At 40.3% G+C, this 72,089-nt stretch overlaps 1 protein-coding gene across 1 annotated transcript; it reads right to left on the bottom strand.

Annotated features, from left to right (window-relative positions):
* Positions 1-70,176: 70,176 nt before the first annotated feature.
* Positions 70,177-71,845, bottom strand: LOC111911491 (uncharacterized). The gene has a single exon (XM_023907270.3). It carries the CDS (start codon positions 71,736-71,738, stop codon positions 70,305-70,307), a length of 1,434 nt encoding a protein of 477 aa, XP_023763038.2. The 5' UTR covers positions 71,739-71,845; the 3' UTR covers positions 70,177-70,304.
* Between the last annotated feature and the right edge of the window lie 244 nt (positions 71,846-72,089).

Here is a 72,089-nt window from a genome sequence, read left to right as displayed (position 1 = left end):
TTTATATTTCGCGATTGATTGTCCACACCATTACTGTTGGAATCATAGAAATTTTGTATTGTCCTTGATAAAACACCCCCTAGATACGAGTGTGAAGGACAAGTATCATTAGAACTTTTGTCAGGTCCTTGATAATACTCCCCTTAGATTTGAGAGTAAAGGACTAATAAATTAGAAAGTTTTGGATTAATATTATAATTAATTTCATTAAATCTAAGATTTGAGTTATGTCCTTGATAATACTCCCACTAGATACGAGAGTAAAGGATCAATAATATTAATCTTAGAACTTTTGATATGTCCTTGGTACACTCCCCCTAGTTATGAGAGTGAAGGACTAATAGATTAAAATGTTCTGTTGTATTATTTTAATTTCATTAATCTTAAGATTGGACTAACGTCCTTGATAATACTCCCCTAGATTCGAGAGTGAAGGACTATCCCTGTAACCAGAATCTTCTGGAGGGAGAGCGTGACTTGAGTGTATAGATCTATACGGGATTGACTACCCCGCACCTGACTGCTAGCTATAGTCGAACCGAAAGGTTCAAGGGTGACAAAAGTCATAAAAAGATACTGGCCCCGTTCCGAGCCTTATCTAGTCTGTAGTATGGTTATGGAACTCGCAATCAAGATTATGAAAACTTTATACTTATTTATTAGTTTTATATACGTGTTAAAACTAATGTACTTTTTCAAGAATAACCGACTTTTAGGAAACTTCACGCACACACAATAAGTAGGGTAGATACTTGTACATGACAATCAGATTCGATAACCAACCACAAACTTTATAAGGAAAATAAGGGTTTTTCCTGGGATAACTGAACTTGTTCTTAACTAGAATATGTAATAATCAGATAACAAACTGTTCTTAACCAAATTGTGTAACAAACGGATAACTAAACTTTACATATAAGAAAATATGGGATTCTCTTGGATTCACACATTTTCAGAAAACCGAAAGGAAACTTGTTCATTTTCAGAAAACAAAATCGCTTATGAACTCACCAGCTTTATGCTGATTTTCAAACTGCTTGTATTCTCAGGTTCGCATTAGACAGGTACCCGTGATCTTTTGGAGAAGACGGAGCGTAGAAGTCACGTCTTTACTTTTTTCATATGATATATATGTATACCACTTGTAACTCTTCACTATCAAACAAATGTAATGATTCTATGTAATGTAATGTTTTGTGTTTACTTCGCTTACTATGTACATTGGTTGTGATACTTAACATGAAGTCACCTCCGCCCCGGAACATTTCCGCCTTCGGTTTCAGGGTGTGACACCAGTGTTCACCCTCTCTGAGGGAATGTTATTGCTTATGCTTCTCGACAACTAAAGTTGCGCAAGGTATGATATCATACTCATGATATGGAGTTAGCGGTGGTGGTGTTTCCCTCAAGATTTGGCGGCATATGTATATGGGGTTCGTTGTACCATCTACACAAATCACAAGAGTTTAAGATATCTCATGGATCAACCGAATCTGAACATGAGATAGCGTAGGTGGCTTGATATGGTCAAGGATTATAAATGCGAGATTCTGTACTACCCGGGGAAAGCGAATGTGGTCAGTGATGCCTTGATCCGCTAGTCGGATGGTTCTTCTGTTAGGAGCTTATGCATGAGGATTTCGACTAATTCACCACCGTTGAATTTGATTAGAGAAGCTCAGGTCAACTGAGTTAAGAAGGAGAATTGGAAGCAGTAGTGAATCATAGGTGAGATTGACAAGGTTTCTAATGATAGTCGTGGATTGTTGACCCGATGCGCACGGGTTCATGTACCAGATTTTGGTGGGGTCATGTAGACTGTGTTGGAGGAGGCTCATAAGTCCAAATTTTCGATACACCCTTGAGCCACCAAGATGTATCAGGATTTTCGACTTAGTTATCAGTGTTCCTGCATGAAAAGAGAGATAGCTTGTTATGTTAAAAGGTGTTTGACTTTTCGGATGCTCAAGGTCGAGCACCATAGGCCACATGAGAAGCTTCAAACTTTGGAGGTTCCCATGTGGAATGGGAATAGATGAGCATGGATTTCATCACCAAGTTACCTCAGATGGTCCAGGGGATTGATGTGATTTGGGTGATAGTGGACCGTCTGACCAAAGGTGTCCACTTCTTAGCTAGTCGGGAGAACTCCTCGGCCGAGAAATTAGCCGATGTTTATGTGCGCAAGATCATTGCCGACATGGTGTTCCAATTTATATTGTAGTAGATCTAGATGTTCGGTTCACTTCGTGTTTTTGGCAGAGGTTCCTCGAGGAATTAGGCACGAGGTTACATTTTTGCATTGTTTATCATCCTCAGATTGATGGTTCGAGCGAGAGCACCATTCAGACACTTAAGGATATTTTAAGAGCTTGTGTCATAAATTTCGGTGGGATTTGGGACTCCTACCTTCCTGTAGTTTATTTTTCTTACAACAATAGCTATCACTCCAGTATCGGTGCGCCACCATTTGAGCTTCTCTATGGGAGGAAGTTTCGTACCCAAGTCTTTTGGGGAGTGGTTGGTCACAAGGCCATATCTAATGACTTGTGAGTCCGATTAAGGAGTTTCAAGATAATCTAGATACTAGACAAAGTTTTGGACAACTCATGTGTGAGGGACGTTTTTATTAAATCCGCTTGTATCATGTTGAAAATCGACCTTAAAGGCAGAGCACAAAAGTTAGAAAAAAATTTCCCTTTCTTATTCCCAAAGTACCACTTGCCTTATTTTTATTTTCTTAATTCTTAAGCCACCATTAGTTGCCTAATTCCATAAACCCTAGCCTCCTCAATTACCCTATAATTACACCCTTATGGCCTCCATTCAAAAACACCAGATACATAATAACATACACCTAGGGGGCTTGAAACCCTAATTCGTTTCTTTCAATCCTACATTATTATAATTTTGCACTTCCCCTCTGAGTTTGAAGTGATTTGAAGATTGGGATCAAAATTTTGATGATTTTCCATCAAAATTCAAGATATTGTCAAGGTGCAATTGTTTTATGATTTATAGATCTTTAATTTATTGTTTGTTTTTCATTTCTTTCTAATCAAACATCGATTATTATGAATCATACGAATTTTGTTTGTTTTATTATCGGGTTGAAATTCTAAATTATTTGAGATACTGGTAGGGGAGGATAAACATGTTTTGTTATTACTTTTATTCCAATCAGTTTAGTTATTGTTTTATTCTTTGAGTAATTATGTTTAAACAATAATGGAAGTTGGGTGTTATTTTCATGTTTTTATATTGCAACTAAGATATTGTATTACTTAATCGTTAGTTGTTCCAAGTTCAAGTAGTTTAAGAATCGCGGTTCAAAAAAAAGTAGTTTAGAATTAAGACGATTAGTTGAGTCAACATACATAATGCTAAACTTGTGATATTAGATATTAATATTATGATAGGTAATTGTAAGACACATTATTGTTAGATCACTTATTGTGCATAATCCAAGTAGACATAAGGAGTAAGATATTTATTCAACTTAACATATTGTGTGCCCAAAATTATATGTTGCATGTTAATCAACCTTAATTATATCTATGTAATTAAGTTGGGGTATAAGGGAAGATAAATGTGTGAATCTGAATCATCCGAACAACTGAACCGTAAGTAATCTTGTTTGTCTCATTGATTAATCTTGTTTTTAGTAAATCGTTCTTCATAAAGTTATTAGTTTTTTTTATAAGTATCTTGTTTGTTTCATTATTTTTTTTTAAATAATAAATCATTTATGTTTCATAATTGTGTTAAGAAAAGTCTATATCGCCAAGTTTTACATACATTACACCAGATTAAGAGCTTCGTAAGGAATTGAACCATTGCAATTAGTAGTTTTCTTATTGAGTATTTCAAGACAAAGTTTGACGACGAACTCCCCTGGTTCGACCCTTACTTACCACTTGCGAATTGTACAACTATATCACCTAAATATATTATTTGTCCAACTATCATAATAGTACTTCTACTTACGAGGAAGACGTCTAGAATAGTCATGTTGGCTTGGTTGTTGGATTTCCGAAAGGTTATAAACTGAAAGGGTCCTGCCTCTCGACTGTCCTGCCTAACCTTTCTTTATTTGATGGTCAATGTATTATATTGGAATTGATGAAAGATTCGAGTGATATAATTGATTGCTTACATAGATATTTTCAAGGTTTTATTTTGAATCATCAACAAATGCAAAAAAATTTTGGCGTCGTTGTCAGGGAGATTGTGCGCTTAAACCATTGTGTTGAAGTAGTGATTTGTAACGTATTGAAATATATAGTAAAATTTTTATTTTCAAATAAACCACACCAACAAAAAAACCAATTTCATAAAAATATCATCATAGTATCTAATGCAGCTCAAACCGAAACATCATAGTTCCATAAAACTATAGTGCATAAACTCCAGTAGATGTGATACAATCAAGCTTGGCTCTTCCCCTTGCTACAAGAAGTACCCGAAACAATTAAAGTTAGAATTGTAAGTACGAAACTTAATGAGTTTCCCAAGATACCGTGTAACAATACGGGTCCCACCCAATCGTATACAACGGGCCCCACCTAAGGAACATAAAGGGCCCCGCCCAACATGTGTAACAGGCCCTGCCCAATTTACATAATGGACCCTGCCCAACATATTTAACGTTCCCCACCCAACATCAATAATGTAATGTACATGCAAGAGTCACAAAAACACTCTAGCATCCTACACATTATAATGAGAAGATTCACCCCTGTATCGAAGTAGACTAACACCACATCTCACAGACATAAGGCTGGTACTACACCCCACCTAAACATAAATCAAAAGGTCAAACCTCAGTCTACTACCTAAAACCAATAAGTTGACCAAACAACAACCTGGTCAAAAATTCAAAAGGTTAATGGTCAACGGTCAAAGTCAACTCTCCAGACCACCGCTTCATGGCAAGTCCATTACCATGTCGTGGTCTAGCTTGAGACAGAATCATGATGGATTTGCCCAGCACGTCGCGGTCAGCACTTGACCACGCCATAGTAACGGCGGCAAATCCAAAATCTCATTAAGTTCTAAATACATTAAGTCCATCACTCAAACTTTTCATAAACCTTAATGGCACCCTAATGGTCCATAAAAATCCCAACTTTATGGACATGCATGTCCAATGCATGTTATACACCAAATTAGGTAAAAATGGTAAGAAATGAACAAAACTTCATGCATGACACTGAAACCACATGGAAATCCATATCTAAAGCATATAAGACTCTTGGGACCTTAATGATCAATAAAGTTGAAAATTTTTTCAAGAGTGCTAACTCAAAACTTTACAAATGGACCAACTAGCATAAATTCTAATTCCTACAAGAAATGATTCAACAAGATCTGGTTAAGAGGACTTATAAAGGTCCAGAAACTGCACAAGGATGTTGTGATGAACTTGTTTGATGATCCCTTGTTTCCCAAAACTCCTTTTCTTCCTTCAAAAGGTGACACAATTACAAAAAATGGTTCAAAATGAAAGAGAGAAAGAACTAGGGTTGATGGAGGCTCTTCTGGGGTGATGGAGGTTGAGGGTAGTCGAAACCCTAGGCCCCATATTCCTTATATACAATAGAACTCCATAGAATAATAATGATGTTACAAATATGTGACATCCCTATTTTCTCGACCAGAAAAGACCGATTTTGTTTATGCTTTGTTGAAAATAAGAGTAACATTTTAAATAAAAGTGTTGCGGAATTTATCCCAAAACAAAATATGATAAAGATTTATCAAAAGCATTTCCAAAGAAATGTATTTCATTAATAGAATCGGGATGTCATGTTCGATACAGATCAAAATCATAAACAATACAACATAAGCCTTACTACATTATTTCGTATTTACAAGCCTATAATCCCTTATCTCTCATCCAAACATCTATGCTCATGCGCACTACCTGTAATACAAGAAACTGAGTGGGTCAGGCTTGGGAGCCTGGTGAGCACATAGGATTTTCAACCCACAATAAATAAGTTTATTAACTTTGTCAAACTAAAAAAACCCAATTACCCGTTCCCATTATCCTCACGTTACATCCCTAAAACATCTAAAACAAGGGACCTGGTCTAAGGACTTTCATCGGGATGACAACACATGCTTCGGGGATTCCTCAACAATTCATGTCAAATAAGGCAACCATGTGAGGGATAGAGTACTTCTTGTAAACACACAGTTCAAATAAACACCTACAGGTTGCTAGCCTGCTAGCGTTCCACTAGACTATCTAGAATAGTTCGTGGTCTTCATCTATACTCCGCTAGATGACTGGATCATCAATCTATAACGAGACCTCTCATTATTTTATTTTGTTACACAACAACTATTACATCTACCCATGTTTTACCCAACACATTTTGTAGATATAAAATACATATACAGTTTAAATCATTTAAAACATGTATAAAATCGTTCATCCAGCATAGATAGCAAGTATACAAATAATACGCACACACAACATGTAATTTATATAAAATACTTCATATCTATGTGTAATATGAAAGTAACTATGAAATCACCCGAAAGGTGGTGACTCTGCTGTAACGCCCCAAAAATACCGGCTAAAAATTTCACTTTTAATTTAGGTTAATACATAAAAACATCATTACCAAACATTCGTAATAAGACTACATGTCTGAAAATCGGTAATATCATAGTAATATTTCAGAGTACATCCCAGAAAATCCATAGTGCGGAAAACAAGAGTGTGTGTGATATACCGCTACCACGCCGACTCCTTTCCCTTAGCTGAAGAGGTACCTGAAACCAAAACTGAGAACTGTAAGCACAGAGCTTAGTGAGCTCCCCCATAATACCTCATACCATGCAAGCATACAACATACAGCTAGGAGTTACGGGCCTCGCCCACACTCGTGAAGATACGGGCCTTGCCCACACTCCGCTAGCCGGGAGATACGGGCCTCGCCTACACTCAACTATCTGGGAGATACGGGCTCGGCCCACACTCTAATACTAACATCTCGTCTATACGAGCCGACCTTGGTGCCTTAGACCCGTTCCTACTAGAAGGAAACTCACCTCGAAGTAGCTGCTGATCTGTGTGGGAATTGACTGTCTGCTGCTGCTGCTGCTCCGGAAATCCTCCGGCTATAATTCCCACAAAACACTGAATCAATCACTGCTAACTGTCCTTTGGGTACAATGACCATTTTACCCTTGACCAAGTCATAAGCCAAAGTCAGAGTCAACTTTCAGTTCACCAGACTCGCCGAGTTGGCTCTCCAACTCGCCGAGTCCCTATCCAATCGATTGTCCTGTATCTCGTCTCTACTCATCGAGTTAGGCGTTGACTCGACGAGTTCCACTTCTAAACTGATGTCCAAGTCCTTCATTCTACTCGTCGAGTTGTATGAACAACTCGCCGAGTTCATCTTCATCCGAAGAACACTTTATGCTGTTACTCGCCGAGTTGTATGAACAACTCGCCGAGTCTGTTCTTGATCTAAGAAGATTGTCTTGAACTCGCCGAGTCAGGGCATTGTCTCGTCGAGTTCCTTCTTGGATGAGTTCGGCTTCCAACTCACCGAGTCCACCCCGGACTCACTACTCTACTCGGCATAACGAAAAAGGGGGAAAACTCGAGGACTCGCGACTCGACTCGCCGAGTCTGCCTCATGCAAAAACTATATACGCGATTTTGCTTGAATCCAGTCCATGGCATTCATGGATCTGGGTTCCTAGGGCCTGGTTTACACGTAAAGTTTCCAACTTTACGTGTATATGATCACCAATGAAGGTTTTAGGGCTCCAAGTGCACCAAAAGGGGTAGATCTAGGACTTTTATGCAACGTGACTCCATAAAGGCAGTAGATCCAAGCTCTAGGGACTAAATAGTGCCTAGATCTAAAGGCTAACAACTTAATACAACCCACAATGCACAAACAAGCTTGGGGAATGGCCCAAGAAGGACTTCCATGAAGCTAATAGAGACTACAAGCTTGAAAACAGAGGGGAAACGAGCTATACCTCAAGGAAAACGTTGAGATGACACAGAGATGCTTGGCCTCCTTCTCCTCTTTTTGATCTACTCTTCTTTCTCCTCCAAAAGCTTCAACAACACACCAAAACACTTCAATCTCACAAGGAATAAGGGTAAAACGATGTTGGGAGCTCTGAGGGTGAATGGGGGCAAGCTTGGGGCGGAAGTGAGGGTTTAAATAAGGTGTAAGCCATTGAAATTTAGGGTTTCAACAAACAGCGGTGACTCGCCGAGTCCAGAATATGGACTCGCCGAGTCGCCAACTTAAACGTGCCCCCGAACCCCGCCCCTACTCGGCGAGTCGGACCTACAACTCGCCGAGTCTCAGGCTAAAAGAACAAATTCATAGATAAATTTCACGTACCAGGAATCAGGTGCTAAAAATCTCCCCCACTTATTTTAGACTTCGACCTCGAAGTCTACCGCTCGATCCTGAAACAGCTCGGGGTAATGCTCCATCATTTCTTCCACCGGCTCCCAAGTCCATTCCGAGCCCTTGCGGTGCTGCCATTGCACTTTCACTAACTCCACCCTCTTGTTCCTTAGATCCTTCGACTTCCGGTCGAGGATTGCGACTGGGCGCTCGATGTAATTCAGGCTATCATCAACCTGAATATCCTCTAATGGCACCACCGCTGAATCATCCACGAGACACTTCCGCAGTTGGGAGACATGGAAGGTGTTGTGGATTTGGCTGAGCTCGACTGGCAGATCCAGCTTATATGCCACCTTGCCCACCCGGGCTACGACCCTGAATGGTCCGATGAATCTCGGGCCCAACTTGCCCCACTTCCTGAATCAAATGACGCCTTTCCAAGGCGACACCTTCAGGAGGACCACATCCCCGACCTGGAACTCCAGGTCGGATCGACGCTTGTCGGCGTAACTTTTCTGCCGACTCTGCGCAGTCTGAAGCCTGCTCTGAACCTACTGGATTCTCTCGGTCGTCTTGAGCACCACCTCGGTGCTCCCCATGACCCTCTGGCCAACTTCACCCCAACATATCGGGGTCCTGCAGCTCCGACCATACAACATCTCGAATGGGGGACGGTCAATACTCGTATGGTAGCTGTTGTTGTACGAGAACTCAGCCAAGGGAAGATAGGTATCCCAGCTACCACCAAAATCTAACACGCATGCCCGCAACATATCCTCCAAAGTCTGGATGGTCCGCTCGCTCTGACCATCCGTCTGCGGGTGAAAGGCGGTGCTAAAATGCAGACGAGTGCCCAACTCATCATGAAACCTCTTCCAAAACCTGGAAGTGAATCGCACATCTCGATCTGATATCACTGACACTGGCACCCCGTGCCGCGCCACTATCTCCCTGATATAGATATCGGCCAACTTTTCGGCCGAGATACTCTCCTGAATCGGAATAAAATGGGCGCTCTTGGTCAACCGATCCACGATGACCCAAATCGAATCTACTCATCGCGCCGTTCGTGGAAGCTTAGTGATAAAATCCATCGTAATATCCTCCCATTTCCACAACGGAATATCCAATGGCTGAATCTTGCCGTGCGGTCTCTGGTGCTCAGCCTTGACCTTCCTGCAGGTCAAACACCGCTCGACATACCACGCCACATCCCGCTTCATGCACGGCCACCAATAGTCTAGGCGAAGATTCCGATACATCTTTGTCGCCCCTGGATGAATAGAGAATCGGGATTTGTGCGCCTCCTCCATCAAGATCTGGCGCACGCCTCCATGATACGACACCCACACCCTACGGTGTAGTGTCAATAACCCTTGGCTATCATAATTGAAAGAGGTGACTTGACCCACTATTCGCTCACTCTTCCGATGTTCCTCCTTCATAGCCTCCTGTTGAGCCTCCCGAATCTGCTCCAACAGGGGAGTCACCACAGTCATCCTCATGCAAATAACCCTGATCGGCGCCGCCTTGCTGCTAAGCGCATCGGCCACCACATTGGCCTTTCCTGGGTGGTAAAGGATCTCACAATCATAATCCTTCACCACGTCCAACCACCGACGCTGCCTCATATTCAGATTCGGCTGATCCATGAGGTACCTCAAGCTCTTGTGGTCCGTGTAAATGGTACATCGAACCCCGTAGAGGTAATGCCGCCAAATCTTGAGAGCAAAAACCACCGCCCCCAACTCCAAATCATGTGTCGGGTAGTTCGCCTCGTGAGGCTTCAGCTGCCTCGAGGCATAAGCAATGACATGCCCCTTCTGCATCAATACTGCACCTAGGCCTGAGATCGACGCATCACAATATACCTCAAAATCCTCTACGCCCTCGGGCAGGGCTAAGATTGGCTTGCACAATCTCTACCTCAGGGTGTCGAACGCTGCCTGCTGCTCAGGCCCCTATCGAAAGACCATGACTTTCCTAGTCAACCGTGTCAGGGGTACGACTATCTTGGAGAAATCCCGAATGAATCTCCGATAGTAGCCTGCCAATCCTAGGAAACTCCGAATCTCGGATGGAGACTTCGGAACCTCCCACCTCATCATGGCCTCCACCTTGGCCGGGTCTACTGAAATCCCATTCTGGTTGACGAGGTGCCCAAGAAACTGCACTTCACGCAACCAAAACTCACATTTGGAAAACTTGGCGTACAAGCTCTCCCTCCTCAAGGTCTCCAAAACCTCTCTCAGATGCTCCTCGTGCTCCTCCTGCGTCTTGGAATAAACTAGGATGTCATCAATGAAAACTATCACAGACCGATCCAACATCGTTCTACACACGCGGTTCCTGAGGTCCATGAACGCGGCATGAGCATTGGTGAGCCCGAATGGTATCACCACGAACTCATAATGGCCATAGCACGTCCGGAACGCGGTCTTCTGTATGTCCTCCTCTCTAACCCTCATCTGATGATAGCCTGAACGCAAATCGATCTTGGAGAACAAACATGCTCCCTGCAACTGATCAAAGAGGTCATCAATCCGTGGGAGTGGGTAACGGTTCTTCACCGTTACCTTATTCAGCTCCCGGTAATCTATACACATCCAGTGCGACCCATCCTTCTTCTTCACAAACAGGATCGGGGCTCCCCAGGGTGAACTGCTTGGACGAATAAATCCCTTGTCTAGCAGCTCCTGCAGCTGCATAGACAACTCCTGCATTTCGGGAGGAGGCAACCGATAGGGTGCCTTGGCTATCGGAGCTGCACCAGGAACTAGGTCAATCCTGAACTCTACCTGACGCTCCGGAGGTATTCCAGGAAGCTCCTCCGGGAACACATCAGCATAGTCTCGCACCACTGGAACCTCGCTCACCGTCGCCTTACCCGTCTCTCGGGTATCCATAATATACGCGACATACCCCGCGTACCCCTGCTGAAGGTAGCGCCTAGATCTCGCTGCTGAACACACTATAGGTCCACACTGTGGCCTCTCGCCGTGGATCACCAACTCTCCCCCACTCGAGGTCCTGATCCGCACTAGCTGCTGTGCGCAATCTATCACCACCCCATTAGGGCTCAACCAATCCATGCCTATGATCACCTTGTTCCCACGCAACGGAATGAGAACTAAATCCACCAAATAGCGCTCCTCGAAAAGCCTCAGGACACAATCGCTGAATACTGATGACGCTCGCACCGATCGATCATCGGCGATCTCTACCTCTAAAGGGCAATCCAACATGCCCGGAGACTCAGTAAACCTCTTGCTAAGCGCAAGGGAAACAAATGATCGGGTGGCACCCGAGTCAAACAACACCTGGACAGGAATACCGTTCACATGGAACAATCCTAATACATATACACAGAGCACATATCAATATTATAACATCATAAAAATAAAGTAGAGGGAAAGAATCATACCCGTCACCACGTCAGGTGCGGCGAGTGCCTCCTCGGTAGTCAGCTGAAATGCCCGACTCCTCACCACCGGAGCCTCTGCCTTGCCTTTCCGGCCATCAGTGATGCGCAAGGTCGCTGGAGCTGGCGCCTACACTGGCGCCGATGCTGTCAACTGGGGGAAATTGGCCTTCTTGTGGCCCCTATGGTTGCAGTGAAAACACAACAACTCTGATGTCTGAATAGCCGAAACAGGAGTAGTACAATCCCTGCTAAAGTGACCTGTCTTGCCGCGCTTGTAGCAGCCTGCTGATCCCATCCTACATGCTCCCACATGTGTCCTGCCGCATTTCCCGCAGCGGCTCAGCCCCCTTGGCCTTTCGGCCTCCCATCTGATCCCCTAGGCTTCTTCCCCGAAGCCGCAACCACCTGCCCCGCCTCTGCTTTCCTTTTCCGAATGTGCTCTAAATCGATCTCCCTTTCCCTCGCCCTGGCAATCGTGGACTCCAGGGTAGGGCAAGCTGAAAAACTAACATGCTCCCGGATGTCAACCCGTAGCATGTCATGATAACGGGTCCTCCTCATATCCTCATCACCCGCATACTGGGGCACCAACAATGCCCTCTCCCGGAACTTGGCGGTGATCTCCGCCACAGTCTCCGTCGTCTGCCTCATATCCAAGAATTCCCTGGCCAGCTGCTGAAGCTCGACAGCTGGCGCGAACTCCGCCCTGAACCTGGTCGCAAAGTCCGACCAAGTCATAGCCTCGACAGCCGAGGCTCCCAATGAGTCCCCCACGGACTCCCACCAATCTCTAGCTCGATCTCATAAACACCCTGCTGCGAACCTCACCTTCGACCCCTCAGGGCAGAAGCTAATCATCTGTGCAGACTCAATGTCGGCAATCCATCGTCTGGCAGCTATGGGGTCCTTCGCCCCGTGAAAATCCGGCGCACCACTTCCCCTGAAGTCCTTGAAGGACAATGTGCGACATCCCAACTGGCTAGATGCCATATCGCTCCTGAATGCCCGAAGGCGATCTTCCATCAACTCAATTATCCCTTCCTTGATCGACCCGAAGATAATGGGGGTCGACTCAAGGATACCCCTGGTGATCTCTGACGTGATGAACTCGCGTAGTCCCTCATCTACTGGCTCGGAACCTGATTCGGAACCTGACCCCTCTCCTGAACCGCCATCTATCGGCCTCGATCGTAGTACCACCATTCTGCAATACGTAGATAATAATCGTTAGTGATACTGATACTTCTTGAGGGATCACATCTACTACAAGTTCCCTGGTCTTATCTTGGCCTCCCTTGGTTCGGGTACGGATCCTATGCTTTCAGTAGTACGGGCCCATACTACCTTCCACATCTATCTGTACCTTCTTCAAGGACTGCCTCGACTCCACCAGATCCCTTTCACTACTACTGATCACTGATATACTCATGCTAGGCTTGCCATAGGGAAATCTCTGACTCTACCCTACCCAGTCCTCATCTGTTGAAGGCCTCATTGTAATGCCAATTAGCCATTACCTGAATACCATCACATGTGATGAGGCTCAAATAATCCTTCGAGTAACAGACTCATCCCTACAACGGTTAGACTCAAACGAGAGCTGCGCAATAGGGTCAAATCCGACACTCTAAGATTATCCAACCCTGATCACATGTGAGGTGACGTATTCACCTAATCGCTAACTCCCATCACTCAGAGTCCCACAAAGCACAAAGCAAACAACATTCGAACTAAGGGAACAATCTCAAGCAACTCTGCTCCCATAGAGAGAACTGAACTAGCATATAATGCTAAACTCATACTATCATGCATAACCCCTAACAGGCTATCGTACCGCTGTCTACTCAATTCTAGCATGCAATTTGCATACACTGAAGCACATAAAGCAGGCACATAAGGCATCACTCCTAGATCCTTAGTCCTATTCTAGCATGTTGTTCTACTGAAACTGATAAACACAACATAAACTTGTATGGGTACTTTGGGGAATACTTACTCGAGCTCGACCGGTTGCGCACATCACACGCTTCCTTCCTTCTAAAAATGTTTTACTTAACCTTTTAGAAAATGTTTTCTTTTTTTTTTCAAAATCTTCTGACCCCTCGATTTGAGTTCAGACACCCCTGAAGGTGTGTCCGAATCCCTCAAACCAGGGCTCTGATACCAACTTGTAACGCCCCAAAAATACCAGCTAAAAATTCCATTTTTAATTTAGGTTAATACATAAAAACATCATTACCAAACATTCGTAATAATACTCCATGTCTGAAAACCGGTAATATCATACTAATATTTCAGAGTACATCCCAGAAAATCCATAGTGCGGAAAACAAGAGTGTGTGTGATATGCCGCTACCGCGCCAGCTCCTTTCCCTTAGCTGAAGAGGTACCTGAAACCAAAACTGAGAACTGTAAGCACAAAGCTTAGTGAGCTCCCCCATAATACCTCATACCATGCAAGCATACAACATACAGCTAGGAGTTACGGGCCTCGCCCACACTCATGAAGATACGGGCCTTGCCCACACTCCGCTAGTTGGGAGATACGGGCCTCGCCCACACTCCACTATTTGGTAGATACGGGCCTCGCCGACACTCCACTCTCAGAGAGATACGGGCCTTGCCCACACTCAGCCGCTAACCCATAATATACAAGTATCACACAGACAACAAGTATAGACAACCCTATCATACTGGCATACATCATAATCAACTCAACCAAGAGATACGGGCTCGGCCCACACTCTAATACTAACATCTCGTCTATACAGGCCGGCCTTGGTGCCTTAGACCCGTTCCTACTAGAAGGAAACTCACCTCGAAGTAGCTGCTGATCTGTGTGGGAATTGACTGTCTGCTACTGCTGCTGCTCCGGAAATCCTCCGGCTATAATTCCCACAAAACACTCAATCAATCACTGCTAACTGTCCTTTGGGTAAAATGACCATTTTACCCCTGACCAAGTCATAAGCCAAAGTCAGAGTCAACTTTCAGTTGACCCGACTCGCCGAGTTGGCTCTCCAACTCGCCGAGTCCCTATCCAATCGATTGTCCTGTATCCCGTCTCTACTCGTCGAGTTAGGCGTTGACTCGACGAGTTCCACTTCTAAACTGATGTCCAAGTCCTTCATTCTACTCGCCGAGTCGTATAAACAACTCACCGAGTTCATCTTCATCCGAAGAACACTTTATGCTGTGACTCGCCGACTTGTATGAACAACTCGGCGAGTCTGTTCTTGTACTAAGAAGATTGTCTTGAACTCGCCGAGTCAGGGCATTGACTCGCCGAGTTCCTCCATGGATGAGTTCGGCTTCCAACTCACCGAGTCCACCCCGGACTCACTACTCTACTCGGCATAATGAAAAAGGGGGAAAACTCGAGGACTCGCGACTCGACTCGCCGAGTCAGATGAACGACTCGCCGAGTCTACCTCATGCAAAAACTAAATACGCGATTTTGCTTGAATCCAGTCCATGGCATTCATGGATCTGGGTTCCTAGGGCCTGGTTTACACGTAAAGTTTCCAACTTTACGTGTAGATGATCACCAATGAAGGTTTTAGGGCTCAAAGTGCACCAAAAGGGGTAGATCTAGGACTTTTATGCAATGTGACTCCATAAAGGCAGTAGATCCAAGCTCCAGGGACTAAATAGTGCCTAGATCTAAAGGCTAACAACTTAATACAACCCACAATGCACAAACAAGCTTGGGGAATGGCCCAAGAAGGACTTCCATGAAGCTAATAGAGACTACAAGCTTGAAAACAGAGGGGAAACGAGCTATACCTCAAGGAAAACGTTGAGATGACACAGAGATGCTTGGCCTCCTTCTCCTCTTCTTGATCTACTCTTCTTTCTCCTCCAAAAGCTTCAACAACACACCAAAACACTTCAATCTCATAAGGAATAAGGGTAAAACGATGTTGGGAGCTCTGAGGGAGAATGGGGGCGAGCTTGGGGCAGAAGTGAGGGTTTAAATAAGGTGCAAGCCCTTGAAATTTAGGGTTTCAACAAACAGCGGTGACTCGCCGAGTCCAGAATATGGACTCGCCGAGTCGCCAACTTAAACGTGCCCCCGGACCCCACCCCTACTCGGCGAGTCGGACCTACAACTCGCCGAGTCTCAGGCTAAAAGAACAAATTCTTAGATAAATTTCACGTACCAGGAATCAGGTGCTACATCTGCACTCGAACAACGCTTCATTATCTCAAAATAAGTTTCCCTTCACAAAACCTAGTATCAACATCACTAGGGTTTAGTCTAACGTTAACCGCGACTAATTAATAGTCTAATTATTATTACTATTATATAAGCACGACATAATACTTTTCACCCACTATATACAGACAAGGCCAGACATGGAACACCGGTGGGCAGGATCATTTTGGCATATAAGCACTTCTGAATCCAGCAACCCAAGTGGTCCTCCAAACCGGAACCCCCGTACCGCGAGTGGTTAAAAAGATATTATAACGACATTATATAACTCATAATAATAGCCCAATTAAATATTCTAAGGACTTAATAAGATTACTATAATTATTTAAAAGCTATATTAAAATTTTCATAGGCGTAGCTCACTTACAACGGGTTTTATAGAAAACCGGGCTTTGTTCGGAGTAGCTCACTTACAATTAAATATTCTCGGGGCTTCCTTCGGATCCTAGGGTACTTTTCACCTAGGCTTTAGGGAGGTTAGGATATGCTAGAGAGAGAAATTAGTGAGAGAAAGAATGAAGAAATGAGTGAGAAATCTGAAACATTTCACATGGTATTTATAGGGCTGGACTTCGGACCTACGTTGGCCGTAGCCTTCGGTTATGTTGGGCGTAACCTCGGATAAGACTGCCACCTCGCATCCAGGTGTCTCTCACGTGGCTCGGAAGGGATAAGGCCAAGTTATGTTGGGCATACCCAACCTTGGAGGCGGGGCGTAGCGAAGGGTGACACGTCGTTCATCAGATGCGAGACTAATCTTCATCGGACGGCCCAGATCGAGCCATGTCATCACTATCGCAACAGCTTTCGCAAAATGCACCCTCAACTTAAAAAAATTGTATCTTTCGCATAAGAGCTCCATTTTCGACGTTATTTATATCCACGCGTAGGTGGGAACGTACTCTACAACTTTCTTTTAGGATCCATCGAATAATTTTGACTTTATTTTTAAAGTTATATTATTAACAGGCCGGGACAGGATTGGTCCGTTAAAATCTCATAACTTCTTCGTCCGACGTCCGTTTTCATCTGTCTTTTTATCGTTACACTGCTATTAGTGAGATCTTCAATTCTCGTTTAGGTTGTGTCGGCTAAAAATCGCTAGGTCTAATATTCGAACTTTGGGGTGTACACTACTGAGCTGAAACTTCGAAAAATCATAACTCCCTCATACGAAGTTAGATTTGGGCATTCTTTTTGTGGACGATCTCAGTTTAACATATTCTATGACTTTTTTTTAGACCGCTAAGGCTAAAAGTTGCTCTATCATCAACTCACTATTTACGCTTCCGGTGTCGTGCTGGTTCCGTCGCGAAACTTCGACGGGTCATAACTTTTTCGATATAACTCGGATTTCGGCGTTCTTTATATCCCCGGAATCCTTGTTTCGACCACTACAACTTTATGTAAAGACATCGGGCTTATCTCACACTTTAATTTTGACGCTTATTTTTATTCTTTATTAGTTATACCGTTATAGTTAAGTTATAAGCACATAAATGCACATAATTCACATAATACTCAAATAATTCATCTTTATTACTTCATAAAGGGTTACAATAGTTGACCTAGACTATTACATCGTCTAAAAATGTTAGCCCTGAAGCCCAGGCGTTACGAAATCACCCCCACTTGGACTATATTTCGTCCTCAAAATCCGCAACTACAAACAACTCAGGATATTGCTCTCTAATCTTGTCCTCAGGTTCCATAGTCTGTCAGAACCCTTTCAGAGCTACCATTACACCTTAAACAAACCCACTACCTTGTTGTGTAAGGTCTTCATCCTCCTTTCTAGGACCGCAATCAGCCACTCCATATAATTTAAGTGCTCACCAATTTTGATGTCGTCCAAAGGAACCATTACATAATCATTAGCTAAACACTTATTTAGATGAGAAACATGAAATGTATTATGGATCTGACTAAGATCCACTGATAGCTCCGGCTAATAGGTAACTTTTCCTAACCGGACCATAACTTTGAATGGACCAATGAAGTTTGGGCCAAGCTTTTCGTGATTCTAAAACCGGATGAAACCCATCTAAGGTGACACCTTTTGAAACACATAATCCCCAACCTGGGACACAAGTTCATAACCATGCCAGTCATCATAACTCTTTTGACGGCCCTACGCAGTCTGCAACCTACGACTTAGTTGTTGGATGAACTTTGTAGTGTTGAGCACAACCTTCTTGCTTCCCAAAACTCACTGACTGACCACTCCCCAACAAATTGGGGTCTGACACTTTGTCCCATGAAACATGTCAAAGGGGGGTCTATTAATAATGGCATGATAGTTGTTGTAGGAGAACTCAACCAAAGGAAGGTAGACATCCCAACTCCCACCAAAATCTAACACATAAGCTCTAAGCATGTCCTCAAGAGTTTGGATAGTCCACTCGCTCTGACCTTTGGTTTGTGGTTAATAAGCAGTACTAAAATGCAATTGAGTGCCCAACTCCTCATCAAACTTCTTCCAAAACATGTAAGTAAAGCGAACATCCCAATCAAAAACTACAGAAACTGGTACTCCATGTCGTGCAACAAACCTCCTTGATGTAAATATCAGCTAACCTTTTGGCAGAAGAATTATTTTGAATCAGGATGAAATAAGAACTCTTGGTCAATCTATCAATAATGACACAAATAAATCAGCCCCACGTGCAGTCCTCGATAGCTTGGTAATAAACTCCATTGTAATATGCTCCTATTTCTACATGGTAATATCCAATGACTACATTTTCACTATAGGTCTATGATGTCCAATCTTAATTTTCCCTTAAGACAGGCACCTTTAAACATACCAAACAACCTCCTGATTCACGGAGGGTCACCAATAGTTAACTCTCAAGTCCATATACATCTTTGTTGCACCAAATGAATCGAAAATTTGATTTGTAGTCCTGCTCCATCAAATTTTGTTGGTTCCCACCAAAATAAGGAGCCCAAACTCTACCATGAGGAGTCAATAACCCATAACTATCATAATCTAAAGAATAAACATGTCCAATAATCCTCTCACTCTTCTAATGCTCCTCCTTCCTTGCACCAACCTATGTCTCCTAGTTCAGCTCTAACAGCGGAGTAACAACAACCATCCTCAAACATAAGTATCTGATATAAGAAATGGTCTCCTTGAAACTCAAAGGATCGACCACCACACTGGCCTTCCCCGGGTGAACATAATCTCACAATCATAATCCTTCACAATATCGAGCCACCTACGCTGCCTCATATTCAAACTCAGCTGATCCATCAAATATCTCAAAGTCTTAATTTCTTCTTAAATGGCACACCAAACCCCATATAAGTAGTGCTTTCAAATATTAAGAGCTAAAACCACTGCCCGCAGCTCGAAGTATGATTGGGATAATTCACCTCATGAGGTTTCAACTGCCTCGAAGCGTACACAATCACATCAACCCTCTGCATAAGCGGTGCACCGATACTTAAAACTAATGCATCACCGTAAACCACAAAATCATCAACATCCTTGAGGATTGTTAATATCAGTGTCTTGCATAAATTCTGTCTTAGAACCACAAATGCCTCCTGCTGCTTAGGCCCCTACAAAAAGGTGATGTTCTTCTTTGTTAATAAGGTCAAGGGAAATGCAATCTTTGAAAAATCATAAATAAATCTCCGATAATATCCTGCCAAGCCACGGTAACTCTAAATCTCAGATGGAGACCTCGGAACTTACCACTACATCATGACCTTGATTTTTTCCGAGTCGACCAAAGTACAATTTTGGTTGATGAGGTGACCCAAAAACTGCACCACACACAACTAAAACTAACATTTGGAGAATTTAGCATAAAACCTCTCCCTCTTCAAAGTTTTAAGAACCCCATATTAATGATTCTCGTGTAGCTCATTGGTTTTAGAATACACCAAGATATCATTAGTAAACACAATCACTGATCAATCCAACATCAGCCTGAACACCCGGTTCTTGAGGTCCATGAACGTTGTTCGTACGTTAGTGAGCTCAAATGGCATCACCATGAACACATAATGTCCATAACTAGTTTTGAAAGTTGTCTGCTAAATATCATTATCCTTGAACCTCATCTAATGATACCCCGATCTCAAATCAATCTTGGAAAATCAAGATACACCCTGTAGTTGATCAAATAAATTGTCGATCCTTGAAAGCAGATAATGCTTCTTCCCCGTCAACTTATTTAGCTCCTTGTAGTCGATGCACATTTGGTGGGACCCATCCTTCTTTTTTCACAAAAAATAGATGTTCCCCAAGGAGAACTGCTCGGCCAGATAAACTCCTTGTCATACTGGTCCTAAAGTTGCATCGGTAACTCATGAATCTCAAGAGGTGGAAGACGATAGGGTTCCTTGGCTATTGGTTCCACACTCAGGACTAGGTCAATCCTGAACTCTACTTGCCTCTCAGGAGGGACTCCCGGAATCCTTAGGGTGGCAGGAGCAGGTTTCTTCACTGCTCTACCAGATAAACTCGGACAATCGGCCTTCTTGTGGTCAACCCAATTGTAGTGGAAACATATCAGTTCCCCCTACTTACAGTCTTTGTTGATGTTTCATGTTTGACCAAACTTGTAGTAACCACCTCCCTTCATACGACAAGGCCCCTCGTGCAACCTCCCATACCTGAGACAGCTTCCATGGCCTGAATGGCCTCCTGGTCATCAAACATAATTCTTGGACTTCTTCATTGAAACAACTGCACTCTGAACCTGAGGTGCCTTCTGATTCTTCTGAAGATACAACTGAATCTCCCGCTCACAGGCTCTATTAATCATCTTCTCCAAATTCTAACAGCTCGAAATATTGAAAAACTATATAATGTGTGCCATTAACATATATGATACCTCTTCTTCTTCATCTCCTCATACATGGCATACTACGGAACCAACAAAGCCCTTTCTTTGAACTTAGCGGTGATCTCCTTCACAGTCTCCATTGTCTGTTGGAGATCCTAGAACTCCCTAGCCAGCTGCTATACCTCAATAGTACGTATAAATTCCTCCATAAACCTAGTTAAAAAATTCGCCCATGTCACAGCCTCTATGGCCTATGCTCCTAGAGCATGACCCACCTCATCTCACCAATCATGAGCCCCATCTCTCAAAAGGTAAGAAGCAAATCTAGTCTTTGGACCGTCTGGGAAGAAGCTAGTATGAAGATCACACTCAAGGTATGTAACCTAATGCATGTTGGAAATTGGGTCCTTCTTCTTGAAAAACATAGGACCCCCACAAGCACGATAATCTAGGAAAATGAGATTGCGTGCCATGAACTGGCCAACTGCCAGCTCCGCCCGAAGAGTCTGTATACGCTCATTCATCATCTTAATCAATCCTTCCTTGACTGTGCCAAACATTTCATGCATGTCCTCCAGAATGACTTTCAAAAGCTCTACAACGAGTAGCTCACGCAACTCAGCATCTCCTGGTTTAGAATTAGATCTTGAACTGGAACCAGAACCGCATCCCTGACGAGTCACCGCCATTATAAAACACATAACAGAAAGGTCAAATCATACCTATAGAGCCATTCACACTACAAGATTCTTTGAATCTCTGCTACTTTCTCTAATTCAAGTACGCATCCTATGCATTTAGTAGTACGAGCCCATACTACCTTCCACACCTATCCATACTTTCCTCAAGGATAATCCCAAATTTCCTAAGTTACTTTCCTATAGACACATACACTCCCCCCCCCCCCCCCCAATATACCACATACCAATGTGGGCCCAACTTAATCATACATAACAGGCCCTGCCCATGGAACATAATGGGACCCACCCAATATACATTAGCCCCCTACCCCACAATTTGCATAACGAGCCCCACTCAACATACATAATGACCCCCAACATATATAATGGGCCCCGACCAACATACGCAACGTACATGAAAGAGTCACAAAGACAGTCTAGTATCCTACATTGTATAGTGAGCAGACCCACCCCTCTATCGAAGTAGACTAACACCACAGATAACAAACATAAGGTTGGTACTACATGCCACCTAAACGTAAATCAAAAGATCAAACCTTAGTTTATTATCTAAAACCAACAAGTTGGTCAAAACTCAACCTGGAAAAAAATCCAATAATCAACGGTCAAAGTCAACTCTCCAGACCAGCATGCCATGGTAAGTCCATTACCACATCATGGTTTGGCTCGATACAGAATCATGATGGATTTGTCCACCATGACGCGATCATCACTTGACCACGTCATGGTAAAGCTAACAGATCCAAGGTCTCATTAAGTTCTCAATACATTAATTCCACCATTCTAATTTTCCAGAAAGCTTAATGGCACTCTAGGGTCTATAAAAATCCCAACTTTATCAACATGCATGTCCAATGAATGTCATACAAGAAATTAGGTCAAATGGTAAGAATTTGCCAAAACTTTATGCATGACATCAAAGCTACTTGGAAATCCATATCTAAAGCATATAAGACTCTTGGGACCTTAATGGTCAATAAAGTTGCAAAATTTGTCAAGAACAATTTCTCAAAACACAACAAATAGGCCAACTATCTTAGATTCTATGTCCTACAAGAAATGAACCAACAAGATCTGGTTAAGAGGACTTACAAAGGTCCAGAAACTTCATAAGGATATTGTGATCTACTTGCTTGACGCCCCTTGCTTCCCAAAACTCTTCTTCTTCCTTTAAAATGTGACACAATCCTTTAAAAAATGGCTCAAAATGCAAGAGAGAAAGAACCCGATTTGATGGAGGCTCTTCTGGAGGGATGGAGGTGCAGGGTGGTCGAAACCCTAAACCCTATATCCTTTATATAGGGCCAAAGGCCCGAAACATAGGGTTTTATGTGCATAGAGGTGCCACGCCATGGTCTCATTTAATCACCACGTCATGGTGATGTGTCACCACCATGTCGCAACAATCAAAGCACCACATCGTGGGGAGACAAAATCTCCAAAAATCCAAATCTTATATATAAGAGAATTTCAAAGAATAACACCTGGAATACAAAAAATCCACGCCAAGGTCAATAAAATCCATACATTAAGTCATATAATAATGATCCTTACAATGATCCATATAACGAGTCTTATGCTTATCCATATGATGATCCATATAATAATGAGTCATATGATAATGTTTCTTACTATGATATGTAAGGAAATGACTGGTGATGGACCGACAATTTATCCCAAAACAAACACTATTAATCACCTTGATTCCCTGAAGACCAAGAATCAAATGAATATTCATTTAGCAAGAAGTTTGATCAAATGGTAGACATGTGTAATGAAATCTTCAACATGCGGGAAGATAACTCCAAAGCAATTTCGGCTCTTGTTGATCAACTGAAAGAATTAACAGAGCAAGTAAATCAATAACCATCAGATAATCTTTTAGATGTCTATTTAGTCATAAATTGTTTAATAAGATTGTGAATAATCCTACACCACCGGAAATTGAAGTTGTGGTGGAAGATTTTGTACCTTCAGATAAGAATGATACCGAAAGGATAATTGAAATTGCAGAAGTTATAATTGAATTGGAAAAGTCTAATGAAGAGTGTCATGAGTAAGAAACATTCAAAGTTGGGGAGGGATCCATGGAGGCTCATACCACCGGTACCCAACAATTTTGAAAAATTCTTGAAACACCATTTCTTGTTGTGAGGGATTCTAAAAAACTATCCAAATATAAACAACCAAATGCAGTAATTGATTATCCCTTTTTGGCAACTATCTATGCCCAAATTAGTCATCGAGAAGGATAAATAGATTGACATTTGGAAACCTAAAATTAAGACTCCTTTTATTTGGACCTACAAATGATCCTCTAATTAGCGGTGACCAATTCATGTTCAATACTATCAACGATTATGTATACAAGCATACAACAAATATGCTCTTTGATACCACCTATGATTTGGAGAGAATTTTATCATGTAACAGGTCAAAAGAATTGGATGATAGAATTAGTCAAAACAAGAAAAACAAATAGGGAATAAGAAGCATGATAACACATACACTCTCAAAAATAAACAAATGAAAGTTGATGCGACATTAGAATCCGGTCATCTGGTCTTGAGCATTGGATTTGGATCATGGATCAGAGATGAGCGCCGTTAGCATGTTCCCAACGGGATTTATAAACTTAACAGGTAACAAGACCACTTGAACCTCCCCATGGACTGTTCCCCCGAGAGTAGGATCCGACAATCAAGTTAGATCAGCGTGAGTGAAAAGATGGTCTCTCCTGGTCGGAAAGAGTCATCTAGGTGTGATGGGGATGTGTATGTACATAATGGAGGCTGATGTTAAAGAGTGGAAGAGATCCCTCCTCATGAAGGAGGAAGCCTTCTATTTATAGGAGACAATTAGGTCAAGGGGAATTAGGTCAGACCTTAGACCAACCCAATTTATACCTTGCTAGGTAGCGGCAATGCCAGCCAGCCGGGCTATCGTGTAGTGGTGCCAGGCAGGTGAGGCTACAACCCGACAGGGCTAACCAACACCAGTGTCAGGCAGCCAGGTTCTCATAATATTGGGTCATGTGAATGGACCAAATACCATCAAGTCCCCCCCAGTCCAATGTGACTAGTTTGTAGCCAATTGCATTAGGCTGAGCAATAAATGTGTACCAACATAAACTAGAACAAATGAACTCACCCATATGAGGTCATAGTGTTGTATAGTAGATCCTGAGGTATACTTGGATCTATGCAATGTAAGGATGGCTTGGTTGTATGCAACAAGGCTATTGTCTAGATATTATGCAGCAGGGTTGTTGGACAAATAATGTGCAAGGAGGTTGCTTATAAGAATGTCATGCAACAATGATGTCGATAGGATGTTGGTCAAGGTAGCTAAGAAACGTAGACTTGTCATAACAATTTTGTATCAAACATCAAAGTTTGTAAACTAGATGCAATGTATTATATTTGTGATTCTTGCCTTCCATTCAATGGGAAACGTTAAACACCATCGAGGAAGTCGCGCACAATGTAAGAACGGGATTCGGCTTAGGGCGGAGATCATCGATTAATATAGGGGACAATCATTTATTTTCCCGTGGATGGGAAACTAAAATGTTGTACTTAGAAACTCAATCAAAGAAACTAATGCCTACCCAGGCGAGGGGCACCGGACCCATGACCAACACCGGGTAGGGGTTGTATTTCTATGCCTATGGATGGGAAACATTGAGTGATTGGTAAATAGTGCACACTTATAGAAGTCTATTGCAAATGTTTTATAGACTGATATTTTCGGAAGTCATTACGGGGTGGCGGCCAAAACGGAAAGTTGATATGATGTGGATGTCATGATGTGGGTTGGCATAATAGCGAGGTTGCCTGTATGCCAAGCTGGAATACTTTAACACAGTAGATCTGAACAGATTGGGGTGAAAACAAGGTTGAGACCAAGAGATATGGTAGCTATTTGCTCGAGGTCCCACTAGTAATTCCAATGATACAACATAAGAATATGGTCATCGGGTCTTGAGTGTTGGATATGGATCGTGGATTGGGCATGAGCGTCGTTAACATGTTGCCGACGGGATTCCTGGCTGCAATAGGTAACAAGACCATTAGAACTGCCCCAAGGACTATGCACCGAGAGTAGATTGGTGTGAGTGAAGAGATGGTCTCTCAGAGAGAGCCATCTACGTGTGATGGGGAAATGTATGGGGATAATGGGGGATGATGTTAGAGAGTGGAAGAGATCCCTCAACATGGAGGAAGAAGCCTTCTACTTAGGTCAAAGGTAATTAGGTCAAGCCTTGGTCCAGTCCACTTCAGGCCCAACTTGCTGACAGTAGTGCCAACTAGTCAAGTGGCCATGTAGTGGTGTTAAGCAGGCGAGGCTGCAACCCGACAGGGTTGGCCAACACTGCTGCCAAGCAACCTGGTTTTCATGCTATAAGGTCATATGAATGGACCCAATACCATCAAAAGTGTTACATGATATCAATCATTGATTAAATAAGTTTACCAGATGGAAATATGCATGGTTCTACAAAAAAAAGTTCAAACGCTCCCATGGAAGGTTTAAATGTAAAAGGTTAGGATTCCAAAAGGTCAAAGAAGGCATGACACATGATCCTGGTAAAAAAAAAAGAATACATTTTTATGGAAAAGAAGGGGTCGATCCAATGATATATTTACCTCTATTTTGACAAACTAAGGTGAACGACCTCACTGTTGGCTTTCAAAGAAGCCAACTAACATATGATCCTCCATAGACATCGTATGAGGTAATGCATCCCGTGAATAGCCTTAAAATTGTTAACTTTGTAGCTTTGGGGGTAAGTTCACTGTAAACCCCCCACACAACTTCACTCGTCCACTACGATAACCTAGGGGTTTAAAAGGCTTCTGGTATGTGTTAGGTGTAATCATGTACCCCAATTAAATTGAGGGCTATTTAGTGTAATTTTGTTTTATTTGATTTAATTTGTGTGCTTGTAGTTGTTTTGTTTTTCTTTTAGGAATTTGTTTTTGTTGCGTTAAGGACAATGAAAAACTCAAGATTGGGGAGGGGCATAAGTTTAGATGTAAGGACAAAATGTAGTTTTGAATTGACTATAGTTTCTAAGAGTTGTTGGATTATATAAAGTGTGGGGTCACTTACTCTACATATAAATAATTAAAGAGTTTGTAAAAAGATTACAAGAGGAAAGAACACATGCGAGGACATGAAGAGTGTTTTGCTGACACAACTCGAGTTAATTATGGTTCACAAAGATAATACACAATTCATAATGTGAGCATTAATACAATGTAACGACCACTTGAAGTATGCATTTTGGTGTCCTAATGTGAGCAAAAAAGATATTCAATTGCGATTTCAGCCTTACAAGATCAACTAAGCACCAACGGTTTTAAAAATGACCACTTGAACTGGATTTTATCTTGCCACTATCCGAGAGGAGTTTGTTCCATTTTCTCCCTATTATTATCTTAATTTATTTAGTATACAACAAGGGTGTTCTATGATTTAAGTGTGGTGTATGAGGTTACATGTGAAATAAATTGCTAAAGTGTCCATTGATGAAAATTAATTCGAAAAAAATATTAAAATTAAGTTAATAAAGTTATGTATGATAATCTGAAATAAATGTTAAGGTTTTATTTAATGGATATGTTATAGTATATCTGTGGCTTTATATCTTTAGTGAAAATTTGAAACACAGATGTGAACTTGTGTGGTATGAGGGATACCACATATTTTACATTGTTTGTTGAAATGTACCCCCACCTAAATATATATTTTAACCAATAAGGGTTGATGTCAAGTTTCCAATTAGGATAGAAAGGAAGAAATTTTCCAAACATAAACTATGTGAAATATGGAAAAATTAAAAATTTCTAGTTCAGCTCAAGAGGAGAATTCAGTTTGTAGCCTTGACAATTCAAGATAGTAAGCCCTTAAGGAAACTTAATGTCTGGTATCCATGGGTCATCTGGTAAAGGATCATTGAGTATAATTCTCACTACATGGATTGTAAAAGAAGTCATGGACTTGTTTTAGTATCCTTTGGGATGAGCGATAACACATCCAAAAATCGTCCATAGAAAGTCACGAGATAAAGCTAGTAAATGTGGTACTATATGCAATAAATTTATATCAATGAAAAAGTTACGTACTAAGGAAGTATGGAAAGTGGTATCTCAAATAGAAACATCATATTGGTATTGTGTTTAAAGTATGAGAACTTAATAAAAGTACCTTGACGTTGGGGAATTTTTAATAACGATATATTTGGAGGGAGGCAAAAGTGTGTATTGTTCATATTAAGTGGGGAACATTTAGAAGATTGTGAGTATTTAAAGTTGGGAAAGTTCTTAGGCTTTAGATACAGATATGCACATTGAAGATGAATGGAATTGGTGGGTTTAGAATAGGGTTATCTTATGTAATGTGCAATATAAATATGACTTACATTATTTTGTATTTTGCTTGAGGACAAGCAAAGCCAAGTGTGGGGTATTTTGGTGTGTCTTAAATTACACTACCTTCGTCCCATATTTATTATTCATTTTTTACTTTTGAAGTCTTTATGCTTCAACATTGACCTTAAATATTTTTATTTGTGTTATAAATACTTGATGAAACTTATAACAATGAAAAAAAATATTTAAAACAAAATCCATTCATGTATTTTGCATCAAATATTATATATAAAAAACAAAAATATTTAAGGTCAGAGTTGAAGAATAAAGACTTCAAAAGTCAAAATGGACAATAAATATGGGACGGAGGGAGTATATATTATAAGGACATTTCATATATCCTTTTAGGTATTTTTATGATTAAAATAGGAAAAATGGTGCTTAATTGATTTATATTTTGTAGGTAAAAACTGCATATTGATGAAATAGAAGTGAAAACGAGTTAAAATGGAGCTAAATTGAAGAGCTTGGACCAAAATATGAAATGATATGCTAAATTTTAATTAGGGCAATGGACATATTTTTAGTATTTCGGTTGTATCTGTAGCGTTAGCAAATTCGGACTAGATATTTAAGATATAGTAAATAATCTTAGCTAAAGATGTAGTTGTCGTAGTGACTATCTTGTGGATATAAGGAGCACTTAAATCGGACTTCGTATGAAGAAGTTATGCTTTTTCAAATTTTTACGATCAACCCAACACAGCTATGCGTATCATAAAAACTGAACCGGATATAAGGTTCTTATTAGCCTAAGTAATCTAAACAAAATTCATGGTAATCGTAAAAGCGAGATCGTGCATATAAACAACGCCTATATTTGACTTCGTATGATGAAGTTAGGATTTTTCAAAATTCATTATAATAGTGTGCGACACAGAAATTGAAATTAAAATCGGTTGTTTGTTAGCCAAAACAATCTAAACGAAAGTTGAAGATCTCGTGAATATGAATCTGGTGATATAAAGACAGTCAACAACGGAGTTCATATGAAGGAATTATGATTTATGCAAGGACTTTAATAGTATAATCTCTATAAAAATTTGAATTTAAAATAGAGTGAGGATTAGCTACTAACACCTTAAGGAAATTGTAGATCTCGTCGAGAGGATTATGTGCATATAAAGAACGTTGAAAACGAAGCTCATATGCAAAATTTATGGCCGTTTGAAGATTTCAAGAAAATACCTGTTGTGATAACATGACACCACCAGGTGATGCCACGTGACAAAGAGGGGCCAGAGTCTTCCACATACTGAGTGATGTCGCACCACGAAATACAGATACGTGACACCACAAATTGGTGACATGTGCCAGTATTCTAGAAGATGCAACGAGACGAGTGGAGCGAGGACATGTGGCACCAGCCCAAACCGGACATGTCATCAATAGGCACGACACATGCAGGTAAAAGGCACGGTGCACTTCCTATAGTTTTTATAAATAGTAGCTTCAGGCATTCTTCTTTCCTCACATCTCACTCTTTCTCTCTGATTCTTTCTGGGGCCATGAAGTTTCGAAAATTTTAGTATTAGGAATATTTAGCGAGGCTTTAAGGCATCGTAGAGCTCGACGAGTTGGAGCTTTAGGGTCAAGTTTTGTCCGCACAATTTCCCGGTTTTCACTAAAACTTATGTAAGTTAAGATGCACTTACTATGCTTCAAGTGTAACTTATATTTATATTCATAGTCATTATTATGAATTTATAAATAAAATTTATCAATGATTTTAGTCATAATATTGATTTATCTATTTACGAGAATGATGTTTAGGCTAGATTTAGTAATGTGTTTAAAGTGGGAGTTCCAATCAGTATACTCTATATACCAAACGGACCCTACATCCAATATAGTCTTACCTGGTTGTTTCTTATCAGCTATATATCAGTAACCATTGAGATTATTCAGGAATCTAGACTATCGTATTATAGTCACAAGGAATATAAAACTAAGACTTAGTGATATTCGTACCTAGGTCATATCAAAGAAAAACCTAAAGTGTTAGGCGAAGTGCTGCCAAAATTACAAGTCATCCAAGTTAAAAAGTGAGTGTATAGTTACTTTCAACTTATACATAGATACACATATTTGAAATGCTTAAATGTTATGTGTGTTGTTTAGCTATGTTTTATATATATATATATATATATATATATATATATATATATATATACACATTTTGTGGTTATTACTTGATTAAAACATATATTTATCATACTTAAAATGTTATTGGGGGTAGTGAAGGGTTGTGTGAAGTAATCGTGAGAGGTTGTGACCAAAGCACTATTGTACTACTGTGCCCAGTCATTTAGAGGAGTAAAGATGACGACCACTGACTATTCTAGAAAGTCATGTGGAACTTTGACTGGCTCATTACCTGTAGGTCTTAATGAATTATACATTCATTTGTTATAATCCATCCCCCCACATGGTTGCCTCACTGACACTTAATACTAACAGAATCCCCGAAGTAGTATTGTCTACTTGATGCTTACAAAGATCCTTTAGGATAGGTCCCTCAAGATCGTCATTTTAGGATTAGGAAGTAAGGATAACATGACTGGGTAACCAGGTTATTTGATGATTGAATCTACCGAGACATTTAAGGAGATTTTGGCCATTAAAAAAATTGATGTAAGACTTGTAAATACTACTTTATGCTTATGTTTCTTTATTAGCTATGACATCCCAAGCCTTTAAATATTAATGAAAAAACGTTTCTTCAGAAATGCTTTTGATATTGATATCATTTCACAATAATAATGTTTTGAGACAAATTCCGCACTAATAAAAGAATAATTTATTAAAAATAAGCATAAAGAAAAAATAATTGGCCACAAAATTGGGGATGTCATAATATATGATGACTCTTGAGATTGATTAAGGAGTTTCAAGATGTTATAGATACCAGAATTTTTTTTGGACAAATCACGTGTAAGAGACTTTTTGCTAAATTCGCTTGTATCATGTCCAAAATCAGTCTTGAAGTCAGACCACAAAAGTTGGAGGAAAGTTCAATTTCTTATTCCCTAAACACTGCTTGCCTTATTTTTATTTGCTTTATTCTTAAGCCACCATTAGTTGCCTAATTCCAAAAACAAGAGCCTCCTTAACTAGCCTATAAATACATCCTTATAGCCGTCATTCAAAAACACCAAATAGTAGATACATAAAACCTTACACCTAGGGGGGCTTGAAACCTAATTCGTTTCTTTCATTCCTCCATTATTCTGTTGCGGTTCTGCTACAAGTTAGAAGTGATTTGAATATTAGGATCGAAGTTTTGAATATTTTTCCATGAAAATTCAATCTCTTGTCAAGGTGAAATAATTTATGACTTTTAGATCTTTAATTTATTGCTTTTTTTCATTTCTTTTGTTAACCAAACATCGATTATTATGAATTACGCTGGTAATTTTAATGTCACCAGACATTTTGGGTAATTGGAACTAATATGTGATCTAAGAGGATTATTATTTGAACAATATATTATATGTTTGGTGAATGTAGAGTGCATGCATGTATACGATTGAATTATAAGCCGTTACGACATAATGGAGGGGATCAAGGGGGTTTTGCCCCCTTGCGCGGTCCTAGGGACAGCATCCCTAGCGAAGTCCAGGGGGCAGAGCCCCTGGCGGTGGTCCCAAAAGGTCTTTGGAAATTTGAGTTGATTTCATTATAGAAAAACCAAATTCTAGTAGGTTATTATGGTAAGTTTGACAAATCTTGTCGGTTTTGGAAACCATTGATTATGTCATTAAATTTGAGATTCTCCTACATAAATCAAAAAGTTCGTCTGGCGATTTGGCTTGTGTTTTTGTGACTAGATACATAAGTGTCCTTATGGATTATCTTAGACTGAATGTCCTGTAACCCAGGCATATGATAGAAATATCAATTTGGAATGTGAACTTACAAGATCTATAAGGAATCCAGTTCTCTACCAGCACCCTAATATTCCCCCAACAATAAAACTGATATTCTCATCTATGGGAGATTGCAGAATCAATCTGTGAGTTGACCACAAAGTTCATAAAACTAGATAAGTTTGAAGGCAATTATTTCAAGTGCTGGTAAAAAGAGACAATGTTCATGCTGACCACGTTGAAGGGTGCGTATGCCAGAGTAGTTAGAGGCTAGAAGTGGTGAAGAAAGAGACATTGGAGGAAACCAGGAAGAGGAACAAGTGGGACAGTGATGACTACATCCGTAGAGGTCACATTTTTAGTGGTATGGCTGATTCTTCATTTGATACCCATAGTGATGCTAAAAGTGCAAAGGAGTTGTGGGACACACTTGAATCAAAATACATGGCTGAGGATGCTTCTAGCAAGAAGTTCCTGGTCAGTGATTTTAATAACTCTAAAATGGTTGATTCAAGATCTGTCATGGAACGATATAATACACTGCTTCACATTTTGGGTCAATACAAACTGCAAAAAGTGAATATGGATGAAACCATTGTTGTGTTAAGTGTGATAGAAAATTTTGCACCATCATGGAAAGACTTCAAACATAACCTGAAACATCAATATGAGGAACTATCTTTGGTTTAACTTGGTAGTCATTTGCACATTGAAGAATCTCTTCATGCTCAAGAAAGTGACAGAAACAAAGGAAAAGTTGAATCTTGACGGCCCTGGTCCACGTTGTTGGAAACAAACTGAGAAATCCGAATAACAAAGGACATGGAAAATGCAAGTAAGAATATGTCCCAAATAACTCCAACAAAAAGAAAAAGGAGTTGGTTTGTTGGAGGTGCTTCAAAGTGGGACATTTCAAGCGTGATTGTCGTGTGAGTCTTGTCAACAATGGTGCTGGAAACAATGGAGCCAATGGAAGTGGAAATAGGTCCAAGGACCAAGTGAAAGAATGTTAGTTTTTGACTAACTTTGAGAATTCTAATCAAAATTATGTTTATTATGTTTCACTTATTCCTGAATCATTCTATGTACATGATAATGATGTTGCCTGATGGATCGTCTCAAGTGCAAAAAACCATGTATGCAAGGATGAATGGTTGTTTGAAACTTTTAACACTGCTTGAATATAGGTATGTGTTGCACATGGGAGATGATTCGTTTAAACCTATTTGTGGTGTCGGTGTCGTTTGTTTAGAGTTTACTTGTGGAAAATCTATTAAAATTTTTGATGTTTTGTGTGTTCCTAAGATTCGAAATAATTTTGTTAGTGGAAGTTGTTTGAATTCTGATGGTTTTAAACAAGTTTATGAATTAAATAGGTATATCATATCTCGAGGTGAAATGTTTAATGTTCTGGATATACGAATAATAAAATGTTTCGTATGAATGTTATTGATAAATTTTCACCTATTCAAAATTCTGCTTTTGTGTTATCTTCTTTGTAACACCCGAGATTCGGGCTGCACATAGTAAGTAATACTTATTAAAATTAAATCATTGTTTAGGATAATCTATAGTTATGGGTGCTGCAGACTATATAATACAAGTTTCATATTAAAGAAAAATAGGAAAAATAAGTTGAATCGTCCGTAAGTCGTAAAAATAAGTGCGCCAAAACATATATATATATATATATATATATATATATATATATATATATATATATATATATATATATATATAGAAAGTACACGTCGTCCCATTCCCGAAAATATAAATTTCGTAGAAATCTGAGTTCTTATGAAGGAGATATGAATTTTATAAGATATGAATGGTTGACTTTTGGGTAAAGTCACCAAAATGAAAATCGTTGTACTCTTTCAGATAAGAGTTTTGGTAAAAGGAACAACAAAATCGGATTCTGGACGAGAGAGCTATGATTTTTGCAAAATATTAAATCATATAAAAATAAGAGCTAAAATTAAAGTCAGAATTAGCCGATGGATCCTAAAGGAAAGTTGTATTACTCGTTGAGAGGTATGCGTGGAAAAAAGAACATCAAAAACAGAGTTTGTATGAAGATGTGATGGACTTTACCAAATCTTTGTTTTGCGCCAAGCGTAGTAAACATCAGGTGCGCGACGCGCGCTTCTAGAAGGTGAAAAACTGAAAATGCAAACAACGATGGGCCTGACACGTGACACAAAGTGGCTAGGGAGATGTCATCTTAAAATGCACGACGTGCACCCCTTTTGCCCGCCATGCATCCTAAATTTTCCTATAAATAAGTTGCGAAACTTGCTCATTTCACCTCACAATTCATCCCAAACTCTCTTTCTAACCTCCATTCTTTCTTGAGTCCGATTTTCTCGAGGTTCCTAGGGGTATTTAGCAAGGGTTTTAAGGGTCTAGGTGTCCGGAAAATAGAAGCTTTCTGTATCGGAGCCCTGCCCATGTGTTTTTCCTGGTTTTCACTAAAACCTCTTTAAGTTAAATTGCACTCAACTTTTGTTTAGTGTAAGTTATATGTATAGTCATAAGTCGCTATTATAAACCTATAAATAAGAATTATCAGTGATTCCAAGTCATAATACTGATCAATCTACTTTTAGGAGAGGTTTTTATAATGGTCAAATTGGCTTGATTGTTGCATTTTAGAAAAGCTATTATGCCGAAATGATCCTGCCACCCAACTGCCTTGCCTGGATAATCCTTACTGGATATATCTTGATGTAGACATTGGGATTAGTGAGGAATCTAGACTATAATTATTATAGCCGTCGACATTATGAAACTAGAATAAGACTTACTGTTGTACATTTAGGTTAATGAAAGTGTTAAGGCGAGGTTTTGCCCAAATTCTGAGGCATCCACTTTTATCATGTGAGTTCATAATTACATTCAAACCTACACATATATACAACTATTCTAATTGCTTAGATGATATGTGCACTATTTTTCCTATGTTTAATATATTTGTACAATAAGTTATGATTATTACTTAATCTAATAGCATATTATACTTAATAATATAATCGGGTAGTAAAGGGTGGTGCAGAATAATAAATGAGAGGCTATGATAGGGTCGTGTAAGTTAGTGGTTATTATAGGTTAAGTGAAAGTCGTACGAAATAATAACTTGTGTCTGCCTTGTGTATCCCAACTACGATTATACTGTCGTGCTTATCCTAGGTACTCATGTACCGTCGTGCTTAACCCAAGTATTATTGTGTCGTAGTGTCTGGCGTGACTATCCAAAGTACTAATGTATTGTCGTGTTTACCCAAAGTATTATCATATTGTCGGTCCTAATCATCTAGGGATTTTAATTGTCTGCTGATAAAGATCCTTTAGGAAAGATCTCTCGAGATCACCATAATAGGAATAGAAGATTAAGATAACAGGAATGGGATAATTGGGTTATTTGAATGCTAAAGAATATATAACAAAATATTATAATATTGTGAGTTGAAAACCGTATGTGCTCACCAAGTTTCCCACCTCAACCCACTAAGTTTATTTAAATCACAAGTTATTAAATAAAGATACTCTGATAATGATATATAAGAGATTCAAGATGTAGACCATTAGTATATTGAGACATTGTAAGTCACCGTTTATGTTAATGTTTCTATATCGACGATCACATCCCGAGCTTTATAAATAAAAAAACACATTTCTTCGAAAATGTTTTGATAATATTATTTTCATGTTTTTGGGACAAATTCAGCATAATAAATCTATTTAAAAGAATACTCTGATTTAATAAGCATAAAAAATTGGTCTTTTTTGCCATAAAAATGGGGATGTCATAGTTGGTATCAGAGCATTAGTTTAAGTGAACTAGGAATTTGTAGGATTTCTAGAGTTAAACTTAGAATGCTAAGCAGTGATCGTGATAAGAGTGTGTATTTTATTTTAGTTTAGGTAGTACACCGAATTGACACAAGCAATAGCTCACTTAAGGATAAGATGCCCAATTTTCTTTTATGTGCTAAATGGTTTTTATTATAGAATGCCTTAGGTTTCCTATCTAAATTGTTATTATTAGGTTTAAGGTTTGTTGCCGACCTAGAATTAGGGAAATTTTATATGTTCAGGTTTCTAAATGTTTAATTACGATGTTAGAGCTGGCATATAACTTTTCGGAGTAATAAGAAGGATTACATGTCTAAACCTTCTCTATCTATATTCTCGTCTCAGCATACCGAACGCCTACTTTGGTGTACATAACATCATGATAAGGACTCCTAGAGGACTGAGCAAATAAGGATGCTTATGATAGTGAATGATACCTATCAGAAGATATATTAAGTAACACATATAGAATGGTATATTTCCTTTAGAATATGTTTGTAAAATAACGGTATGTATAGAGGAGTGTGGTATGTCTGAAGTACACCTTCGATTGGTAAGATGATAGAAATTTTGGTGTAACTCCTGAAGTCGTCGCATCGCCTGGCGTTTCCATCACCAACCAAGTAGAAGAAGAATCGTGGTTGAAGACATTCGAGGAAGAAACCCTAGAAGAGCTTATTAATACATGTGCCTATTTGGACAATTTGTATGTGTTAAATTGTTTAATGATTTTAGGAATAGAACTTAGTGGACTGCAAGGCAATACTTGAGATGAGTATGAGTAGGTGTGAAAGGTAGTAGAGGCCTATACTATCGGAAGCATAAGACTCACACTTAGATTAGGGAAAGTCATAAGGTTATTAAGTCTCTAAGTAGTTGAGCTATTTTGTTCATTTCCATTATTACCCTTTTTTCAGTAATGACTACAAAGATAAATATTATTCCGACCTTAATGGTCATATCGAATCGAGTCTGACTGATCTACGAAGTAATTTGGACATAGCATCCAACTTTAGATTGAAGGAAAAGATAATAAAAGCGATTAGTATAGGTATCACGTTCACTGCCTGTAGCTATAAATGCTACATAACCGAATGTGATTATATCACATTATAACATGAAGGAAGGTATCCTTCGTGTTAGAGTCTGACTCAAAGAGACCTAAGTCTAACCGTTGCATCATAGGATGAGTGGTCATTAGAAGATGGCCCATCGGTATGCTACAGTATTCAAAGTAAAGACCTTAATTTCGTAGGAAGTGTAGGTGCAACACCATCAATAGTTAAGAAGTATAAGAGTTAGAAACTCGATATAAAATACATGAGAGTTACGGTTATCACCTATGATGGAAAAGTAACGTACGGAGTCATTTTATAACCCTTATTTTGTTGATGATTTTTTGATGTAATCATCCTAAGGGGGAGATAACTATAACACCCGTAGATTCGGGTTGCACATAATATATAATAATAATTAGTAAAATTAAATCCTTTTTAGGATAATCAATAGTCGTGCACCCTTCAGACTATATAATACAAGTTTCATATTAAAGAAAAATAGGAAAAATCAGTCGAAATCATTTGTAAGTCGTAAAAAAGTGTGCCAAAACACACACACACATACACACACACACACACACACACACACACATATATATATATATATAATGTTTAGAAAGCAAACGTCGTCCTAATCCCGAAAATATAAATTTCATAGAAATCTAAGTTCATATGAAGGAGATGAATTTTATATGATATAAAAATCAACCACATGATTAAAATTTATTAACGTCAAAAGGTACAGAGTTAATGGTTACATTTAGGGTAAAGTCACCAAAACAAAAATTGTAGTACTCTTTAATATATGAATTTTGGTAAAAGGAGCACCAAAATCGGTGTTCGTACAAGAGAGTTATAATTTCTAGCAAAATCACTAAATCATATAAAAATACGGGCTAAAATCAAAGTCAGAATTAGCGGATAGATCCAAAAGGAATGTAACATCCGAAATTTCAAACCAATTTAAACTTTTTAAAACATGACAAGTTCATCAAAACATTACAACTTTATTTTCAAAATAACAATTATCAGAGTATTTCCCAGAAACATAACCATAACAGGAGGAGCTGTATGATCATGCCTTTGCCTTGCCGCGATCCTCTGGTGTAACTGAAACAATAAACTGAAACTGTAAGCCCGAAAGCTTAGTGAGTTACCCCCAAAATACCGATACATATACAGTCCACATAATCATTTTAGCAATAACATATCATCACAACTGAACAGAACAGCACATAACGGGTCCATAGCCCTATAGACTGTAATACCCACGAGCCCACAGTACGAGTCTCCCTTAGACTGTAACTGGAATGCTCCCGAGCCCACAGTACGAGTCTCCCTTATCCCGTAACTGGAATGCTCCTAGGGTTTGTTGGCTACCACATGAAGCAGTACAACCTCAACCCATCCCATGTAACAAACACATAATTCAGAAGAATCGAGCATGCAATAATCATATAACAACACAGGTATTCCTACAGAGCTACCTAACAGGCATAACCACTAGCATGCAACACGAAAACATACTCAGCATCAAACACATCTCAAAGTAACATATCAAATGGGCCGGCATTGGTTCCTTAGACCACTTAGCATAGTGAGGATAACTCACCTCGTAGATGTCGGATCGGTAAATAAATCACAGCTCTCCGATCACTCGTCAAAGACTCCACCACCTATTACCATAATACGAACATGCTCATAAGTATTTTTCCTCACAGAGTACTTCATGACCCAACTAGTTAACCCTGGTCAAAGTCAAAGTCCTTAGTCAAGGTCAACAATCCATGTTGACCTTAACTCGTCGAGTACCCTCGGCTACTCGCCGAGTTCCTTGAAATCCTTACCCACTCGCCGAGTCACCAGGGTGACTCGTCGAGTTCCCACGATCCTTGATTGAGGCCTTAAGGCCACCCGTCGAGTTTCCTTCTAGTAATACGTCGATACACACACATTCCTAACTTGGGGAAAACTCATCCGACTCACCGAGTTGTTCATGCAACTCGTCGAGTCTGTGGCAATCTTCATCGGACTCGCTGAGTTGTTCTTCCAACTCGTCGAGTTCATGACTATATTCATACGACTCGCCGAGTCGCCCTTGTGACTCATCGAGTTCTTCAGTCCTTAAGCCATACAGACCCATTTTTAAGCCACACAACGACTCCAAACTACAGATCCAAGCTTCCAGGGCATGCCTTTCACGTAAAGTTGCAAACTTTACGTGCATGCATGGCTAAAAAAGGTTCTTAATGCCCAAAACTCAGCTCTTAATGGGTTTTATGCACAAGTGGGGGCCTCATTCACGTCCAAGAGAGGAAATTTAAGAATCTAGAACTCGGGAATGGTCTAGATCTGAAGTTACAACTTCAGATCTAACTTATGTCTTGCAATATCTCCTTACTTAAACCTTAAAAACCCTAGATATCCACCATATGAGATCTAGAATGGAAAAGAGATAAAGATGTCGACTTGGTACCTTCAATGAGTGCTAACTGAGGTAGATTTCGAATTCCACTCCTTCCTTGCTCCTATCCCTTTATTTCTCCAAGCTCCTCCTTCCAAGCTTTCAATGCACAAAATGACACAATACACGGTTAGGGTGTTCTTATGAGCTCGAACTGACTATAAGGAGGCCAAATGGGGCTTAAGCCTCCTTAAATAGAGTGCAGAACCCGGGGCTTAGGGTTTCTTCTGCCAGCTCCTACTCGTCGAGTCCCTTTATGGACTCGGCAAGTAGATCACTAATTCCCTGATCCCGCATCGACGCTACTCAAAGAGTAGGGCATCATTTACTCGTCGAGTAGGGCTTAAAAACTAAAGAAATTCTTAATCTAATACCTGGGAATCGGGGCGTTACAACTCTCCCCCACTTGAACTAGACTTCATCCTCAAAGTCCTCTAGAATAAACAACGTTGGGTAGTGCTCGCACATCTCTACCTCCGGTTCCCATGTCCACTCAGATCCCTTCCGATGTTCCCACTACACCTTCACCAAAGGTATCTCCTTATTCCGCAAAATCTTCTTCTTCTTTTTCAAGATGGCCACAGGCCTCTCCACGTAGTTCAGGCGCTCATCGACCTGTATATCATCCAGCGATACTACCACCTCCTGGTCCGTGATGCACTTCCGTAACTGCGAAACATGGAATGTGTTGTGAATCCGGCTGAGCTCTTCCGGAAGCTTAAGCCTATACGCCACCTTGCCAACCCTGGCAATGATCCTGAATGGCCCAATATATCGAGGGCCCAATTTTCCTATATTCCTGAAGCGAATTACACCCTTCCAGTGCGAGACCTTCAGGAGTACCATGTCACATACCTGGAATTCCAACTCAGATCGATGTCTGTCGGCGTAACTTTTCTGCCGACTCTGAGCTGTCTGTAGTCTCTGCTTGATCTGTTGAATCTTCTCGGTAATCTGAAAGAACACCATCGTCCGACCCATCACCCTGTGAACCACCTCACCCCAACAAACTGGGGTGCGACACCTCCGCCCATACAACAACTCGAACGGCAGGGAGCCAAGACTAGAATGATAGTTGTTGTTGTAGGCAAACTCTGCAAGCGGTAGGTAAGAATCCCAACTCCCACCGAAGTCAATGACACATGCCCTCAACATTTCCTCGAGGGTCTGAATAATCCGCTCGCTCTAGCCGTCTATCTGCGGGTGGAATGATGTGTTGAAGTGCAATCACGTGCCCAGCTCCTCATGAAACTTTTTCCAGCAGCGGGAGGTAAACCTGACATCTTGATTAGAGACAATGGAAATAGGAATCCCATGGCGAGACATGATCTCGCAAACGTACACCTCGGCCAACTTCTCGGCCGAAGAACTCTCCCGTATGGCCAAGAAATGGGCATTCTTGGTCAATTGGTCCACAATGACCCAAATGGAATCAAACCCCTTCGCCGTCCTTGGCAGCTTTGTGATAAAGTCGATCGTGATCTGTTCCCATTTCCACATGGGAATCTCCAGGGGCTGCAGCTTGCCATGTGGCCTCTGATGCTCGGCCTTGACCATCCTACAGTTCAAGCCTCTCTCGACGTACCAAGCAATCTCGCGCTTTATACACGGCCACCAATAGCTCAAACTCAAATCCCGGTACATCTTGGTGGCCCCGGGTGAATAGAGAAGTGAGACTTATGAGCCTCTTCCATAACCATATGCCTAACCCCACCAGACATCGGAACCCAAACCCGACCGCATCAGCTCAGTAATCCCCGACTATCCTGCACGAACCTGGTGTTTTCACCCTTGATCCTCTCCAGCTTCAAATTCTCAGGTCGAATGCCCTCTATCTGAGCATCTCTGATCAAACTCACAAGCAGGGAATCCACTGCTATCCTCATACATATCACAAGGGTGGAAGACCCAGCCGACTTGCGGCTCAAAGCATTCGCAACTAAATTCGATTTACCAGGGTGGTAAAGGATCTCCCAATCGTAGCCCTTGACTACATCCAGCCACTTGCGCTGCCTCATGTTCAGGTTCAGCTGATCCATGATGTGTCTCAAGCTCTTGTGATCCGTGTAAATGGTATAGCGGACCCCATAAAGGTAATGTCTCCATATCTTGAGAGCGAACACCACTGCCCCCAGCTCCAGGTCATGCGTAGGGTATCGTGCCTCATGCGGTTTCAGCTGCCACGATGCATAGGCTATCACTCGTCCTCTCTGCATGAGGACCGTCCTTAACCCTGTGATGGATGCATCACAGAACACCACAAAATCCTCAACTCCCTCTGGGAGTGTCAAGACTGGTGCCTCACACAAACGCTGACAGAGGGTCTCAAACGCCCTCTGCTGCTCAGGACCCCACCGAAAATCCACCCCTTTGCTCGTCAGACGAGTGAGGGGTATTGCAATCTTGGAGAAATCTCATATGAATCTCCGGTAGTATCCTGCCAGAACCAGAAACCTCCTAATATCTGAGGGAGATTTCGGAACCTCCCACTGCATAACCGCCTCGATTTTGGCCGGATCGACCAAAATCCCCTCTTGGTTGACGAGATGTCCGAGGAACTGGACCTCTCGTAGCCAAAACTCACACTTCGATAACTTTGCGTACAGTCGTTCCCGCCTCAAGACTCCCAACATCTCTCGCAGATGCTCCTCATGTTGCTCTCGAGTCTTGGAATACACCAAGATATCATCTATAAATACTATGACCGAGCGGTCAATCATCAGTCTACAGACCCGATTCACCAGGTCCATAAACACTGATGGCGCATTGGTGAGCCCAAACGGCGTCACCACGAACTCGTAATGTCCATAATGAGTTCGGAACGCGGTCTTCTCCACGTCCTCCTCTCTGACCCTGACCTGATGGTACCCGGACCTCAAATCTATCTTGGAAAATCATGATGCGCCCTGCAACTGATCAAAGAGGTCGTCTATCCTCGGGAGTGGGTAACGGTTCTTCACCGTTAGCTATTTCAACTCCCAGTAATCAATGCACATCCGGTGCGAACCGTCCTTCTTCCGGACGAAAAGAATCGGTGCTCCGCATGGAGAACTGCTAGGTCAAATGAAATGCTTGCCCAGTCGTTCCTGTAGCTGTGACGACAGCTCCTGCATCTCAGGTGGTGCCAATCGGTACGGTGCCTTAGCGATAGGGGCCGCACCTGGCACCAAGTCGATCCTGAACTCGACCTGCCTCTCCGGAGGTATCCCTGGCAACTCATCCGGAAACACATCTGCAAACTCCCTTACCACTGGTACATCGAAGAACGAAATTGTTGGATAAGGTGTCTAAGTCCATAACTATTTCGGGTCAGTACTTGACCCGACCCGGCATGGTCCATTTGGGTTGCATGGCACCATGCAATTGGATAGACTAAATGAGAGTAATAACACTTGGAGATTATTAATATATTATAAGTTCTAATATATTAATAATATTATTTGATTAGTTTGATCAAGAATTAATTTAGAATTAATTAAGTGATCAAAGGATAACTAATTAAATATATGGGTTGATTATGTAAATCATTCATATCTTGTATAGTGGGCTAAGAGGCTCCATGGATTATCAAGTTGGGTTCCACCCATAGGATGCTCCATGGGAGTTACAAACCCATGGGTCATGGAAATGAAGAGTCATGACACATTAGGGTTTACATGGTGTAACCCTAGATGTGTCAACACTATATAAGAGTCCCATTCTCCACAAAATCGTACACACATAAGAAACTAGAGGGCTTGGCCGATTTTAAGAAGTGTGTGTTCTCTCAAAAGTCTTTCCAAGAGCATTTGGTGTTGTGTGAAGCATTTGAGGCATCACACTTGGGGTGCTAGGCTCACAAGGTTTCAAGGAACATAAGCAACAACAAGGTAACTTATTCTATCTTTCATTCAAGTTAAAATTGTTCCCCATGTATGCTAGATAGGAATATAACCATGGAAATTCAACTTTCCATGATAATTAGACAAACATAGATCCAAGGTTATTAGGGTTGCATGTACACTTAGGAAGTGTTAGAATGCTCAAAACCCATCAGTGGTATCAGAACCTAGGCTTGTTTGTTTGTTATTTGTGCTAAAAAGTTGAAGAAAGTCGAAAAACTTGCTGTCTGACTGCTGGACTCGTCGAGTCCATGGGGGGACTCGTCGAGTTCACTTGTATCTTCAACCTACTCGTCGAGTAGGTTAATGCACTCGGCGAGTAGGGTCGACAGAGTGCAGATTTTCGACTTTAGTTGCTGGAAATGGATTAGAAACATTACCCTAAACTGTTTTGGTACTTGAAAACTTGTTTTAGTTGGTGTAATGTCTTGCTAATTCATTTACAACAACTAGTTATCAAAATTACAAAGTTTTAAGTGTAGTTTTGATTTATGAAAGTGCTTATGTTCATGTTCTTGATATTATGATGTTTAGATGATCATAGGAATTATTTGTAACCTATGTGGTAGTTTAATTCTTGATCATAATGTGTTTTAATGGTATCCATAACTTGTCCTCAAGTTATGAAAAACCAAAAGTCACTTGAGTTATAAACCATTAAAAGAACACAAGAGTTAGAAAAATGAAGAGTCTTCATTTTATTACTCTATTAAACTCATAAGTTACAAGAAATGAAAAGTTTTGAAAGTTTACAAAACTTGCCCTCAAGTTTTGGAACAAGTAAAGTCAAGTTAAAACTTTAGTTCCAACCCTTAGAATTTTAAAAGTTAAAATTCAACCCTTATACTTATATTATTATGATTTAATAATTATATATATATATATATATATATATATATATATATATATGTATAAGAACAAAGTCGTCTTACCGCTAGTACGCCTCATTCACGAAACCGGTCTATAAGGTGGGTATAAGGTTGTTGCCTATAAAATGGCAACTTAATGGGTGTCCACTCTCACCCACCGCTTGCTTGATCGGTGGAGGGTCGTTAGCCGAACGGGTAAGACAAGGACTTATAAATTCTCATTAAAAGTATGATGAATATTATAAAGTAACTAAATGTTTTATTAAATTCCCAATCTTAGTTACTTTAGGAAAAATGTGAATAAGGTGCTAATCCATGAAATTACACTTTACACTTTGTTTAAGTCGTTGGTGGAGCGTGTGTGGTTAACCGGCACACTAACTTGGACTAAACAAGGTAGGTAAAGGGTGACTTAAGGTTTATTATAGTATCGGTGGAGCGTGTGTGGTTTACCGGCACATCGATTGAGTGATAAACTTAAGGGTACCAAGTGATTTGCATGGTTACTTCACACCTCGTTTTGTGATCCTCGGTATCCCAGTCACAAAACTTGGAGGGCACACTCGAGATTGAAACATGCCTTTGAAAAGTTCATTGAATCTCAAAGAATCTAGGAATTTCTAAGAACCAATCAAAAACCTAATATTTAATATTTCGGTTTTCGTGGTGGAAATTGGTGAATCGTCATTCACCTACCTTTCAAATATGTTATAGCTTGGATTACGGCATACCTCTTCCAAGTTATAATATATTGTGATTGGATCCTAGCCTTAATATTACATTTGGGTGTTTTATTAAGGACTCTCCTAATATCTAAACTAATCTTGTCCATTTCTTTCAGATGTCTTCAAACAATGCTACTTCTGGCTCTAACCCTAATAGCTCCTTTACCCTTATGAACTTGTGTGGGAAAGTCACTTTTGATGGATCCAACTTCAATGAGTGGATCAAAAACATCAGGATGATTACCCGCTACGAGGACAAAGAATATGTCCTTGACAAGGAGCTTAAGGAGATTGATGAGACCACTGCAACTCCTCAGGAGATCGCTGACTTTCAGGCACATGAAAGGGATGCTACAAAAGTGGCATGCATCATGATGACCACGATGACAGCTAAACTCCAAAAGTCTTATGAGGATTTCTACCCTTTTGAAATGCACCAGGATTTGATGGAAAGATACCATCAAAGTGCACAACAAGAGAGGTATGAAATCGTTTGCTGAAGCATAATGTGAACTTCCCTGAGGAGCTTGCAATAGATATCATTTTGCACTCCTTACCATCGTGCTATGATCAATTCCGCATGACATACCACATGAATAAGGAAGAGGTCACACTCAGCAAACTTTAGGGACTTCTCAAGACCGCAGAAACAGGTCTTAAGGGGAAGTCGGTTGTTAACACTCCTACTCCAAACTCTACTCCGGTTTTGGCAATCGGGAAAAGTCGAGGGAAGAAAAGAAAGAGCTCTTCGAAGGGTACCAAAGCTCGGACCCTTGATGGCTCTTCTTCAAGTGGAACCAAGAAAGGTTCCATCACTCCTTCTTCTGACCCAAAAGAGGCTGAATGCTTCTATTGCCATGAAAAATCACATTGGAAGCGGAACTGCCCAAAATACCAGCAAGATGTGAAGGATGGGAAAGTTAAACCCAACCATGCAGGTATTTACACTATCATTTCTAATAACTCACCCCATTCTAAATCTTGGGTCCTTGATACCGGTTGTGGTATTCATATTTGTTGTGACTTGCAGGGACTAAGAAGAAGTGAGAATGTGGAGCAAGGAAGAATAAACTTGATCATGAGGAATAGGAAAGCTTTACCTGTTACCAAGATTGGAGTTTATACTTTATCGCTAAGTAGTGGGTTTAGCTTAGATTTGAATAAATGTTGTTATTCGCCAGGAATGGCAAGAAATATTATTTCCTTTCATGCTTTGTACAAACAAGGGTTTACCTTTTCATTTGATAATGAAGTTGGTTCGATTAATGCTTTCTTTAATAATGTTCTTTATTTTAAAGCATTACCTTGTGATGGTGTGTATGAAGCTGTATCTGTTATAGATAACTTAGGAAATAATGTTTTGTGTATTGATTCTATTAATAATAACTTGGATAAAGCATCATTATGGCATTGTCGTCTTGGACATATAAGCAAGAAACGCATAGGCTAACTCCAAAAGGATGGAGTCTTGGAGTCATTTGACCTAAAGTCAGATGATAGTTGCGAATCATGCTTACTTGGAAAGATGACAAAGTCACCCTTCACAGGTTCTTATGAGAGGGGTGAAGGTTTGTTGGACCTTGTACACACGGATGTGTGTGGACCATTCAAACATGCCACAAGGGATGCTAATCGTTATTATTTGACTTTTACTGATGATTACAGTAGATATGGATATGTCTACCTGATCAAGCATAAGTCAGAGACTTTCGAAAGGTTTAAGGAATTTAAACAGGAAGTCGAGAATCAATTGGGCAGGAACATTAAGATGCTTCGATCCGATCGTCGTATCTTAGTTCAGAGTTCCTTGACTATCTAAGGGAATGTGGGATAGTCTCATAATTGACACCTCCCAGGACACCATGGTTGAATGGTGTGGCTGAGAGGCGTAATAGAACCTTGTTAGATATGGTTCGTTCCATGATGAGTCGAGCTTCGCTACCAATCTCATTCTGGGGGTATTCCTTAGAGACTGCCGCGCATATCCTTAATCTAGTCCCTACAAGGAAAGTTGCCAAAACTCCTCACGAGATGTGGACTGGTACAGTACCCAAACTACACCACATCAAGATTTGGGGATGCGAGGCTTTCGTGAGACGCGAGACTCATGATAAGCTCGAACCCCGAAGCGAGAGGTGTATTTTCATCGGCTACCCACAACAATCCTTTGGTTACCTCTTCTACAGACCTAGTGAAAATGTGGTTTTAATAGCTAGGAGGGCTTTCTTTAGAGAGAGAGAGAGAGAGAGAGAGAGAGAGAGAGAGAGAGTTCATAAGCCAAGGAAAAAGTGGAAGGAAAGTTGATCTTGAAGAAATTCAAGAGTCAAGCGGTGAAGGAACTTCAAACCCTAGCACTCAACTTGAGGAGGAAACTCTTGTTGAGCCAATTGACAAGTATGTACCTCTGAGGCGTTCCACAAGGGTTAGGAATGCTCCTGAGCATTACTATGGATTCCATATTACTGCAGAAGGAGATACACTTATCAGTGATGAGACACTGATAGGTCTGGATGAACCTTACAGTTACGCGGAAGCCATGGTAGGCCCTGAATCAGCCAAGTGGAAAGAGGCGATGGACAGCGAAATACAGTCCATGTATGACAATCAAGTTTGGAACTTGGTTGAGAATGTACCAGGTCGTAAGACAGTAGGGTGCAAATGGGTCTTCAAGAAGAAGACCGACATGGATGGTAAAGTACACACTTATAAGGCTAGACTGGTTGCAAAGGGCTTCTCTCAAATTCCTGGAGTGGACTATGATGAGACCTTTTCTCCAGTAGCCAAGATTAAGTCTATTCGGGTTCTGTTGGCCATAGCTGCATTTCATGACTATGAAATATGGCAAATGGATGTCAAAACCGCTTTTCTTAATGGAAAGTTGGCTGAAGATGTTTACATGAGTCAGCTAGAGGGTTTTGTCAGCAACGAGTACCCTAATAGAGTGTGTAAGCTTGATAAATCCATTTATGGATTGAAGCAAGCACCTCGCAGATGGAATCTTTGCTTTGATGAAAAGGTCAAGGAATTTGGCTTTTCTAGGAGTGAAGATGAGTCTTGTGTGTATGTCAAGGCTAGTGGGAGTATAGTTAGCTTTTTGGTGTTGTATGTGGATGACATACTACTCATAGGAAATGACATCCCAACTCTACAGGAAGTTAAGTCCTGGCTTGGGAAGTGTTTCTCTATGAAGGACCTAGGAGAAGCTACCTATATTCTAGGGATAAGGATCTTGAGAGATCGGAATAAAAGACTAATTGGACTTAGTCAGAGTACCTACTTGGATAAGGTGTTGAAGAGATTCAGCATGCAAGATTCCAAGAAAGGAGAGTTACCCATCCAGAGCAACACCAGATTGAGTAAGACACAAAGCCCTAGCACTGAGGCTGAGATAGCAGAAATGAGTCGAATACCTTATGCTTCGGTTGTAGGATCGATCATGTATGCTATGACGTGTACTCGACTTGATGTAGCCTTTGCCCTAAGCATGGTTAGCAGGTATCAGGTGAACCCTGGCAAGGCACACTGGACTGCGGTAAAGAATATCCTCAAGTACCTACGGAGGACTAAGGACTGGGTCCTTACCCTCGGTGGGAGTGATGACTTGAGAGTTGTAGGGTATAGTGATGCTAGCTTCCAGACTGATAGGGATAATTTCCGCTCTCAGTCGAGCTGGGTCTTTACCCTAAATGGAGGAGCAATTTCTTGGAAGAGTTCCAAGCAAGAGACAGTGGCTGATTCAACTTGTGAATCAGAGTATATTGCAGCTAGCGAGGCGGAAAAGGAGGCGATATGGCTGAAGAACTTCATTGGAGACCTTGGAGTTGTACCAACTATTAAAGAGCCAATGGAAATTTTCTGTGATAGTGAAAGTGCTGTTGCCTTAGCCAAGGAACCAAGGGATCACGGGAGATCCAGACACATCGACAGAAAATACCATTTTATCAGACATCGAATAGAAGAAGGACTCCTCGTGGCAGAGAGGGTATCATCGGATGAGAACCCAGTAGATCCCCTCACGAAGGGACTGACTCGGGTTAAGCATCTCCAGCATGCTCGGAGCATAGGGCTGAAGGATGATATTAGATTTAGTAGTTAGATAACCCAGAAATTTGTAAAGTGTAATTGACATTAGATGATGAATAAAAGGTGTTTTATTTATGAGTAAAGTGTTGCTATCTCTTGTCGATCGTTTACTATTTTTCTTTTGCATGTTTTGACTTCCAGAATAATTTTGTTTGGTATAACATATTATTCAAACCTCCACAGTCAGTCATATGTCGGAAGTAGGTATGAATCAAGACTATCATGATTGGTTGCAGAGGTCTAAGGTGTTGGACAAGGCTATAACAATCATGAGTGCTCATAAGTTATGAGCATTGGACTTAACCCACGCTCACTGGAATCACTTCATGGAATTCTATCTCGAGTGATCGTGAGACGGTAATATCATATAAGTCTTCAAACCTAGAGATATGATTTGTTACTTACAAGTTGGTTATGCATTGATTGTACGAAAACGCATTGGTAACTCGATGTTATAAAACGTGCTTTTGTGTGTAATTCAATGAGTGGTAGAACAAACATATGAGTCGAAGTTTATATTTTCCTTCTTGGATTAGAAGCTGATATATGGGCCCCTCGATGATTTTGTTTTGACCTATGTACCGGGCCCGGTTAGAACTAAGTTGATGTGTTCAATTAAGTTCTTTGTCAAACAAATCGGAAATCGAGAAACAAACTGCTGGACAATAAGTAAGACATTGTTCCATGTATTTGTCCAGCTGATATCTAGAATAGAGGATTATATGATCCCTTATCTTAAATGGTGTACCATCATCTTCTCAGTTCCGAGAGACCTTGAAAGAGCTACGATTGCCAGTCGGTTCCTGAAGTACTGGAGTTATAGTTATTAGACTTATCCAAGTGGGAGACTGTTGGATAAGGTGTCTAAGTCCATAACTATTTCGGGTCAGTACTTGACCCGACCCGGCATGGTCCATTTGGGTTGCATGGCACCATGCAATTGGATAGACTAAATGAGAGTAATAACACTTGGAGATTATTAATATATTATAAGTTCTAATATATTAATAATATTATTTGATTAGTTTGATCAAGAATTAATTTAGAATTAATTAAGTGATCAAAGGATAACTAATTAAATATATGGGTTGATTATGTAAATCATTCATATCTTGTATAGTGGGCTAAGAGGCTCCATGGATTATCAAGTTGGGTTCCACCCATAGGATGCTCCATGGGAGTTACAAACCCATGGGTCATGGAAATGAAGAGTCATGACACATTAGGGTTTACATGGTGTAACCCTAGATGTGTCAACACTATATAAGAGTCCCATTCTCCACAAAATCGTACACACATAAGAAACTAGAGGGCTTGGCCGATTTTAAGAAGTGTGTGTTCTCTCAAAAGTCTTTCCAAGAGCATTTGGTGTTGTGTGAAGCATTTGAGGCATCACACTTGGGGTGCTAGGCTCACAAGGTTTCAAGGAACATAAGCAACAACAAGGTAACTTATTCTATCTTTCATTCAAGTTAAAATTGTTCCCCATGTATGCTAGATAGGAATATAACCTTGGAAATTCAACTTTGCATGATAATTAGACAAACATAGATCCAATGTTATTAGGGTTGCATGTACACTTAGGAAGTGTTAGAATGCTCAAAACCCATCAGAAATCTGGTCCCCGACTCGCGTATCTACCACGTACGCTAGATAACTCATACACCCATGATGAATGTACTGCTGAGCCCTGGCAGCTGAACAAAACCCCGATCCTACTCTGGTGCCCTCACCATATATAACTAGCTCTCCCCCACTTGGGGTTCGAACTACCACTCATTGGCCCTCGCAATCGATCATTGCACCGAACCTACTGAGCTAATCCATGCCTACAATCATGCACACCTCTCCCATGGGGATCGAAATCAAATCTATCGGAAAATATACCCCGAAAATCTCCAAGTCACATCCTCGGTAAACTGAAGAGGCAGAAACCCCATGTTCATTGGCGATAGACAATCGCAATGGACACTCTAACAAGCCCACCGGTGCACTGAACTCACTACTGAAAGACCGAGAAATGAAGGACCAACTCGCCCCTGAGTCGAATAAGACCAAAGCAGGAAAGGACCTCACCAAAAACGTACCTAATTACAGGTACAACAGATAAGCATGCAATAGATAAATAAAACGAGATGAGGATAGAAACATACCAACAACCACATCTGGTGTTGCTCTGGCCTCCTCCGCCATAAGCTGGAAAGCACGACCCTGAGCCTTCAGAGGCTCTGTCCTAACTGGTCTCCAGTCCGTAATCCTCAAAGTAGTCGGCGCTACAGCCTGCACCGGATTGGCGGAAAGTAACGTGCAGTTGGCCTTCAGATGACCAACCTGATCACAATGGTAACATAACTTCATACTCGGTATCGGAGCAGCCTGGCGACTATCCTTCGCATAGTGCCCATCCTTGCCACACCTGTGGCACTCACTACAGGCTCAACATATCTCGGAATGAACCCTGGCGCACTTTCCACACGGGCGGCTCTACTGACTCCCAGTCCTCAAATCAGCGGTCTTAGGCCGCTTCGGCGCCGTCTGCAACTCCAGTAAAGTATCACATCGCTGGGTAGATACGAACTGTCGGATATCTGTCTTGAACATACTCAGATAACGGGTCATCTGAGACTGCTCGGAAGCAAACTCTGGGCAGAACATCGCCCACTCAGTGAACATACGGGTGATCTCCGTCACCGACTCTCCATCCTGTCTCAAACTTAGAAACTCCTGTGCCAAACGTTCCCACTCAACCCTCGGAATGTAACGAGTGTGGAACATATTCCTAAATTGCTCCCAGGTAACAACAGCTCTTTGATCATCAATGTAAGCCCTAGTCGCAAGTCTCCACCAGTCCTTGGCCCCGGACCTAAGCAGGTTCAGAGCACACCTGACCTTCTGGTCAGTATGACACGAGCAGGTGAAGAAACACCCCTCCATATCTGAGATCCATCTCATATCGTTGATGGGATCCTACGTCCCATAACAATTAGGTGGTTTCGTGTTGTCAAAGTCCCGGTATTGAAACTCCTACCAACTCCTCCCCCTGTCGCGGATACAGTTGATGCAACTGTTGCGGCGGCTGTCTCTGCAAGGGCTTCGTAGCGCTCATCAAAATACTCCATCATGGCGGTCTTAATCGACCCGAACATTTCTGTCAACTCGGCCTGGAACAATGCAACAACCTCGTCTTGCAGGATCGCTCGGATCCTGTCATCTAAATCATCTGGCTGATTGTCTCGGGTGCTGTCAGCTCTCCTTGTCTGCCCTCTCCTGACCCCAATCCTGATCCCAAACCGGATCCAATCACAAAGCACCTGGTCATCACCATTCTGAAACATAACACAAGGCATCAGATAACTCATACAATAACTGGGGACCAACCCCTGAAAAAACCCTAAGGGTTGTGACTTCCTTGTCACGTGTATGGGTCCTGTGCTTTCAGTAGTACGGGCCCATACTACCGTCTACACCTACCCATATTTGTTCCAAGTATCATCACAACACCCTAACAATACATATCATCATATCGAGCACTCAAGCCTCACTCCTAAAGGAAGGCTAAATGCCTCGAAGTCGGCGGACTCCTCCCAAACAACCTATCCACCCACGAAACTTCCACCAACCCTGCAGCACTAGCGTACGCTAGCCATACATAACGCTAGACCCTATAGACTTTCGAATATTCATTCCTACCCTAAGCTCCCAATCAAACAAGAACATAACATAAGGCTAAATCAAACATTCTTAGGCTATAAGATCTTAATTATGTACAACCGTGATGCCTACACTACATAACTACAGTAATGATGTCAATTTCATGTAAGGAAAACCCTAGGCTAGCAGGCATCATGTATCAGGCAATTCTATCATGCAATTCCTGAAGATCCCTAGCCTAGTACTAGCATGCTATTCTAACATATCACATAATCAAATAACTATATGGTATTTTGGGGTTTACTTACTGGCTCCGGCTGATCGTACACCCTGCATCCTCCTTTATTTATTTTGAAAACCAATTTCTTAAAACATTTTTTTTGAAAACCTTTCCTTGATTTGAGACTGGATTCACATGAATGTTCCTCCAATTCACTCAAACCAAGGCTCTGATACCAACTTATAACATCTGAAAATTCCAACCAATTTAAACTTTTTAAAACATGACAAGTTCATCAAAACATTACAACTTTGTTTTCAAAATAACAATTATCAGAGTATTTCCCAGAAACATAACCATAACAGGAGGAGCTATACAATTAAGCCTTTGCCTTGCCGCGATCCTATGGTGTACCTGAAACAATAAACTGAAACTGTAAGCCCGAAAGCTTAGTGAGTTACCCCCAAAATACCGATACATATACAGTACACATAATCATGTCAGCAATAACATATCATCACAACTGAATAGAACAACACATAACGGGTCCACAGCCCTATAGACTGTAATACCCACGAGCCCACAGTACGAGTCTCCCTTAGCCTGTAACTGGAATGCTCCCGAGCCCACAGTACGAGTCTCCCTTATCCCGTAACTGGAATTCTCCTAGGGTTTGTTGGCTACCACATGAAGCAGTACAACCTCAACCCATCCCATGTAACAAATACATAATTCACAAGAATCGAGCATGCAATAATCATATAACAACATAGGTATTCCTACAGAGCTACCTAACAGGCATAACCACTAGCATGCAACACGAAAACATACTCAGCATCAAACACAACTCAAAGTAACATATCAAATGGGCCGGCATTGGTTCCTTAGACCACTTAGCATAGTGAGGATAACTCACCTCGTAGATGTCGGATCGGTAAATAAATCACAACTCTCCGATCACTCGTCAAAGACTCCACCACCTATTAGCATAATACGAACATGCTCATAAGTATTTTTCCGCACATAGTACTTCATGACCCAACTAGTTAACCCTGGTCAAAGTCAAAGTCCTTAGTCAAGGTCAATAGTCCATGTTGACCTTAACTCGTCGAGTACCCTCGGCTACTCGCCGAGTTCCTTGAAATCCTTACCCACTCGCCGAGTCACGAGGGTAACTCGTCGAGTTCCCACGATCCTTGATTGAGGCCTTAAGGCCACCCGTCGAGTTTCCTTCTAGTAATACGTCGATACACACGCATTCCTAACTTGGGGAAAACTCATCTGACTCACCGATTTGTTCATGCAACTCGTCGAGTCTGTGGCAATCTTCATCGGACTCGCTGATTTGTTCTTCCAACTCGTCGAGTTCATGACTATATTCATACGACTCGCCGAGTCGCCCTTGCGACTCGTCGAGTTCTTCAGTCCTTAAGCCATACAGACCCATTTTTAAGCCATGCAACGACTCCAAACTACAGATCCAAGCTTCCAGGGCATGCCTTTCACAAGTGGGGGCCTCATTCACGTCCAAGACAGGAACTTTAAGAATCTAGAACTCGGGAATGGTCCAGATCTGAAGTTACAACTTCAGATCTAACTTATGTCTTGCAATATCTCCTTACTTAAACCTTAAAAACCCTAGATATCCACCATATGAGATCTAGAAGGGAAAAGAGATAAAGATGTCGACTTGGTACCTTCAATGAGTGCTAACTGAGGTAGATTTTGGATTCCACTCCTTCCTTGCTCCTATCCCTTTGTTTCTCCAAGCTCCTCCTTCCACAAAGCCCTCCTTCCAAGCTTTCAATGCACAAAATGACACAATACATGGTTAGGGTTTTCTTATGAGCTCGAACCGACTGTAAGGAGGCCAAATGGGGCTTAAGTCTCCTTAGATAGAGTGTAGAACCCGGGGCTTAGGGTTTCTTCTACCAGCTCCTACTCGTCGAGTCCCTTTATGGACTCGGCGAGTAGATCACTAATTCCGCGATCCCGCGTCGACGCTACTCGAAGAGTAGGGCATCATTTACTCGTCGAGTAGGGCTTACAAACTAAAGAAATTCTTAATCTAATACCTAGGAATCGGGGCGTTACAAGGAAAGGTGTAATACTTCTTAAGAGCTACCCGTGGAAAAAAGAACATAAAAAACGGAGTCCGCTTGAAGAAATTATGGAATTTACAAAATCTATGTTTGGTGACCTGCACAGTGCACGCTAGGTGCACAATGCACACTTCTAGAATGTGAAAACGTGGACTATGGAGAGCCTGACACGTGGAACAAAGTGGCTGGGGAGACTTCATGTAACACCCTAGTTTTCAAGTAATTTCAAATCCACCCATTGAGTTTTAATTATGTCACTTTTGGTCCTTAGATTGGAATGAAGTGGCCATGGGAAGCCCTAGTGGCAAAATGGCAATTTATGGAGTAGGATTTGTACGCTGGGTGTACATGTGAGTATGATAAGCATAGTAGGGCGTACGTACATGTATGCAGGGCGTACGTGTGTCTGGGTGAAAACCCTAATTCTTAGTGCTTGTGGAGTATTTAAGCATCGTATGGACCACTTCTCCCATATTTTTCTAGCCTCTGTGTCCTTGATCATTTTGGCAAAACCCTAACCTCCATAAGTGTGTGTTGTGAGCTAAGAGGTGATCCTTGTGTGTTTGAAGAGGAAGAAGTTGCATCAAGAAGCTTGGGAACGTGAAGAAAGGCTTGGATCTGGAGCTTAGGCTTCCTTTTCTATCATCCAAAGGTATAAAGTTCATACCTTCATGATTGTTTTGCTAGATATCTTAGTGGGTTCTTTTATGCTTCCTTTTTGGTCCCAAATGCTCCATTTTGAACATGGCATGTTATATATGATTTAAGTTATCCTTTCTGACTCTTGTAGGGGTCCTTAATCGTAAAAATGAGGTTCCAATGGCTAGAAGTGTCCCATGCATTTGATAGAAAGGTCTTAATGGATCAAGACCTTGTATTAAGAGATTTTCAACGTCTAAAGTCATAAAGTTGGAGACTTTATGACTCTGTTGTGCATTTGGACCATGGGTCTGTAATTTGGGCTTAAGTTCTTAAGCCATTAAGCACATATTGGACTTTTGGATCTGCAAGGGCACGTCCCGCGTAGAGAGGAGTACGCCCTGTGTACTTGGTCAGCCTCCCCGTATCTTAGTCAATGCAAGGTCTCGTGTATGTTGAGCGTACCTCCGGCGTATGCCCAGCATACGCGACTGTTTTGGGCCCTTTTGCTTTTGGGCTTCGGGTATTAGGTCATCTATTTAGCTTTGATACTTGGGCCCTATTGGACTATCTAGGTAAGTGTGTGTTGGGCTAATTAGAGGATCAGACCTTAGATAAGGCCCAACAAGGAGTTAGGCCTAATTTGTAAAATTGGGCCAAGTGTGGGCCTAGAAGTAACTTCTGCGTTTTTGGATCAAGATCAGGTTTGGTTTGTATTGGGTTGTGTTGGATCTTCTTGAGTGAAGGCCATGAAAGGAATTAGGCCCAATTTAGAAAACTGGGACATAATCGGACTTAAGGGTTTTATTTTGATGTTGGGCCTTTTGTCATTAGTTGGGCCTTGGCTATGGGCCATGCTTGAGGAAGGGTAAAAAGGTCTTTTACCCTGAATTGGACTCATAGTATGAGTCAATGGCTAGATGTTGATGGATTGTCATTTTGGTAACTGTTAGCGCGCATGTGATAATGGATCTACAGTTATAGATTGTTCATGGAATCAGTTGCTGATGGGGTGTTATCTTGATGTTGGTGGTCCGGGGATCTGGCAGCTAGCAGCCAGGGATCGTCTGTGTTTTCGGCAGTGCGAGGTGAGTTTTCCTCACTGTACTTATGGGTCAAAGGCACCAATGTCGGCCCTGTTGGATTTCTATCTTGGATTATCTTATGATTGAGTATTGTTATGATCTGTTAGATTGGTATCCTGGTAGATAGGATTTTGCTATGTTGTTATGATTTGATAGATCTATATCCTCATAGATAGGATGATGCCATGCTTAGTGATATGTAAGATATGCCTGTTTGTCTGTTGACTGGATATGTGTTTAATTGCTATATATGTCGAAATGTATGTGTGTGTGGTTGGTTTGAGGTGGTCCTGCTTCGTGCTGAAGGCCAACATACCCAGGGCGGTCCGGATAGACTGCAGGCCCTGTGAGGCAGTCCAGTCATGCCAAAGGCCCAACGAGTGGTCCGGATAGACTGTAGGCCCTACGAGGCGTTCAAGTCATGATGAAGGCTTAGGACTGGTCCAGATAGGCTGAAGGCCCTGCGAGGCGGTCCAGTCATGCCGAAGGCTCGGGAGTGGTCCAGACAGGCTGTAAGCCCCGTGAGGCGGTCCAGACATGCTGAAGGACTTGTATTCACGCTGTTATTTGTATATGTTATATGTTGGGTGTTGGTACTTTGGGGGAACTCACTAAGCTATGTGCTTATAGTTTTGATTTATGGTTTCAGGTACTTCAATGGATCGTGGCAAGGTGAAGCTGTGACCATAAAAATCCTCACATTTTGGACTTATGATTTTTGGGAAACTTTGATAATGTGAACGTTTTGAAAACTATGTTGAGAAAGGTTCTGATTTTAAAATAATGTTTTGGAATTAATGGGTTTTGTAAACACTTCTATAGAAAAAGGGTTGTTTTGAATAATTTAAATTTTTTGAAAATTTTATGGGTGTTACACTTCACCTTAAAATGTGCGATGTGCACCCCTTTTGCATGTCATGCACCCAGAATTTGGCTATAAATAGGCTGTGAAACTTGCTCATTTCACCTCATGGTTCATCCCAAATTCTCTCTAACCTCCATTCTTTCTTGAGTCCGATTTTATTGAGGTTCCTAGGGGTATTTAGTAAGGTTTTAAGGGTCGAGGTGTCTAGCAAATAGAAGCTTTCGGTTTCGGAGTCCTATCCGTGTGTTTTTCCCAGTTTCGCTAAAACCTCTTTAAGTTAAATTACACTCAACTTTATTTTAGTGTAATTTATATTTATAGTCATAAGTCATTTTTATGAACTTATAAATAAGATTTAACAGTGATTCCAAATCATAATATTGATTGATCTATGTATGTTAGAAGTGTCTAGAATGGTCACGTTGGCTTGGTTGTTGGATTTCATAAAAGCTATTATGCCAAAATGATCATGCTTCCTAACTGTCTTGCCTGAATGATCCTTATTTGATAGATCTTGATGTAGACATTGGGATTAGTGAGAAATCTAGACTATAATTATTACAGTCGTCGGGATTACGAAACTAGACTAAGACTTAGTGTTATACATTTAGGTCATTGAAAGTGCTAAGGCAAGGTTCTACCCTATTTCCGAGGCACCCACGTGTATCATGTGAGTGCATAGTTACTTTCAAACTTACACATAGATACAAGCATTCTAATTGCTTAAATACTATGTGTTATTTTTGCTATGTTTAATATATTTGTACAATATGATATGATTGTTACTTGATCTAATCGCATATTATACTTAATAATATAATCAGGTAGTAAAGGGTGGTGCGTAATAAAAAAATGAGAGGTTGTGATAGGGCAATGTAACTTAGTGGTTGTTATAGGTTAAATGAAAGTTGTGCAAAATAATAAGACGTGTCTGTCGTGTCTATCCCAAGTACTTTTGTACCGCCGTGCCTATCCAAGGTACTTTTGTACTGTCGTGCTTATCTCAAGTACTCACGTACTACCGTGCTTAACCCAAGTACTATTGTACTGTTGTGCTTGTCATGACTATCCAAAGTACTAATGTACTGTCGTGTTTCTGTGTTTACCCAAAGTATTATCATACTGCCATGCCTAATCATCTAGGAATTTTAGTTGTCCATTGATAAAGATCCTTTAGGAATGATCTCTTGAGATCACCATACTGGGAATAGAAAGTAAGGATAATGGGAATGGGGTAATTAGGTTATTGGAATGTTGAAGAATATATAATAAAATATTATAATATTTTGAGTTGAAATCCTATGTGCTCACCAAGTTTCGCAACCTGACCCACTCAGTTTATTTGAATCACAGGTTATTAAATAAAGATACTCGGATAATGATATATGAGAGACTCAAGAAGATGTAGACCGTTGGTATATTGAGATTTGTAAGTATCCGTTTATGCTTATATTTTTATATTGATGATGGCATCCCGACTTTTATAAATAAAAAACATTTCTTCAAAAAAAATTGGTAATATTATTATCATGTTTTTGGGATCAATACCGCATTATAAATCTTTTTAACAGAATACTCTGATTTAATAAGCATAAACAAATCGGTCTTTTCTGGCTGTAAAAATGGGGATGTCACATTTTTTTCTAAAATTGATGACTCTATGCTTTGGCATGATATATTGGTTCATGTCAATTTTAGAAGGATGCATGAAATGGTAAAAGATGGTCTAATTCCATCATTTGACAAGAATCTAGAAAAATGTAAAACATGCATTCTTATAGAAGTTACAAAACAACCCTTTCCAAATGTTTCGAGAATGATAGATATTTTGGAACTTATACACAGTGATTTGTTTGATTTCCACTCTACTCCATCCTTGGGAAATAAAAATTATTTGATCACATTCATTGATGTATATACTCGGTTTTGCTATGTTTATTTGCTTAATACTAAAAAAGAAGCATTGGAAATGTTCAAAATATACAAAACCGAGGTGGGATTACAATTAGTCAATCCGGTTTAATGTCTTAGAACTCATAGGGGAGGTGAATATATGGATCCCATGTACTTCCAATCAGTAGGTATCATTCATGAAACCACAACACCATACTCACCCCAAAAAAATGGAATCGTCGAACGCAAAAATCGAGTTTTAAAGGAAATGGTAAACTTGATGCTTTGTTACTCGGGATTGAGTGAGGGATTTTGGGGAGATGCCATGTTAACGACCTTCTATTTCCTGAATAGGGTTCCAAATAAAAAGAATAAAAGAATCTCATATGACTTTGGTTCAAGAAAAAGCCAAATTTGAATTATTTTGGGTTTGGGGATGTCGGGCAGTTGTAAAACTCGCCGAGCCCAAAATAAAAAATTTGAGAGAACTTGGAATAAATTACATATTCATTGGATATGTTGAACATTCCAAGGGATATAGGTTATATATAATAGAATCTAATGATTCGGTATTGATTAACATCGTTATCGAGTCACGGGATATAATTTTTTATGAGATGTGTTTTTTATCGATTCAAAGGCCTAAGGATATGAATTTTGGCACTAATGAAGTTAAAAATATAGAAATTTAAGATGGTGTTGTTGTACAAGAAACACAAGAGCTTCGTAGAAGAAAAAGAGGCAGAATTGCAAAGGATTTCGGTTCTGACTTCTAACTGCATTTGGTGGAAGGTTCAAGGAATGAAATTAGTCTTGAATACTCTTATTTCTATAATATTGAGGATGACACTAAGACATATCAATAGGCCATGTAGTCTCAAGATTTTGTCTTTTGGAAGGAGGTAATTGACGATGAAATGTCATGAATTCTTGAGAACAACACTTGGGTGTTGTCTGATTTTCCTCCAAGTTCTAAACTACTTGGTTGCAAATGGATATTAAAAAATAAAATAAATTTAAATGGGACTATTGATAAGTTCAAAGCCTAGTTAGTCATTCAAGGTTTTAGGCAAAAACCTTGTGTTGACTATTCTGACACGTGTGCTTCGGTTGCGTGTTTTTCTACCATTAGATTGTTAATTTCCATGGAAAATATCCACAATCTAATTATCCATCAAATGGATGTCAAAACAACCTTTTTAAATGGTGAAGTTTATTAAGAAGTTTACATGAAGTAACCAGTAGGTTTCGTTATTCCCGGTAAAGAGCATATGGAATGTAAAGTGGTAAAATCTTTGTATGGGTTGGAACAAGCATCCAAACAATGGCATCAAAAGTTTTATGAGGATATTTTTCCTCTATTTTCAAGTTAAGCCAATGTGACAAATGTGTTTATAGTATATTTAATGATGCTACTGGTGCAGGAGTGATCATTTACTTGTATGCAAATGCCATGTTGATTTTTGGTACCAACCAAGATCAAATAAATGAAACAAAGCAGTTGTTGTCATCTAAATTCTCCATGAAGGACTTAAGAGAGGTTGATATAATTCATGGTATAAGGATTAAGAGGGTGAAAAAGGTCTTAGTAATGACTCAAAGTCATTATGTTGAGAAAATTATCAAACAGTTCAATTGCAGTAATTGTTCTCCTGTGAGCACTCCTATGGATTCAAGTGTGAAATTAATGCCTAACATTGGCATTCCTATTTCACAATTATAATATTCTAAGGGTCTTGGTAGCTTGATGTATGTAATGATAAGTACCAAGCCTGATATGGGTTATGGTGTAGGAAGATTGAACAGATACAATAGTAATCCTAGTGCTCAACATTGGAAAGCGGTCAATAGAGTGTTTAAGTATCTCAAGGGAACCATGGATTATGGATTGAGTTACTTGGGAAGTCCTTCGGTCTTAGAAGTCTATTCAGATGCAAGTTGGATAACAATATAGATGACCATTCCTCAACAACTGGTTGGGTGTTCTTGCTTGAGGAAGTTGTCATTTCCTAGGCTTCCAAGAAGAAATCTTGCATTACAAACTCGAAAATGGAATGTGAGTTTGTTGCGTTAGCTGCTGCTGGTAAAGAAGCATAATGACTAAGAAATTACTCTATGATATTCCATTGAGGTCAAAACTGGTAACACCCATCTCTATCCTTTGTGATAATTCAGCCGCCTTGGCTAAGGCTTACGACCAAGAATATAAAGGCAAGTCTAGAAACTTAGGTGTTAGACATAGAATGATTAGAGGACTAATCATGAATGGTGTGATTTCGGTAGAGTTTTTGAAATCGCAACAAAATTTGGCAGATAATTTGACTAAACGTCTGACAAGAGACTTAGTGCATAAGTCTATTATTGGGATGAGATTAAAGTCCATTTAATGTTGTAATGGTGAGACACCTAATTCCCTTCTAATATGACCATGCTGATGTTAGACTTCTTAATAATTCCTTTGATAAAATGTATGTTCAGATACATGAAGTAAATGAATTACCTACACGATTGTGAAGTGTAGTCGTATTTCAAGAGGTTGTGGACTTGGCCTTGATACATTCATGAGAGGTGTAGGACACACGACTTTATAATAGTGTCAATTTGTATTTTGCTAGAAAGTTCAATAAACTAGTATGTACTTTACTTCCAGATATTCAGTTGGGTTGAAGGGTTCAATTCTTAAAACACCCTGATTCTCTAATATTTGAATTGTTTGATAATAATATGAGAATTCAATCGTTTTGACATTTTCATTTATGTATTGGTTTGGTTTGTTTAGATAATTTTATGTTAGTTCATATGTTACACTAAAATGGAGGAGGATTGTTGGTGATTTTAGTGTCACCAGGCATTTTGGCTAACTGGAACTAACATGTGAGCTAAGGGGCTTATTATTTGTACTCTATATTATATGTATGTTGAATGTGGAGTGCATGCATGTATAAGATTAAATTATAAACCAGTACGATAGAATGGCGGGGGTCAAAGGGGTCGTGCCCCTTATAGGGTCCTAAGGGTAGCACTTCTAGTGGGGCCCAAGGGGCAGAGCCCTAGCAGTGGTCCCAAAAGGTCTTCGAAAATTTGAATTAGTTTTATTATGGAAAAATCAAATTCTAGTGGGTGATTATGGTAAGATTGACAAATCTTGTCAGCTTTGGAAACCGTTGATTATGCCATTAAATTCAAGATTCTCCTAACTAACTTAGAAGATAAAACCCTGATTTGTAATGCAAATATACGACTCCTCTTTTGAGATGTATAGAACCCTTATGATCTCTCTTCTTCTTCTACAACAATCACATAATTCATTTGGCGATTTGGATTGTGTTTCTATGCATAGATACACAAGTATCCTTTTGGGTTATCATAGATTGGGTTTCCTATAACCTAGGCATAAGGTGAAAATATCAGTTCGGAAAGTGAACTTACACGATCCATAAGTAATCCGATTCTCCACCATCACCCTAATATCCCCCAATAAATTATACAACTTTTTTTGTTTTATTATTGAGATATAAGGCTAAATTATTTGAGATTGCTTGGGGGAAGTTGTAGAATATTAGGATGAAGTATGAACATGTTTTTATTATTAATTTTATTCAAATCAATTTTAATTATTTTTTTGTTCTTCAAGTAATTATGTTTGTACAATAATTGAAGTTGAATGTTATTTTCGTGTTTGATATGCAACTAAGATATTGTATTGCAAATTCACTACGTGTTCAAAGGTCAAGTAGTTTAAAAATTAAGATGATTAGTTGAGTCAACATACGCTTTTGTAAACTTGTGATATTAGATATTTAATATTGCGATAGGTAATTGTAAGACACATTATTGCCAAACCATCTATGTAATTAAGCTAGAATACAAGGGAATATAAATATGTGAATTTGAATCATCCGAACAACTAAACCATAAGTAATCTTGTTTGTCTCATTGATTAATCTCATTTTTATAAAGTTATTAGCTTTTTATAAGTAATCTTATTTTTCATTGATTAATTAAAAATAATAATTCAGTTTTATTTCATAATCACTCGAGAAACCACCGGAGAAACCAACCGGATCTTGTTTGTTTGAGTTTTATGTTTCATCTTGAAGAGTCCCAGGATTAAGAGAATGAACACGAACAGTGGGGGCAAGTAATGCTGATTGCGAGTCAGTTGCTTCAGCAGGTTCTTCAGCTGTTGCAGTAGGTTGTATAGTAGCGACGTTCAGAACAGCATCAGGGACTGAAACAGTTGGTGCACTGGATGGGGGATCGACAGCAGGTCTGGAGGCAGCATATGGATGAATCTGTGAAGCAGCAGGGGAACTTGAAGCACATCAATCAGCAGGAGAATGATGAAAAACATTTCCATTACTGAATTCCCTTTTTGCCCCTGAGGTCTCTCACTGTTATTATTGTATTTTTTGCCATTACCCCAGAAATTAAATCCTTTATTAATATCACTTTTTTTTTTTCATTTTTTCAATAGCATCATAAATACCAAAGGGATCTAGTGAAACCTTATCATTCCTTTCTTCATTTTGTTCAGATTCTTGTAATTCACTCTAGGCCAAGTCATAAGCTGAAAAATCGTGAACAAAGGATGCGGTCCACCCTGGAGCTTCTTTGACACTAATCCAGTGTATAATCCCACCAACACGTACTTTGATCACTTCTAAAATGATAGATTGGATACTTGTAAGTATGCAGATTTGAACATTAGCACTTGAATTTATCTACGTTTATATCAATGTTTTAATTTGAACATGTTTCCATGAATGTTTTATATTTCCATTTGCATCTAGAAATTATTCATATTTAATTATCTATTTTATTTATGCAATCTAACCCACAAACCCAAATCTGAACCACAAACTCATATCTGACCCACGAACCTGCCAACTTGGAATACAAGGGAATATAAATATGTGAATCTGAATCATCCGAACAGCTAAACCATAAGTTGTCAGGTTCATGAACCCACTTATTTATATGGTTTCACAAGTTGGCAGGTTCGTAGGTTAAATATGGGTCCGTGGGACAGATTTGGGTTTGTGGGTTAGATTGCATAAATAAAATAAACAATTAAATATGAATAATTTCTAGATGCAAATGAAAATTAAAAACATTCATGGAAACATGTTAAAATTAAAACATTGATATAAACATAGATAAATTTAAGTGCTAATGTTCAAATCTGCATACTTACAATTATCCAATCTATCATTCCAGAAGTGATCAAAGTACGTGTTGGTGGGATTATACACTTGATTAGAGTCAAAGAAGCTCTGGGGTGGACCCCATCCTTTGTTCATGATTTTCCAGCTTATGATTTGTCCGAGAGTGAATTACAAGAATCTGAACAAAATGAAGAAAGGAATGATGAGGTTTCATTGGATCCCTTAGGTATTTATGATGCTATTGAAAAAATGAAAAAAGATGAGGTCATCAATGATATTAATAAAGGATTTAACTACTGGGGTAATGGCAAAAAATACAATAATAACAGTGAGAGACCTCAGGGGCAAAAAGGGAATTCAGTAATGGAATTTTTTTCATCATTCTCCTGCTGATCGATGTTCTTCAAGCTCCCTGCTGCTTCACAGATTCATCTATCTGTTGCCCCCAGACCTGCTGTCGAACCCCCAGCCAGTGCACCAACTGTTCCAGTCCCTGATGCTGTTCTGAACGTCGCTACTATACAACCTGTTGCAGCAGCTGAAGAACCTGCTGAAGCAACTGACTCGCAATCAACATTACCTGCCCCCACTGTTCGTGTTCATTCTGTTAATCCAGGGACTCTTCAAGATGAAACAGAAAACTCAAACAAACAAGCTCCGGTTGGTTTCTCCGATGGTTTTATTCGTATGTCGAGCATCCCATCTACGGATGATTCTCTATCTCATCCACCTGGATTTTCAAATATCAATCAAAGAGAGAATGACGTTTTCTCAGAGGGTTCTTTCAACACTGACTCAATAAAGGTTGAATCCCGAAAAACAATTGTTGTGGGAGGGAGTATTGGTTTAAATTTGAATAGCTGTTCTGGGCACGTGAAAAATACTATTCAAGAGGAGGGATTTAATAAAATTTAGATATGAATTGTCTATCTATTAATATCCAAGGAGCGGGTTTTTTTGAGAAACGGGTGTGGATAAAATCTCTTTGTATCAAATATAAGACAAATTTTCTAGCTATTCAAGAAACGAAGAAGGAACTAATAGACCTTTCTCTTCTTCGCTCATCGTGGGGTAACCTCGCATTCTCTCATGCTTTTTCTCCTTCTCATGGTGCTTCTGGAGGTATTCTGGTTGTCTGGGACCCAAATATTTTTATTTATAATAAAGTAACCATCTCGGATTGGTATGTGGCGGTGGAGGGGGTTTGGGCTGTCTTTAGCATGGATGTTTTGCTTATTTCTGTCTATGCTCCCCAAAAAGACGATTGTAAAATACAACTGTGGGATGAAATCTCTCTCTTGATTGCTTCTTTCTCTGGAGAATGTGTGCTTATGGGGGACTTTAACGAAGTCAGAACCGAGTCTGAAAGGTTTGGTTCTCAGTTTCAACATGTTCCTGCTAGATTTTTTAATCAATTTATTGATCAGGCCGATTTAGTTGATATTCCTATGGGGGGCCCCGGTATACGTGGAGCAACAAATAGGGATCCAAGTTTTCTAAACTGGATCGTTTTTTGGTCATTGAAGGTCTTTTGCAGCGCTTTCCTCATCTTATGGGATTGGTTCTGGAGAAAAATATACCTGACCACCGGTCTATTGTCTTATTAGAGCACTGGGGGGATTATGGTCCTTCTCCCTTCCGCATATTCCATTCTTGGTTTGAGCTTAAGAGTTTTGATGATGTGGTTCATAATTCCTGGAACTCCAATATTGTTGCAAATGGGATCAATAATCCTTGGGTTGTTTTTAAGAAGAAGCTCCAACTTCTCAAATCTAATTTAAGATTATGGAATTCTATTGCTCGTGACCGTCTAATTACCAAAAGGAAACTTCTTCAAGAAAAAGTTGAGGAGAGTGATGCCTCTCTTATTCTTGATGGTGGTAGTGTTATTCTTCGTGAAAAAAGAGTTTTAGCTATTAAAGAACTGACGGACTTAGATCATCTTTCTAGAAATGACCTGGCACAGAAAGCAAAAATTAAGTGGGCCATTGAAGGGGATGAGAATTCTAGTTTTTTTCGTGGTACTATCAATCGGAAACGACGTCAAACTTCTATAAGGGGTATCATGATCGATGGTGTTTGGGAGGATGACCCTGGGAAGGTTAAGAAGGAGTTCCAAAGTTACTATAAAAATCTTTTCTTGAAGAAAATAGGAAATTGTCCTACTACTGATCCTAGTATGTTTCATACCCTCACGGATGATCAAGTTCTCCTCTTTCATGCTCCTTTTTCTCATGATGAGATTAAAAGGGCTGTTTGGGATTGTGGCTCCGATCGGGCTCCTGGCTCGGATGGTTTTTCTTTTGGTTTCTTGAAAAAATATTGGGATCTTATTTCTGATGATTTGGTGGCTTTCATTCAACATTTTCACATCCATTGCTCGATCCCAAAAGGTTGTAATGCTTCTTTCTTTACGGTTATTACTAAAGTTCGAGACCTTAAGCATATTAAAGACTTTAGACCTATTAGTCTAAGTCTAATAGGGTGACAATATTAAATAATTGGTAAATTATTAGCTAATAGGTTGGCGGAGGTTATTGGTTCTATTATTAGTCTGGAGCAGTCTGCTTTTGTCAGGGGTAGACAAATCTTGGATGGTCCATTTCTTTTTTATGAGGTGGTGGCTTGGAGTAAGTCCTCGAATAATCCCCTTATGATTTTCAAAGTGGATTTTGAGAAGGCTTTTGATTTCGTTTTGTGGGAGTATCTTTTGGAGATTATGCAGATTATGGGCTTTGGCAATCTGTAGTGTGATTGGATCATGGAGCTTCTTAGATCTGCTAGGGCTTCGGTTCTTGTTAAAGGGTCCCCTACTGATGAATTTCAAATTCAATTTGGCCTACGACAAGGTGATCCATTGTCACCTTTTTTATTCATCCTGGTTATGGAAGGGCTTCATGTCACTCTTTGGAAAGCTCATAATGCTAATGTCTTTCGAGGTATTTCTATTAGTGGGATTGATATCTCCCATCTATTTTGTGTCGATGATGTTGTTTTGCTATCGAATTGGGACCCAGCTAATGTCCCCCGAATCATTCGTATCCTGCGGTCCTTTTATCTAGCTTCGGGGCTAAAAATCAACTTACTAAAAAGTAAGTTGATTGGAGTGGGAGTTCCATTGGCTCAGGTTGAGGTGGCGGCGCGTAAAGTTAGGTGTGCTCCTGATTCTTGTCCTTTTATTCATCTTGGAGTTCCTGTTGGCCACAACATGTCTCGGATCACTGCTTGGTCCTCAGTTGTTGATCGTTTTCAGTCTAAGCTCTCGGGTTGGAAAGCGAATTGTCTTTCTTCTGGAGGACGCCTAACTTTGATCAAATCAGTTCTTGGAAGTCTTGGAAGCTACTTAATGTCTATCTTCATGGTCCCGATCTCCTTTTTTAACACCTTGGAGTCTCTTCGAGCTAGTTTTTTTTTGGGTGCTGACATAGGTGAGAGACGCATGCATTGGGTTCACTGGGACAAGGTCTTAGCCCAAAAAAAGAATGAGGGTCTTGGTGTTGGTAGTTTGTATTCCTTTAATCGGGCTCTGCTCTATAAATCGCGATGAAGATTTTTTCATAATCTGGATTTGATTTGGGTTAAAGTTGTAAAGGCTATTTATGGTCCGGATGGTGGTTGTGGCTCTTTCTCTCATAGAAGAGGTTCAATTGGTCCTTGGAATGGTGTTATTCGGATGCTTGCGCAGCTTCATAATCATGATCTAGATCTCAGGCCTCTTAGTCCTATTAGAGTTGGTGATGGGAATAGAACTTCCTTCTGGCACGATGTATGGAAGGGGGATACCCAATTGGCTGCTTCTTTTCATAGGATTTATGCTCTAGATCTTCATAAATCCTTATCAGTCCGTAATAGGGTGCTTCTCAGTTGGAATTTAGATTGTCTCAGGCGTTCACCAAGAAGGGGTATTGAGGAGACTCAATGGGCTACTTTCATTTCCTTAATGCAGGGAGTTCTTCTTCAATCCACGCCTGATTGTTTGGGATGGACTATTGATGTCTCAAATTCTTTTTCTGTTTCTTCTCTCCGAGCTTTTTGGATAATCATATGTTACATTTAGGGGGTCCTGAAACTCGTTTGAATAATTGGGTGCCTATCAAGGTAAATATTTTTAGTTGGAGATTGCAGTTTGGAAGTCTTCCGACTAGAGAAAATCTTTCGCTCCGTGGGATTACTATGGATTCCATTCTTTGTCCCATCTGCTCTAATACTATTGAATCTATTGATCATCTTTTTCTCCAGTGCAATCAATTGATCGACTTGAGGACTCGGTTAGCTATTTGTGGGATGTTCAGCTGCCTAAGTTATCCTCTATCGATTCTCTCCTCTCGTGGTCCGACTCTCTTTCCTTTAAAAGAGGGCAACGACAAATGTCAATAATGAATACAATGGTATCTTATCCTAGTATCCAACATTCCTACTAATAATACTTAATACATTTAAAAAATATATAACTTTTTTATTAAAATTCTAAACAGGTTGGCGGGTCAACCTGTATGTTTTTTGACAAACTCATATATAACCTGTTTAATAAACGAGTTGGCAGGTTAGCAAGTTGGCGGGTTGAAAAAACTCATTCCAAACCCGTTTATCTCGTGTCGTGTCCCAGATCGTGTCGACAATTATCAGACCCATATATATATATATATATATATATATATATATATATATATATATATATATATATATATATATATATATATATATACACACACACACACACGCACATGTATAAAAGTTTCTTGATTTTCTTTAGGGTTGAAAGTATCCAAGCGAGAGTACTACGATGAACTTTTAAACAATGTTTTAAAAATCGGTTTCTTAGTTGAACGGGTCTAGTGATTCTTTTTTAGTTCAACTGGTTCGACCACCTGTTCAACCAAGAATTTTCCTACGTCTGGCACTGATGTGTAGTCTTCGAGTTGTATACACTCCGAAAATGATCAATTTGCTTTGGAAATAAATTGGTTTTTAACGGGTTAAAATGAAATCCAATTATACAAGTCTAATAAATTGGTTCAAACAGATTTTTACCAGTTCTAACTCAACGATTCAACCCTGTGTTTGAAGAAATCGTCTGATTCAATATAGTTTAAAATTGGCAGAAACCGGTCGTTATTGAACCGTTCTCGTCCCCGGTTCCGGTTCGAATCGATTTTAAAAAAATTGCTTTTCGGAATATCTCACTTATGCCACATCGACTCTTCGATATAAAACTTGATCTCGACTATGCATATATAAAGAAACAAGGGTTATAACTTGGTATGCTTTCAACTTCTTGTATCCTTTCAACTTGGACCCCTTCTGAAATTTTATATAATTTCGCGCTTTAGTTGGTTGAACGAGGCCGGTTGAACCGGTTATTTTGTTAAACCGGCTGGTTTTTAACAGTTTTGAAAACAAACGGTTTTTGGTTTTTAAAAATATTGGTAACCTGACTTGTTTTTTTTATTGGTTCTCTTGACTGGTTGAATTGGCTGGTCTGGTCCCGTTTTCAAGTCAGTGTTTGTTGCACATGTCTTTGTTGATGTGAACACCAACTTGAATAGTTGAATCCATGGGGTTTCATGTGAAGTTTACATAGAAAAGTCTAGTTAAAAGAAGCTGTTGAGTTTCTTGATGATCTTGGGTCTAAATAACAGAATCCATGGTGTATGTCCCCTCAACTTATGAAATTTAGAAAGAACGGAAATTTTGAGCTAAAGGGGGATGATGATTTAAAGAGGAAAAAAAAAGCTATGTAAATCCAGATAAAAAAAAAAGATTTTATTTTTGAAACAAACAATATCATTGTTTTGGGTTAAGACTACTACATACATATAACATATGCAATGTGAAAAATCTCAAGGAAACATTAGGAATCTTACATCTTACATACATAATACTTTAAAATTATATAAATTCTTTCATATTCACCGGAGCAACCTTAGCACCACCCTCTTGATTTAACGCCACCATTCCTTGATACTGTTGTGCTGTTGGTTGCAATGGCTGTTGTGGTTGTTGGGCTTGTTGCTGTTGTCCGACCACCGTGCCCTGGTTGGTGTAGTAAATCTGCCTTCCAGTGCCGTTCTCATACCCCACCTGAGTATAACCATGATCTGTCCCGGCGGCGGTTGACTGGACCATCCGGTAGCCTTCTGTATACGTGGCCACTTTCTGTGGTAGAAACTGCTGCTGTGCCTGTGTCGACACGGTGGTTTGTTGCGTCGCCACCTGTTGTACTGGTGGCATAACGTTATACATCTGTTGGTCTCGATAAACGTCAGTTGGCATCCTCTGGACGTAGTAACCTTGCCCATGATTGACCGGAGGCGGCGCGTGAAACATGCCCGCCGGAGTTTGAATCATGTAAACGGGTTGTTGATCTTGTGAAATCGTTGATGCTGGAAATCCACCGGAAATTTGGTATCCAGTCGCCGGAGATGGAACAGTTCCCGGTTGTGTCGTCGGAGCGACCTTTTCGGTCATTTTCGGGACGTAGTAGTCTCCGTAACCGGCGCCGGCGAGATTGTCATCGCTTGGTTTCCGGTAAAGACCCGGTTGCTGCTCTTCTGCAATTCGCAATCTTTGTAGATCGTGGATATGTTTCTGGATCTGATCAGATTCCATCCGACGTTCATCTTGAACAACAAATTCTTGCTCCTGTTGATGAACCTGCTGAGTTCTTGACGCCACTACAGGTGGCGGCGGTGGCATTTCGGAACTGAACATGAGTTCCATATTGATATTACCATGAGGCGGTGGCTGTGGCACCGACGGTGGCGTAGTGGGCTGAAGATGACCAGAATTCAAAGCATCCATAAACCGTTCCCGTTCCGATCTCCCCTGATCAGTCGAACCGAAACTATGATTCGGAGTCAGCGCCGGACTTTGACCACTAACAGGAAAGAGAAAAAGCCTCAATCTTGCCGGAGTAGACGAACCTCTGTTCAACCTATCATACTCATGCATCATATGTTCAAGATCATCGTCATTGGTAACAGTGATCAACGCATCAAGATCTTCACCTGGCAACTGGTACTTTAAACACACCTCTCCATGTTCACACAACTGGGTTAACTTCGCCATTACAGCTCCAAATTTCACTAAACGATCAACAGCTAAGATCTTCGTCTCTCCACCGACATAAGACAACTGGTTATCATGAGGCCTAGGAAGAATCTTACCTCCATAGCTGCACATCACCTTCACTTTATAGTTGTTCGTTGCACTCGCCGACGTCTGATGATCCTCCCACGGTTGAGGATTTTCAAAGTCCACATCACGCGACCGCGGCGACGACTCGCCGGACTCCGCATAGGAGGTGTAGGAGTAGTTCTCCATCGGCGCACGTTAGTGAAAGAGAGGATAGGGGTTTAGATATTTAGGAGTTTGAAGTCTGAATTTGTTTTTGTCAATTTGAGAGAGACTTTAAGGAGCAGAAAGTGGATTTTTAGTCGATTTTTAAATTGACAGTGGTTGTATGGAAGTTTGTGTTACAGTTGTGAGAAAATGGTGAAGTGGCGATGGGTGATATTGAAGACTTCAATTGGGAGTGGTGAGAGTAGCATGGCTTGGAAGGTTAGCTGGAAATGGTGGGGTCCAGTTAGGATAGGGACTTTTCCTGCAAACTGCCAACCATATTATTGCCAGGTGGGACTTTCTGAAATATAGTAAATGAAAAGTAATGGATAA

The sequence above is a fragment of the Lactuca sativa genome, chromosome 7 (genome assembly GCF_002870075.4).
Source record: "Lactuca sativa cultivar Salinas chromosome 7, Lsat_Salinas_v11, whole genome shotgun sequence".
NCBI lineage: Eukaryota > Viridiplantae > Streptophyta > Magnoliopsida > Asterales > Asteraceae > Lactuca > Lactuca sativa.
This window is presented reverse-complemented; position numbering and strand designations above follow the sequence as displayed.

Excerpts from the sequence above, each read along its gene's own strand:
- LOC111911491 (XM_023907270.3), bottom strand. The coding sequence starts at position 71,738 with ATGGAGAACTACTCCTACACCTCCTATGCGGAGTCCGGCGAGTCGTCG.